Below are 64,735 nucleotides of genomic sequence, written 5' to 3'. Positions count from 1 at the left end.
TCGGTAGGCAGAATAGTTGGCAATATGCATTATTGTAAGCAACTTTTATCTTATGCCATTGGGATGCAATCTTCCGAACAGGCCTTCCATTGATATGCTTGGTGTAACTATAAGTGACCAGCTCAGGTACGGGGGCTCCATCGAAGCCAGAGTAAAGTTGGCCTCTCAGAAGCTGGGCGTACTGTACAGGGCCCGCAGATACTGCAGATAGTACACAACTGCTGACCCTGTACAAATCGCAAGTGCGCCCTACTGTCGAATTTGGCAGCCATCTCTGGTCTGGAGCCCCTAAATACCTGAAAAAAACCCTTGACTCTGTGCAGAAACGGGCGGTCCGTTTGATAGATTCCCCAATCTTAACAAACGGACTGCAATCTTTAGAGCACAGGTGTCAGGTAGGTATGCTGTCCTTGTTCTATCGGTATTACAATGGAAGATGCTCTGAGGAACTAGCGTCATTGATCCCTTCGGCACCGGTGCGTAGTCGGGATACACGCCAAACGCGCGCCCAACATTTGTACACGGTTGACATTTGTCACATGAGAACGGGTCGCTTCTACGATTCGTTCTTAAGTTCAACAGTTCGGCTGTGGAACGAGCTGCCGGCCTCTGTGTTTCCTCCCTCTTACAACATGGGACTCTTCAAGACCAAGAACAAGAGGGAAATTATTTTCTTCAGGGCCTCCTGTGTGGAGTTAATATATTTTAAAAAAATGCAGTGTAATCCACCCACAGTTCTGAAGTGTATAGCAAAGTGCAAAATGCATTGAAAAGTATCTTTTTCACGTTTGTACTGTAGAGATAAAAACGCCTTGACAGCATACCTGCTCTAACGGATATCGCTCTTCTTTGCCTTTCCATATCCTCGATGTCTTTCAGGTCGTCTGTGATAATATGTCCCAGGTATTTGACGCTACGACTAACTTCCATTTTCCTTCCATCTAGCCATACTGAAGGTGTTAGCATGTTTTCGTTTTTGCATTTGAAAACCATAACTATCGACTAGGACGTATTATATACAAGGTTATGATTTTTTGCAAAATCTTCACATATTTGGAGTAGTTTCATCAGTGCGCTAAGTGACGGTGCTAGAAGAACCATGTCATCTGCGTAGTTAATATTGTTTACACATACTCCTTGAACATGGCAACCTATCTTACTGTTATTAAGTCTTTGAATTAGTTCATCAGTGTATATATTAAACAGTGCTGGAGACATGCTTCCTCCTTGCCTTACGCCACTTTTCAAATAAAATGGGTTGGAAAACTCGCCAGACCATTTCACCACATTTTCTTGCTGCGTGTGACAAATTGAAAGAATCGCCATTATATCTTCCGAAACTGCTCTTTTTCTGAGTTTTTCCCAGAGTTTATTGTGACAAACACGATCAAACGCTTTGCTTAGATTTAGAAAGCAGGTATAAATTGGCATTTTTAGAAGTTTTATCTTCTCTGTTCAGCGTGGAGATCGGTTTTTTAAAAATAAAGTTACTGACTATGATACCTGGTGGCCAAATTTCCTCCTTGATAATTCCGGAGAATTTTTCACTGTTTATTTCAATTTTAAAAGTTGCAAACTCGCCTGATTTTGCCAGAAATTTATCTATTTTACAATGTATATTTTGGGATATCAATAAACCATTTATTTCATCGGTAGTTGTTTCCGGATCGAATCGGGAGGCAACCTTGTACCTCTGTTTTGGAAGCACTTTTAACCCGGAGCTCTCGTTTTTTCTTTGGTATTAAAATACGCGAGTTTTTTTCTTTTTTTGTTAGGTAATTTCTCTCCAATCATTCGTGGTTTCTGATGTTTGATTAACAGGGCTTTTCAGATTATTTCTTTCTGTTGGAAGCGCCTTATTTACTGTCATCGGATCGGTTTTATCCAGTATACTTGTCCCTCTGTGAGATTTATTCCACACATTGTTTTCTGTTGGAAAAATTTAGGGTCGATGAATTAAACTTTTCATTCATTAAACTTTTGGATGTAAATACAACTCGTAGTTTGTCTCTTTCGTACACTGCTTAAATCATTTATCTCACCGGAATCTGACCGGTTGGTGGCTGAGTTGACATTGCGTTTGGGTCCCACTCAGGCGTAGTGTGTTCAATTCCTCGGCTGGTTACGTCCTCCATCACAAAACAGGTGACAGTCTCAGTCTGATGCAATAACAATAGTGACGAGAAGCCGACAGTCTCAGTCTGATGCAATAACAATAGTGACGAGATGCCGACAGTCTCGGTCTGATGCAATAACAATAGTGACGAGAAGCCGACAGTCTCAGTCTGATGCAATAACAATAGTGACGAGATGCCGACAGTCTCGGTCTGATGCAATAACAATAGTGACGAGAAGCCGACAGTCTCAGTCTGATGCAATAACAATAGTGACGAGCATAAATATACCACTCTCTAGATCGATATCTTCCGGCTTTTTGTATCCAACAGAATTATACAGTACTTAACCACAGATATACAAGCAGTACCTACCGTGCGGAGCAGAGCAGTAGACAAGGTAGAGGAAACTCAAGGCCATTTAAAAAAAGATGCGACCATAGACAACATAATTGCTCTCAGCCTACTCTATTCATTCACTAGCCCAAAAAAACTATTATAAAAATAAAAATGTCCTTGAAGCAGAAAAATGTCGAAATGTTTTCCAAGGGCAAGGTTCATCTGACTAAGAAAATAAACTTTTACAGTGCATTTCCTTCAGATGAAACTTGTTAATCTGAGAAGAAGAAACCCAAAATGACAAGAAATTTGCAAAAACACTGAAGAAAATTTCCAAAACATGATTGTCCGACAGTACGACGAAAAATTCCGACATTTTTCAGCCTCATGAACTCATGGTTACATATGTTTAAAAATCTTTAATTTCACCAAAACAATAAGATAATACAGGATAACACTAATCAATAACATGAATAAGTTTATCGATATAATAAATAACATTTATACGTTGTGGAGGAAGACATAATGTCAAGTATGAAGCATTGTTCAAAAAACCGAACGAATAACCTAAAACTGTTAATTCACTTTAAACTTGAACTTACGTAGGTAGGTTGAATATAATATGTTTGTAACTCGCTAACACTATACTGGCTTATATTGTATTTTTATCACGAACAACTTTAACACGCAATATTTTCGACGGAAATGATAGTATTTCGGCAGAAAATGACAACCCGCGTGTATAAATAAACCACTGTCATTTTGTTTGAATGATTTGAAGCTGTCAAACGGCAAAATTCCGTCATCTCTTTCTGTTACACGAGTCATTATGGTAGAGAGCGAGAGATCAAACCAATCCTTCTGTTCTCACCAATGAGATCTGAGCTTTTAGCCATATTATTCGTTTTCTATAAGAATTTTGAGGTGGGCGTGGCGGTTTCAAATGAGTTTCGAGGCCAAAGCTTAGTTAAATGCCCCTGGTGACGAGATGCCGACAGTCTCAGTCTGATGCAATAACAATAGTGACGAGATGCCGACAGACTGGGGAATAACGCTTATTTAAAATAATATTAAATTAGTCATCGAAAGTAGGAACTGTCTTTTCTAATTACTTTCTTCAATAGTTCGTCGTCTATGGAAATGTCATTGTACCTTGTGACGTTTTCTTTTCCCATCACGTCAATCGCGTCCTGCGTCCTTGCCATTCTGCGCTGCACAATATCTGTGTTCTATTTTTACAGTTTTGGGTAACTTCAGTGACCATTCAAGTAATTCAAATTAATTCACCAGTGACGTTTCTTCACACATTGTTATTGACGTAAGTATGTTCGTAGTATATTGTCTAAATAAGACCTAAGCTTCTTAATTAGTGCATGTTTACTATAAGAATATATTATACTAGCAGTTAAAAACTACATAAATAAGGTTTTTTGCATCTAGGCCCTGCAGGCGGCTTTTTGATGTAGTCAAGTTCCCTAATAGTAGAGTTTGCGCCTTTCTATGTGCAGCAACAATTATTAGAATTATTCCTTTTTCTTTCCAAACTAAAACATTTGTGAATGCCTATATAGTATATGTATGTTGAATAACTTCGTTCATTTGAAATTCACTTCGTCTGAGATACAACAGTCATAAACCCTTGAACAAATATATACTTTTTTCTCAATATTTATTTTTAATTTTAATTAACTTATTTTCTCTGTAGTAAATATAGGAAGGCATATAACCCCATAAGTCGAAATAATTAATACATCTTTTGTCGTGATTATAATAACTCTTTAAGTTGTGCACTTAAAAAAAAAAATATTTTGTTTTTCTTGAATAAATAGTTAATACATAACAACAAACAATTCCTGCTAAGCCAATTAAGTTGGCTTGTCAACAGGTGCTTAAAGTTTAGTAACATATACATTTTTATAAGTTATAATTTACATCTTATATCTACAGATTCAACATTTTTACATACAATTTTTCATACGTTTTAAAATAAAATTTTTTTTTTCGAAAGCCAATTTTTTACCATATATTTAACCTTATTCATAGACTTACATTGCTTTATTGTGTCAGGTAATAAATTAAATATCTTCGGTATGTTGTATTCAAACGTTCTCTGTCCGTATTTATTATTAAATTTTGGAACTATTAACCCGTCATTGCGCGTGAATCTAGTACTGTATTTATGTTCTAATTTTTCTTTATGCTGCGGGGTAAATATATCCTGAATTATGATGTTTTGCCATAGAATAGCCTTAACAGGTTAAATGTTAAATATGATTTAAGATTTTCACGGCCAAAAGTATTTTCGTTTTTTGTTTTTGGGGTGTTATGCCGTGTTGCGCTAAGCCCTTCTTTAGCCAACGTTTCGGACAGCATTGCAGTGTCCATCATCAGGACAGATGTGTTATTATTATTATTATAAAAAAGGTTAAATGTTGGCACTCTGAAACAGCAACGGTGTATTATGTTTCTGTTTGAAAATATTAAGGACGACTAGTAGATTTACAATTGCATTTTGTACAACTTGGACTTGTTTCAGATTGGTTATAACCAACTATAGTAGTATTTCTCCATATGGTTAATCCGTATCTTATAATAGAATCTGCCATTGACATATACATTATTTTAAGTGTTTCAATTGATAGGAAATAAATTAATGTGTACATTCTGCCAGCAATTGATCTGAGTCTTTTACAGGTTTTTTAAATATGTTTGTCCCATTTGAAAAAGCAATCTACTGTAACACCAAGATAGACATATTCTGTAACTAATTCTAAGCTTTCACATTTACAATTAGTCGGGATATTTTTATGGTTGCAATTAAAATTATGAGAAATAATATTAGGATTAAATTGAAATCTGACATTAGGTGATCTTATATGCATAACTTTGTTTTTTTTTTTCATAACTAAAAATTATAGATTTAATTTTTAAATTAACAAAAATTTCTGAGCACCATAAATTTTGGTTTCATTAACTCCTTTGGCTAAATTGTTCGATTTTGGGAAGAAACAGCTATTATCCGTCGAGTCGCTTTTTTTATAACAACTCGAAAACAGGACATTTAAAAAAGCGGGTTACGAATAATCTTAAAATGTTTTAAAATCTCCTACTACCACCACAGTAAGCGGAAAATGTTGATTGTGTTGTGATGGAGGACTTATCCAGCCGAAGAATTGAACACACTATGCCTGGATTGGACGCAAACAGATGTCAACTTAACCACTGACCAGTCAATACTTGATAATTGTTATAAGGAATTATGGATAATTTTTATTCCGTTACAGGTCTGATTTATTTTGAGTTGGAACCAATTTTGCCATCAATTTAACCGGAACGCTATCACAGAAGGCCATGGACATTCCCTACCCAGAGAATGTTTCCTTCGAGGTAGAACCAGGGTCCCACGAAGAGGGTGGAGGTGAAATGCTGTATACGGATATAGATATCTACCTCCCGGATGTGAAGAAGGAATGCTTGCAGTATGCGGCTAGAACTCCGACAGACAGTAAGTTGCATTGCGAAAGTGAGAAAATGTTGATTTCAGATGTCATTGTTCTTCTCGGCAAATTGACAGACGTATTGTGTTTTGTTTCTCCAGCTAGCTTTATTGTGGAGACTGTTACCATGGAGGTAGAACCCGGACCCGAAGAAGAAGTTGTGGAGAGAATTACTAATGTGGAAATCGACATAGGCCCCCTGGAAAAAGAATGTTCAGAGCGCTCTTGTACAATAATCCAGACAGCAGGTAAAACCCTTTCTTTTTTTTATTTCAACGTTTCGTGCTTTCGTAACATTAACGTTTTTTGTGATTTTACTGTACCTACGTAAACGTAATATATCAGCTTTATGCGTAATGTTTTTCAGACGTATTCCTGAAGACTCCTGGGAAAAAACAATGCTTTTGTCCTCATTGTGACTATTCCTGCACTCGCAAGTCATCGTTAGAACAGCACTTGCGCACCCATACTAGAGAAAAACCTTTTTTATGTCCTGACTGCAACTATTCATGTTCCACAAAGGGTAATCTTAAAACTCACATGTTTACCCACAGTGGAGAAAAACCTTTTTCATGTTCCGTCTGCAACTATTCATCTTTTACAAAGTGTCATCTTACTAGTCACTTGCTGACACACGGTGGAAAAAAACTTTCATGTCCCGACTGCAACTATACGTCTTCTAGAAAAGAACACCTTAAAAGTCACATGTTCACCCACAGTGGAGAAAAACCTTTTTCATGTCCTGACTGCAACTATACATGTTCTAGAAAACAACAACTTAAAAATCACGTTTTTATCCACAGTGGAGAAAAACCTTACTCGTGTCCCGACTGCAACTTTTCATGTTCTATAAACAGTAACCTTAAAACTCACATGTTTAACCACAGTGGAGAAAAACCTTTTTCATGTTGCGTCTGCAACTATTCATCTTCTACAAAGTATCATCTTAAAATGCACATGTTTAACCACAGTGGAGAAAAACCTTTTTCGTGTGCCGACTGCAACTATTCATGTTCTTCAAAGGCTTATCTTAAAATTCACATGTTTACGCACAGTAGAGAAAAACCTTTTTCGTGTGCCGACTGCAACTATTCATGTTCTGTAAAGAGTAGTCTTAAAACTCACATGTTTACCCACATTGGAGGAAAACCTTTTTCGTGTCCCGACTGCAACTATACGTGTTCTAGAAAAGAACACCTTAAAAATCACATGTTTACCCACAGCGGAGAAAAACCTTTTTCGTGTTCCGTCTGCAACTATTCATCTTCTACAAAGTATCATCTTAAAAGACACTTGCTGACACACGGTATAAAAAATTCGTTTCTTAGAAAAAGACAACTTAAAACTCACATGTTAATCCACAGTGGAAAATAAGTTTTTTCAAATCTATCATTTAAATGAATACATTCAATACGAATGCATGGGCGCGGCCAGCTATCAAGTCATGGGGGCCGCCTGAATTTTTAATCGAGCTTACATGGAAGGAACAATGAAGTTGTGGGTATAAGTTCGGGAGCCCCCTTTGAATCCTACAGATAATCACCCAGCCCTATTTTTGGGTTTGTGTGCCTCGTGTGTTCAAAGCCTGTGAAACTATGGTATCGCAAGTGGCGAAGGGAGTTGAACATTATTCATAACTCTCTCGCAAGACATGAAACAGCAACGCAAGCATGTTTTTTTTTTTTTTTTTTTTTTTTTTTTTTACTTTATTTATTTTCATTTCTTTACACATATTATACATATTAATAGATAGTAAATAATAACATAATATATAATACCAAATAGTGTACACAAGAAATGAAAACCCACTAAAGCACTGACTGCCTGAGTGTGGGTAGTATAAAACGATTACTATATTTCAAGTACCTAAAGTATATACATTAGTAGAAAAAGTTTTTTTTTTTGTTTATAGTTATTAAAAAAAAGTAAAGAGAAAACATTATGTACAATAGTTTATAAAGTTTCAGCAAGTGAGTTGTAGAAAGGATCAATAAATTTATAGTAAAAGCGTTTCAATATCTGCCTCATTCAGCCATAATTTTACCTCTTTAATATATTCTATCTTTTTATTTATCATTTGAGTTTGTAGTGGTAGAAGGTTAAATGTACGAGGACCAATGAAACTGCTATGTGTCTGCATTAATTTAGTATTGGTTCGGGGGGTGTAAAATATGTTATTTTTTCTTTTGCTCATTCTGTTTTCATTTATTTTGAAATTATTTTTGTTTTTAAATAAATATTTCATAGTTTGTAATATAAATAATTTACGAATGTTAAATAATTTAGATTCCTTGTATAATAGGTCGGTCGAGAATGTTTTATTTTTGTTATATATGACTTTAATTATGTGTTTTTGAATTATTTGTAGAGGCTTAATAAATGTATCAGGTGCACCACCCCATCCTATTATGCCATAAGTGATTGCAGATTGCACCAGAGAGAAGTAGATCATTTTCAATTTTTCAGCGTTTAAAATTTCCTTGAGTCTATAAAATATGTAGGTAAGATATCTTAGTTTAGAAGTGGTTTGATTAATATGTGATTTCCAATTAAGATTAATATCTATTGATACTCCTAAATATTTTATATTTTTGACATTAGCGAGTTCGTTGCACAGGGACACATTTCTTGATTGCAAGTTGTATTATGGATTCTAATTTTAAGGTTGTCTTTTGGTTTGTTTTTTATGTTTTCATAAAAAGGTAAGTAAAATGTTTTGCTGTAGTTTAAGACAAGTTTGTTGTATTTGAACCATTTTGAAACAAGTGAAATACATACAGTTGCTTTCGAAAAAGTTTCTGTCCAATTATTACCATCCACTATTATTGCCGTGTCATCGGCGTAAGAAAGTTTTACATAGTATCCTCATTTGAGGTAGTATATGGTGGAGTGAAGTGAGTGAAATATGAATTATTGCATTCTCAAACCACGGAAAAACGCCACAGGCTAAAAACTTTCTAGGTCCAAGGCCAAATCAACAAATGCTTTGGATTTTTACCTTTCGGAGAGTCAGTATTACAATATTTAGAAGATGTGCATGATTTTGGTACCTAGCTGGGGTCCCCTCTGATATTGGGGCCCTATGGAAAATTTGATATATTATTTTTCGAGACCTGAGTCCTCAATGTTTACCATTTTAATAGCATCCCCAAAGATGACTTATTCTGCCTTAAAATATACTTCCCTATAAAGGGCCTCCTGTGCTGAGTTAATATATAAATCTTTCCCTTGGTGGGACGCCAGGCTCACCCCAAAGTTGGAACCCTAGGCCGGAGGCTCGGACTTGAGCGGAGTCATTAAGTCAGTAGTTATAAGCTTTAGTCGTAAGTCAATACCTATTTGTCTTAGATGTAAGCCACTAGTTATTATCATGAATCTTAGTTGTAAGTCATTTAAATTTAACATGTATTTATTTGTATAGCGCAAGTTGAAAACGGTGTCTATGCGCTGTATAAATCAGCCAAATACTATTATTATATTATCGAAGAAAGCAATCACTTTGTGACTTGACATTATACAAAATGAAACAAACAAATAAATTCCTTTTTTGTTGTTTGTTTTTGGGGTGTTATGCCGTGTTGCGCTAACTCCTTCTTTAGCCGACGTTTCGGACAGCGTTGCAGTGTCCATCATCAGGGTAGATCTGATGATGATGGACACTGCAATGCTGTCCGTAACGTCGGATAAAGAAGGAGTTAGCGCAACACGGCATAACACCCCAAAAACAAACAACAAAAATGCTTTTGACCGTGAGAATCTAAAAACTTACCCAAATAAATTCCTGTATAATGCCCTCCCAACTATTAATAATAATAATGCTGCCACCCAATGGCGTAGAATTTTGTATATAAGTAAATTGTCTTCCCTTTGCATATCTAAACTTCCTTCAGAAATAAGGCCGGCCTTCTATACTAACAATAAGTTAGCAAAATTTTGAATTAATTCTAAGGACAAAGAGGACCAATTAAACCACTCTGGCATCTATAGACTAAATTGCAACGATTTGTTATGAATATGTATTTGACACAAAGTTACGATACTTACTTAGCCCATAGATGTGTTAATAGGCTGTTATTGTGTGTGGTTTTTCTAAGTACATTATTGACTGTTAATATGATTGAATAGTGGGTGGCCAAGTTTGACTTTGTTGGTCTTTGAAGGCCAACGCGCCAGAGTCCCTTCCAGTGGTTGAACTGGAAAAGAGCTCGCCAAACCGACCTACCGACGGTAGAGCATAATTCTCCATTCAGGGCGGGGAAAAATATATCCCATCTACATGATGTTTGAAAGGAAGTTGCAAGGTTGTAGAATGAAAGTAATCTGGATAAACTTTGGACTGGCCGTAACAAATTATATTTGATAAATTTCACAGAGAAATACAAAAAAGGTGAAAACTTACCCCCATCGACCAGAACGTAGAATCTATCTACCCTGTCTAAAATAATAAGAACGTATTTAGTTATGAGGAACGAACACTGAGTGCCGCGAATGGCGGAGTAGATGAATCAGCCATGTAGCTAGAGGACGGCAGCATCAGGATGTGGCTGGCCGACGGCCCAGTGTGGTCCAGCCAGTAGGAGTAGACGGCATCAGAATGTGGCTGGCCTACGGCCCAGTGTGGTCCAGCCAAGAGGAGTAGACGGCATCAGAATGTGGCTGGCCTACGGCCCAGTGTGGTCCAGCCAAGAGGAGTAGACGGCATCAGAATGTGGCTGGCCTACGGCCCAGTGTGGTCCAGCCCTGAGTAGACGGTTAATCCGTAAGTTGCCCTTCCACGAGGCAAGGTGGAACTTAATAATGCTCTGAATCAAAATGCACACGGCGAAAACAGTTTATCGGCAGAAATAATCACCGATCGCTTGGATAAACTATGATTACCCCCACGGCCACACATGGTAAAAACGTTTTCATTATTCACGCCACCCGGGGCGAATTCCACTCGCGGGAAATATGCCTAGACTTCTAATCTCGAAGCACAAACTGAACATTTCGGTATTAATCGCAAATCCATGAAGTAACTTTCGATTAGGGCCTCAGACCTCCAGAAATAATAAATGACCCCCCGACCGGACAGCCTGTCTCCTCTGTCACCCGCCGGGAAGTGCCACCATCTTGAATTTTTTCTCACTTCCTGTTAAAGTTCTAAGTTGCCAGAGCATAAACAATAGACAAGATAAATCACAGAGTTGACAGGTTCTTACTTAGAGTGAAAATCGTATGTTATTTTCATAACAGATTGCCCAGCAACCTATATAGGTAAAACAGCGCGAAATATAAATATTAGAGTTAAAGAACATATCAGGTGCTTAACAAACACAGGCTTCTCAGAATTTGCCGAACATTTAATCAATACTAACCACACATTTAATAAAAATACGGGAGTCCAAATAATTCATAAAAATAAAATAGGAATACGCCTGAATAACTTAGAAGCTTTGGAAATTTCATAAATCAACTAAAAATAATTCCTAATTTTAAATAAGCAGATAAAACTAACAAACAGCCCGATTTTAAAGTTGTTTCCTTGCTCCAACCTAATCCGTAACCCCCACCCTTCCTTTGGTCCTCCACCAACCCCTCCCCCTCCACCAACCAGTCTCTGATGTTCTCTCCCTCTACTACATACTTTCTCTTTCTTTTATGTTTACCTTATACATTGCTCTGTATTATAATTTAGAATTATATTTTATTGTCCTGAAGAAGATTGAGTCCAATCGAAACCGGACGAATATACCTCAAAATAAAGTGGTTTAAAACTATTATTATATTTTATTTTTTGAATAGCTATATCAGACCAGCTCAAGTATCGGGGATCCATAGAAGCCCGAGTAAATCAGGCCTCCAAAAAGTTGGGCGTCTTGTACAGGGCTAGGAGATTCTTCAACAGTGACCAGCTGCTGACCCTGTACAAGTCTCAAGTCCGCCCAACTATTGAATTTGGGAGCCACCTTTGGGCTGGTGCCCCAAAATACTTGATAAACCTGCTTGAGTCTGTGCAAAGGAGAGCGATCCGTCTGATTGACAATCCGTTGTTAACAGACCGATTGCCTTCTCTAATGCATAGACGCAATGTAGGCATGCTGTGTCTGTTCTACAGGTATTTCAATGGAGCCTGCTCCAAGGACCTAGCAGCATTGATTCCTGATGCACCGGTGCACGTGCGCGAAACTCGACGGACACGAACTGAACACCCGTTCACGGTTGACGTTGGCTTCATGAGAACGGGCCGTTTTTATGACTCGTTTTTGTGTAAGTCGGCTCGTATGTGGAACGAGCTACCGGCATCTGTTTTTCCTCCCTCCTATAATCCGAGCCTCTTCAAGGCCCGCATTAACAAATCCCTTCCTACAGCCCCTACCTTATTCCACCTCACAACGCCGCCCAACCGGGTGGTGACATAGTTCCCCTGTCTGTACACTGCACAGGCAGGGACACTCTTGTGAGGTGTCACATAAAAAAAAATGAGTAAAACCTAAAATTGTAATATTCAATTATTGAATTAATTTATTATCAATAAGAGTTCATTATTGTTCAGTAATTAACTATTATTATAAGCTGTTGTTCGTTTAGTTTGAAAATTTGAAGAGAATAACTACACCATGAAACAAAGGAAAAATGGTTACTATGTAAAACGGGAATCTACCTATCTCGCTATATTGATAAATAAAAGGAAACTAGAGACATCCATTGACAATATTAGTTTCCGGTATTATTGAACAAATCTTCACATTATAATAATTTTGTTCAGACCTTTGACTGAGGAATCCCGCCGGACTCCAAGCATCGGAGCCAACTACAATCGATGTTTACTGCTGCCAATCAGTGTCAATTTAAACTCAGTTTAATGGAATGTTTAAATTGATATAAATGTTTTTCTATTAGACATTTTGTCGATTTTAATCCTATTCTTGCGTAATAGAGATAGGCAGTTGATTGACAAAGCAAGTGGGTGTATAAAATGAAGTTAAATAGTGACAAAACAGTGAGATATAGGGCTAGACTAGTTGCAAAAGGCTTTAACTAAAAGGAAGGCATAGACTATAAAAACAATTTTTATAATTTTTTTGGTAAACTTAATGTTTAAGACAAGGTTTTTTATGCATAGCGCAAAGGGTAACAATTATTTTACAAGCAATAATTATTCGCCTGAAACACTCATCCACATTGAAAAATCTCCTGATAAAAGATACATGACGCCAACGGGACTTGAACCCGTGTCCTTTCGTAATGTAGACAATTTGTCTCGACGCCATCTAGTGAGAGAGTTAGCACTTACAATGCCTTTCTCATATAAAATAAATTTGGTTTTTCATTTTTTCATCTGAAAAGGTGAAAAAATGTAACAAGCAGTAATTGTTGAATGAAACACTAGTATATATTGAATTATTTCGCGGATAAGAGATAAGCCGCCATAGCTCAGTGGTCAGAGCTGTCGACCGGAAATCGAAGGGACACGGGTTTGGGTCCCGTTGGCGTCATGTATCTTTTATCAGGAGATTTTTCAATGTGGATGAGTGTTTCAGGCGAATAATTATTGCTTGTAAAATAAAACAATTTTTCCCCAGTGCTCAAATACTCAACTTTAAAATTGTTATTTGCTATTAGTGTTAACTTAGATCCTAATATAACTCATTTAGATGAAGGTACGGCTTTTTTCAATAGTCATTTAGATGAAACTGTCTTCATGCAATTACCTGAAAATTTTAAATAAAGTCTTGAAATTAATAAGGGCCACAGACATAAAAATATATAGACTAGAAATTAAAGGTGAGGGGTAAAATCAACTGTTGAAGAACGAAGGGGGTAAAGCTGACTGTGATTCGTCAATAAATCAATCTGACAGTAAATAGGCATCTCGCATTATAATATCACCATTTAGTTCTTAAAAGTAAAATCTGCTTTTGAATTAATAGACATTTTTACATGGGAGCGCAAATTACTCGCCACGTTATGAACTAATTTGCGAAGTCCAAATTCGGCAAAGTAAATTTCTTCTATTTTCAGAGTCGTAGTTAGTTTCAGAGTATTTAGTTAAGACACTTTTAAAAATGTTTCATAATTTACCTACCCCAGTAAACAACGATGAGCACACTTGAGAATCGCTACATTGTGATGTGATAGTATATGTTTCTAAAACTGATCCATACAAAACGGTGTGAATAAGCTTAAAATAAAGTAAAATAATGCTTACTTATGGAATGTAATACGACAATTGGGTTTATTCTCTTTTTCACATCTATTTTTACAAGTTTTTATATCACAAGCAACCATTTTGCCGTGTTATTCCGTAAAATGCGTCGACCATAGCTCGACGCTAGTTCGAACAAGAATGATGACGTCACATTCTCAAGATTCACGGGAAGCCATACGTGAGCACAGCCGGCTCCAATGGAACCGGTATGGGGAGTGGGGAATAATACGCTTTTAATCACTTAGGGCAGGTCTACTAATATTCATATGTCTATGATAAGGGCCGTTCATGAACAGTCAGCACGGGCCTTGTATAAGAGTGCATGTTTGAGCATTTTTTATTTGTAAAATCATCTGGAACTTATAAAACATTTGTGGAATTATTTGTTGATGATTTTTTCACATTTTCAAATTATACTAATGAAGTAAAATATTTTAAAAAAGAGTTGAGCAAAAAATTTTAATTAAAAGACTTGGCTATCTATGGTTTTACCGTCTATGGTGGGTGGCTCGTTAGTTTGTAGCAGTTCACTTTTGCCCCGCTACAGTTATGGCAATTTATCAAAATCTCTACCTTCGGACCGCCTCTTTGTCTATGGAAAATGTCTATAGGTGTTCAGAGAGAGAGCCAGAGCGCTGCTGACGCCGGCTGACGGTCACCGCCTGTACCAAACGGGCAGCGGTGTACAGGGGGGTATAACTCCGCTTAAAAACGTCAACACAAACCGTAGACATGGTAAAAATTTATTTTGTTTCTCGCTCACTTTACCATAAGACCCGTGTGCCAGAAGAGAGGGTTCGCAAACCGTGTAGTGCGTGTTCTCGCCGCTAGGTGGCCGACTCATGCTTCCCGCCATTTCACTTCAACTCCAACTAAGGTTGGCCGATCGTGTGGTGGCCACCTAGAGAAACTGCTGCCAACCCTCCAACTCCGAACGTTTGAACGAATCCGAGTCCGACAATATTAAATCGTTACTGCACTCATTATGTGTTAACGGATTGGCGCGAAAAAGATAATACGTAAAATGTCACTTTTTTTATGATTGCCTGCTGTTCGCAGAGATGTGTGGACAGCTCGGACGGCCGGTTCGTGCGGGTTGGCCATAGAGTTGGCCGTAGCGATCGCCTCGAAGGCGATCCCAGGCCAACTCAAACACCAACCTTCCAACCCGAACTTCCAACGCACGAACTACCCCTCCACACGATCGTCCAAACGTTGGAAGTTGGAAGGTTGGTTTCGGTGTGGACCAGGCATAACATTGTCAAACATTTTTTTAAACTTCTTCTTACTCAGCAAACTTATTTTGTGGCACCATTTTAATTAAAAATTAATAAAATACTTCGTTTTAACCACTTTTATTGTTTAATTACCAACATGTTTCATGAGCAACGCTCACTTCTTCAGGAAAAAAAAAAAAAAAAAACCCTGAAGAAGTGAGCGTTGCTCATGAAACATGTTGGTAATTAAACAATAAAAGTGGTTAAAACGAAGTATTTTATTAATTTTTAATTTTTTTAAATATCTGGTTGTGTGAAACAGTTGATTTATGTGTGAAAATGCCTAACGATAAAGTCCTTAAAACGTGTTGTGTGAAAGGATGTACGGACAGAGACTCCATTCGACAAGTTTTAAGTTTCCAACCATAACCTCTGAGAGTCGATTTCAAGAATGGTGTTGGAGATTGGGAACATTTGAATACATATATTTTCCAATCTTAGCATCATATGCATCAGTTTGTGGTTGTCATTTTTATATCAGCAGCAAGCGCAATTGCACTGGAGTATTAAAGAAAGACGCATTGCCCACCCTCAATCTTCCCGGCATTCAAAAATATGTAGATTTACCAAGAGAACTTCAGACACATGGTGATGACCATAATACAGGTTTGAATCTATTTTTAATCTCGTTTTAAGCGTTTCATCCATAACTAATCCCTTAGGCAATTAAAAGATTCATTGATAATTTGGTCCATCGATTCGCCGATAATATTTGTAGAGTTTTGGAGTATATTTAATGTAATACCATTTCGGGATTCCTTCGACTTCATATTACTCAGCACTCTCTTTAAGTACGGGAAATCTATATTTTTAAACTTATATTCTTCATCGGTGCATACAAGCTCGTCTATTTGGTTCTCAGGATGTTGTGGAATACTTTCAATTATAAGATCTATGCTCGAAATAAAATGCTTGTTTAATTTAGTCGCTATCTTCTCTACGTCTTCTTCAGTTCCATCTGGGAAATCAATTGACTTTACAACTTCTTTTTGTTTACCCTCAATGATTTATTTTAGTGTTATCCAAAGTTTTCTTGGTTCATGCTGATGTGATTCTATTTTTTGTCTATAAAAATCGCATTTATGTTGTTCAATTTGTTTTGAATAAATATTTCGAACTTTTTTCGAAATAAACTAAAAAAATAACTTAAATGTATTTTAATCTATTGCAAACTAAACAAACTTGTTTTTAACATCGCAAAATGCAATAAATTAACATTTACACGTAATCATCACGTATTCATTTTTTAGAAAAAGAAGGAGAGAAAGCTCTGGGAAGGAAAAAGGTATGAGGGGTGGGTAGGAATCTGAAGATTGGTGTGTCCATTTTGGAGGAGGCCAACCACTTCCCTGCTCTGTTTTAGGTACTGATGATACCCCCTCAGAGCTCTCAGAGTCCCCAGAGTCTACATTTAAAATTTCAAAACAAGACCTCCAAAATGTCCATGCATACAATCTTATTCGCAGTATGCAAGTGCTCCGTATTAGTAACTTGTTAGTAGGATCTATTCTATTTGTTTAGTTTAACAGGTCATATGTACAAGGTATCAACAATAATAGGTAAAAATAAAAAAATACAGTGTGTGGCAAGCCTACGCACGACGGAAGTGAAACTTTTAGTATTCTTCTCTCTCTCTTTTCATTTCAGACGGTCATGAGTCGGTTTTACTCCGGTCCTCGAAAATGCATGACGCGCGTAAAGAAGTTTCACTTCAAAAAAGGTTTTTTCCACAATTTTTCAGGTTTGGACGATTATACACATAATTCGGTTTTTTACACTTTTTCAGGTTTTATGACGTTTTTACACATTTTTTTAGATGAAGGTTTGGGAGGCTTTGAGTTCTCCACCGACTGCTGGCCTCTGCGCGCTGTCCCAGTCGATGCTTGTTCACACACGCTTCGGTTGTAGGCACGACATCCCTACATCATATTTCACTGTTAGTATAATCTCGCCAATATGTTAAACAATCCTATCATGCTATTACAATAACAATACTATTTTATGAGATATTTATCCACTCTTCTTGGTTATGTTTACCTTACGTTAATGTCATCACTGTGTGAATCAGACTCTCTTCTTCTTTGGTGTTTTTTAGGGGATATTTCCTCTTGTGCCACGAATGTTTTTCTCACTACTCATTTTGGACACTAAAACTGTGTTCCAAATCGAATAAACCACAATCAATTACGTATTTCACTCGTATTACACTCACCGCGCAGTACACGAAGCAAGCAGCTGATGCCTGGCGTGGCGTCATTGGCTAGAGAGAGAGGAAAAGAGAGAAGAGAGAGAGAGAACGTTCGTCAGTGGCTCCCTCACCTCAGTAAGCGACTACGCTGAGAGAGCGAACGGTGAGCGGTGAGCTGTGGTGGGGGTCCCGCACCCCCACCACCAAATGATCACGGTTTTTCGTGACGGTCATGAGTCGATTTTACTCCGGTCCTCGAAAATGCATGACGCGCGTAAAGAAGTTTCACTTAAATAATAATAACCGACATTATTTCAGAAAAGCCGTGAAATAACAGAATCGTTGGGAGACAGGAAGTGAAATGTCAGATAGACAAAAAAAGACAACCAGACGCGTGTTTTCTTGAGTGCATATGCCGGTACATACTTTATTCGGTTTGATAATATATTTCAAATGATAAAACATCTCCATCACTGTACAAAATTCATTTTTTGTCATTCTAAAAAATTAAAATTGAATAAACTATCAAATTGGCCTCGAATGAAAAAAACGTTTTTCTCGAGGCTCCATGCGTTCAAAGCATTTTACACTATTACCATTCAAAAAATGCAAGAACAAAAGGTGTCGAAACTGAGTAATAAACTGTTGGAATTCGTGTCTATCGCGAAAGTTTAATACTTCTTTGCTTTGTATATATAACCAGGGCCGTTAATACTTATGTATAACCCCAAGTACTCTCGTGTGTCCTCGGTAACCTGGTTGTGTTGGGTAGATCAATAATTAAACAAACATTTCGTATATATTCTTGTAAGTTCTTTGTAGGTTTCGATGAATACCTTATTTGTCATCCACCATATTTAGATAAAGGGCCGCTCTCCCAAAGAATTAGTACGGAAATAGTTTAACAATAGAACATGTTGAGCCTCGTGGGCTAAATTTGTATATCACACGCTACAAAAATAAAATTTAAATCGAATGAACTTGCATATGTCATTTTATAGTCTATGACTTTCATTTTGTCTATGATTAATCAGTATAACCTAAAAATTATTACTGACGCATGTTTTGTCGTTGCATCCTGGTTTTAAACTCTAATTCTACATAATAATCTTTACGCTGTTTTCCTAACGCAGTTAAATTTATCGTCCCTCGTGTTAGTTATTGGTAAGTTCTAATGCTGATATTTTCTTCAAATGCACAACTTCTATATGTCTATTGGCGCGTTTACATGTGAACCTGAACCTGTGTGAACACTCGAACCGCCGTTTGCAGTTGGTTTGTTTTTTTCTCACAGGAATACAGATAAAACCGCCGACCGAATTATTAAAACACCGTTGTTGGAATAATAATCATTCTGTCGGCGGTTCCAAATGTTGGGTGCGACCTAGTTTAACTTATGACGCCATATGACGTTTCGTTTGAGGAACGATTGAACTGTCAATTTGACGTCTACCCTTTTTTAAAAGCATATTCATGATCCAATATACAGTTACACCGGTTTATATAGAGATATTGTGGAAGTCGCCGTTAGATTTCCGTATTCCGACGATTGACGATGATTCTCTCAACCGATTTCAATCGTCTTATCTTCAATGTCGCTAGTATATCCTTATTTCAAGGATATCCTTATTTGAAAATTATTGTACTGTAGACTCCAATGCTAGGCAAACTATTAAACCTAAGAAAAATATTCAAAGCTCATACAAATTGGAGTTCCGTTAAAACTAAGTTCTGTTTTAGGAAGTTTCATATATATTTTCTGTGCACAACAGGGCCATGGATCTACTTAATCCAGAGAATGTATCCATCAAGACGGAACCAGTGCCCCGGGAAGACAATGGAGGTGAAATGCCTTATACGGATATGGATTTCGACCTCCCAGATGTAAAGAAGGAATGTGTGCAGAATGTGGAGAGTACTCGGACAGCCAGTAAGTTGCATTGCACATTATTTATGAAATGTAGGGTTTTCTAATAAGAGGTGTTATTTTGATATTCAATCGTAAAAGATCAATGGTTTCGTTGCTTGTGTGAAACGTAGCGCCGTCTTGTTGAAACTAAACGCTGTCCAGATCAATACCATCCAATTCCGGCCATGAAAAATCATTAATCATCTCTCGATAGCTTAATGGTTCTTGGTTTGGTTTTTTCATGAGCCCCAGATGCGACAATTTTGCTTGTTGATTTGAAACGGTTATCTTTATACATGTCTTTTGTATAAAGATAACCAGTTTGGCTTACGGAAGAGTATGGGAACCGGTAATGCGGCATTAAAAATGATCACCTCAGTCGTAGAAGCTTTCGCTTTCTTTTGTCAGCATCTAGTGCTGACAAAAAAGCAATGGCTGTATTTTTAGAATTGTCCAAATCATTTTACACTGTATCCCATGGTTTACTCCTATAAAAACTGAATTCAATGGGTATTGTTCGTAAAGCTATAGATTGTGTCAAAACTTAGCTTGGAAGTAATCAAAGAGAGTAACGATTAATGGTCACATTAGTTCAAACAAATCAATTGTATATGGTGTTCTTCAGGGTAGTGTTCTAGTTCCAATTTTATTTTGTTAAATATTAAAGACATTCGTAAGCTGCCGTTTTCGGGTACTTCAGTTGTATTTGCAGATGAAACTATTTTGGTATTTGCTGGTGATACATGGGATAAAACTTATGCTAAGTGCGAGGCGGAATTGAGGGCAGTTGATCAAAACCTGTTAACCTTAAACATGACCAAAACAAAATATATTACTTTTAGCATTTCCTCAGTTAATCAGCCATCTTTGGACCGTTCCTTAAATATACGTTATTGTGTGCAGAAGTGTAATTGTCCACCCTTGGAAAGTGTAGACAATATCAAGTATCTTGGCTTAATAATTGATAGAAATCTAAAATGGAACAATCATATTACTATTTTAAAAAACAAAATAAGAAGATGTATTCCATCTATGTATGTATTATGTACTTAACTTATTTGATTAAATATAATTGTAAGCTGCTCATTTGGACGCAGGAATATGGGACCTAGTGATATGGGCAGCGGAGGATTTGTTTTTATCTTGCTTCGACTATTCATGCGCTTTGACATTACATTATTCTAGCTAGACATATAGACCTACCTTGATCCGGTTTTATTCCTCATTTTCATCAACGATATAACAAATTGCTTCGACGATGTCGAGGTATTGCTATTTGCGGATGGCATCACGCTATACAAAAAATACCTATGAAAATCTATGTCAAAAACTAGTAATGCGTACCGGCTACTGGTACTTGAATAGAATTTCATGTTAACGAGCGAATACAAAAAATATGTATCATTGATATATTTTTAATGAACTATCTCGCTAGAATATATAAATTATAATTTCCTATTAAATACTTTAAAACATTCATACTTTAGAAGACAGAGTCAAAATATCTGATTTAACTTTCTTATTTGAAATACTAACCCTCCAAATTAGACTGCTCCGAACTCCTGCAACTTCCAAACCTACACCTATCCACAAGAACAACTCGACACAGTGTGTATAATTTATACTGTTTATCCTAGATCTCTGGGAGGGTAGTGCAATCCCACGAGTTCCATTGTATGTAAAAAGTATTGTAGATTAATAATATATATAAAATATAGCAGAGTAGAAGAATAAAATAATACTTAAAAATAAAAAAAGTTTTTTAGCACAGATTTGTATCTTCTTCTTTCGTATGGTGGGGGGTCAGAGGGGGACATCTAGATCTGCGAGCCATTTTAGGGCCTCAGGCGTCGCCATGTGAACCTCATCAATCCCGCCGGGGAATGAATGGAGCGGGCATTCGTTGACCACATGTTCGGTAGTCTGCACCGCACCACATTCACACATCGCCGACTCTTTAAGGCCCCATCTGTGCATCATGTAGGCACAGCGGCTATGGGAGCACCTTAACCTATTGATGGCGGACCAGGTTTTGCGAGGCAGTGAGAACCCAGGCTGTCTCTCGGTGGGGTCATGTATGAGATGGGCATTTCCCACGTTGGCCGTTTGCCACTCAAGTTTCCACCGATCTTCTGGGGTGAGAGGTAGTCGGAGGAGCCTCTCTCCTTAATAAGAAATCCACCTTTGATCGAGAGGTTCCCTCAATATTCAGGGACAATATTTACAGATTTGTATTACATCGGGAGTTGTCTTCATTTCTTGTAAATAGGATCCTGCCAGAAGTGCTTTTTGATTAATGTTTGGAATCCGGGAACGCGCCATTCATCAAACATCTCAGTGGCACTGCAGTACCAGGACAATCCAAAAAGCATTCGAACTTCCATTATTTTTAGAGATGCTTTTTTACAGTCGGTCCACAGCTCCGAGGCATATAAGCTGGTGCAGTACGCATTACAAAGTTGCCTTTTTGGTTCTGTGTGTTGAATCTTCGAGAAATCATGTTTGCACTAATGCACAGTGATCTTCTCTGTCGCCCGATATCCTCTTCATCATTGAGCTTTGCTGTGACGTGTCCTAGGTATTTGACCTCAGCCTTTTCTATGATTTCGTGTCGTTTACGCTGATAGGTAATACTTTTGTAGAGCATGTGTCCAACTTGAATACTACTGTGGCGTCGAGAATTATCCAGATTAAATAATTAATAATAAACTGCTACTTGCTACTTAGGTACGTACTTGCTACTTGCATCGTTAAATCGTAAACAAAGTAATCTACGTACTACGAGACCTACCTGTTTCAAGTATCTACTCGCGACAATAATACTGCATTATTTATTGTTTTTGTGTTTAATTCGTAGAACTCCATTTAATTTTTTTAATAAATTTAATTTTAGATTAAATTTGATAATATTATTATTAAGTTCTGCAAGTGTTTTAGTTTTTTATTATTGTGACAGCTGTTTCGGCTTACAAGGCCATTTTCAAACTTATAAAAACGTCGTCTCAATGTGGACTAACCACAGTTTGAAAATGGCCTTGTAAGCCGAAACAGCTGTCACAATAATAAAAAACTAAAACACTTGCAGAACTTAATAATAATATTATCAAATTTAATCTAAAATTAAATTTATTAAAAAAAAAAAAAAAAAAAAAAAAAAAAATAATACTGCAGTTCGTCTGGGATACTACGAGAACTCGCCAGAAGGTTCGAGTCTACGGCCTATGCATAATCGCCGCACTATCGAAGGTTCACGAAACACACAGTCTGTGCGAGTGCCTAGAATTTAGTTGCCATCCACCTACCTACTGCCGCCGTCGGCCGAGTAGTATAAATAAGCCCGACGCAGCGAGTCAGTCAGTCATCAGTTATCAATCTGCCGCCAGTGGATAAATCTCACGAGTGACGATCGGCGCGTCCCGCGCCCTGCGAAGGACACGTACCCGGCTTCGCCCGTATCATCATGGACTCTATCGGGACATCATCTTAGCGCCTCGGCCATGTCCATGGCCAGCGCTACAACGGATTACAAGCGCCCTGGTTCCAGTGTCTCTGACCAGCGCTTCTTCCACGCTACCATGACCACCACGAGGACACGCAGCATCCTCACTGGTCTACATCGCTCCCGTTCAACCGCCTACAAGGTCCATCGCACTTTCGACAGTCTCGTCAGCACTGGAGTGCCTGAAGACCTACGTTCTTCGCCAGTGCCTGACCTACATCGAGTCCCGGTCACCAGCGCCCGGCGTCGACTCACTGACCCGCGCTTGACCAGCACATCATCAGCCAGCATCCGGAGTATTCATCATCTGTCCTACATCATCTCCTCGTCACGGCAACTGACTCAATAAACACATGTGACCTTCACAACACTTCTTTCATTTCGTGCCTCACCACCTGATCACCAAACTACTAAGACAGATTTAGTTGGATTGTACACCATGTTATGTTCAGCGGCATATTTTACTCATATTTTTAGCAGTTTTCTCATGGTTTTAATAGTTGGCGTTAAAATGAACATGTCATCTACATATGTAGTTTTATTTACGCATATTTTTCCCATACCTACGTTTGCCGAAGTGAGTTTATAGCTAAATTCATTCATATAGACGTTAAATAGAATCGGTGACGAGCTTCCCCCCTTGTCTGACGCCGCACCACATTCCGCATTCACTGGTGTTGACATTTTATTTTTCCAGATAACTTGGTTCTCTTGTTGATGATGTCAGACTTGTTAATTATTGAAGCCGGCACATTCCTGTCTTTTAGTTTTTCCAAAGCAGTGCATGAGGTACCCGGTCCAGGGCTTTACTCAAATCTAGAAAACACGCATATACCGTTGTTTTTCTTGCCTTGTAAATATTCGATACTTTGTTTCAAGCTGAATATTCCCATATCTGTTGACTATTTAGATTTTAAATCGAATCGGTTGTCAGACGTAAATAGTTTGTCCTCTATGTGGGTTTGTATAACTCTTTCAAATATTCTGGATATTATGTGGCAAGAGATATCGGTCTATAGTTGGAAGCACTGAATATATCTTCTTGACTGGATTTATCTAATGGTATTATGGAAATTGGTAGTGAGACAATGCAAGATAAAGATGTTGTAGGTCACTGTGTTTATTGAGTCAGGATAATACATTTATTGAGAGTCAGTTGCGGTGACGAGGTGATGATGTAGGACAGATGTTGAATACTCCGGTTGCTGCGATGATGTGGTGGTCAAGCGCGGGTCAGTGAGTCGACGCCGGGCGCTAGTGACCGGGACTCGATGAAGGTCAGGTACTGGCGAAGAACGTAGGTCTTCAGGCACTCCAGTGCTGACGAGACGGCCAAAGGTACGGTGGACCTTGTAGGCGGTTGAACGGGCGTGATGTGACCAGTGAGGATGCTGCGTGTCCTCGTGGTGGTCATGATGCGTGGAAGAAGCGCTGGTCAGAGACGCTGGAACCAGGGCGCTTGTAATCCGAGTAGCGCTTGCCAGGGACGACGATCCGGACAAGGCGCTAGGTTGATGTCCCGGTAGAGTCCATGATGGTGCGGGCGAAGCCGGGTATATGTCCTTCGTGGAGGGGCACGGGGCCCCCCAGTTGTCACTCGTGTTGAGTGGAACGATGTGGAATGATGACTGACTGATGTACTTCGGTCCTCCACCGCTTATATACCTGCTGATTCCTTTGTTGTCTGCCACGGGTTGGAGTAGCGTCTGGACTTCGAATCCGCAGGACCGCTGACTTGGTTGTTTAGCACATGCCGTCTGGTTTATGATTTTGATGACGGAGCGGTGACATAACCGCTACAGTATTATAATTGAATATGTGTGTGTTGAAGAGTCTGTGTAAATAACGTTGCTAGAAGCGTGTATATTTTTTCTCCGGCATTTATAACATGTTCAATGCTTAGGCTATCATAGCCGGGAGATTTTCCAGCTTACATTAGTTTGACAGCTGTTTTGATCATATCTTCAGTAACGATTAGGTTTTCGTCCTCATCTTCACATGGTTTTTCTAAGGAGGTGGGTTCGTTTTTACTCGATGTTTTCGCAAAGTTGGTATGAAAATGTTAGCAATTTTGTTTAGCGTCCGATTCTCCTTCAAATCATCTCCTTCAAGTCCATTTTTATTTGTTCCGCTTCTTTTTGAAATTTTTAAAAATAACTTTGAATTTTCTTCTCAATATTTTTCTGTTTTCCGCCAAAAAAACCCGACCGAATTTTTTCATTTTCAATCAATTGCATAAGTGCATTTGATACTTCATAATGAATCGCTACATTGTCGTTCCATCCATTAATATGTTTGGGTGTGGTGCTATTATGTTTTCGTTCACTTTGGAGCACGTGTTTAGCGGCCGTTCGTAGTGACTCTACAATCCTCGCGTACAGTTTATATATGGCATATTTGTTAAGATTACTTTTGCATCCTTTCTTTTTAGAAAATTCGACACCAATGCTACAATTAATTCGATTTGTTAAGAATGATTCTGTAACAGAATAGGACTTGATCTGCGATGTATTATGTGCTCTCCATTTTACTGGACCCAAAGCTATCGGGGCTATTATTATAAGCGCAACTACATTGTCCATTTTCCGGCTTAGCGGTTTCACACACGGGAAACCAATACTTGGGTGATATTGACATGTTTATGTTAGCTTGGTGCATTTCATATTTAAGACCTATTCCAACCCTAATTTTGAAATTATAATTATTTTGTATTTGTTTTTCATGTTCAAAATGAATTATTTTGTAAAAGCCCCGCGGGCGTAAAATTATTTTTTTTGTTTTCACACACATGTTTCTGTTTTGTTGTTGCAGGTAGCATTAATGTGAATACTGTTTCAACCAAAGCGGAACCGGGACAACAAGAAGAATATGGTGGCGAAATTCCTTATACGGAAATTGACATTGACCTGACGGATATTAAAACGGAATGCTTAAATCAGTTTGATAGAATTACCCAGTCAACAGGTAAAACCGATTTTCTTTGTTCGAATGAAGAATTCGTGTTTTTTTTATTTTGACTTTCTATGATTTAACTGTGTTTACACTCAATATGTTATATTCCTAATCTTTTTTCTGACTTATTGACAGGTCTGATGATGCAACCCGTAAAAAAACGATTCTCCTGTCCCCACTGTAACTACTCCTGCTTTTACAAGTCAACATTAGAACCGCACTTGCGCATCCACACCGGAGATAAACCCTTTTCATGTGCCCATTGCAGTTATTCATGTTCTCAAAAGGGATCTTTGAAGGTACACATGATCACTCACAGTGGAGAAAAACCTTTTTCATGTCCCGAATGCAGTTATTCATGTTCTCGAAAGGGATCTTTGACGTTACACATGATTACTCACAGTGGAGAAAAACCTTTTTCATGTGACCATTGCAGTTATTCATGTTTCCAAAAGCAATCTTTAACGGTACACATGATGACTCACAGTGGAAAAAAACCTTTTTCATGTCCCGAATGCAGTTATTCATGTTCTCAAAAGGGATCTTTGAAGGTACACATGATCACTCACAGTGCAGAAAAACCTTTTTCATGTCCCGAATGCAGTTATTCATGTTCTCTAAAGGGATCTTTGAAGGTACACATGATTACTCACAGTGGAGAAAAACCTTTTTCATGTCCCGAATGCAGTTATTCATGTTCTCGAAAGGGATCTTTGACGTTACACATGATTACTCACAGTGGAGAAAAACCTTTTTCATGTGACCATTGCAGTTATTCATGTTTCCAAAAGCAATCTTTGACGGTACACATGATGACTCACAGTGGAAAAAAACCTTTTTCATGTCCCGAATGCAGTTATTCATGTTATCAAAAGGGATCTTTGAAGGTACACATGATCACTCACAGTGGAGAAAAACCTTTTTCATGTCCCGAATGCAGTTATTCATGTTCTCGAAAGGGATCTTTGACGTTACACATGATTACTCATAGTGGAGAAAAACCTTTTTCATGTGACCATTGCAGTTATTCATGTTTCCAAAAGCAATCTTTGACGGTACACATGATGACTCACAGTGGAAAAAAACCTTTTTCATGTCCCGAATGCAGTTATTCATGTTCTCAAAAGGGATCTTTGAAGGTACACATGATCACTCACAGTGGAGAAAAACCTTTTTCATGTGACCATTGCAGTTATTCATGTTTCCAAAAGCAATCTTTGACGGTACACATGATGACTCACAGTGGAAAAAAACCTTTTTCATGTCCCGAATGCAGTTATTCATGTTCTCAAAAGGGATCTTTGAAGGTACACATGATCACTCACAGTGGAGAAAAACCTTTTTCATGTCCCGAATGCAGTTATTCATGTTCTCTAAAGGGATCTTTGAAAGTACACATGATCACTCACAGTGGAGAAAAACCTTTTTCATGTCCCGAATGCAGTTATTCATGTTCTCGAAAGGGATCTTTGACGTTACACATGATTACTCACAGTGGAGAAAAACGTTTTTCATGTGACCATTGCAGTTATTCATGTTTCCAAAAGAGTTCGTTGACGGTACACATGATGATTCACAGTGGAAAAAAACATTTTTCATGTCCCGAATGCAGTTATTCATGTTCTCAAAGGGGATCTTTAACGTTACACATGATGACTCACAGTAGAAGAAAAGTTTTTGCGTGTTCCGAGTGTACTTATTCATGTTATCAAAAGAGATCGTTGACGGTTCACATGTTGACTCACACTGGAAAAAAAACCTTTTTCATGTTCCGACTGCAGCTATTCATGTTTTGTAAAGAAAACTTTGAATAGACATATGCTGACTCACAATGGATACAAATCTTTTTTCTTTCAATAAGAAAAATTGGGACTAATTCACTTAAAAACCTTGCTCTAAAGTAGCGATTATAAATCCTAGATATGAGGTTGCCACTGGACGTGGAATGCCTCTAAACATCATCTACAATGTCCTCAGGTCATAGGCTGATAATCCCGAACAAATTCTTGAATTTGTTTTTTGTTCATTAATATTTGACCGGTCGGTGGCCGAGTTGACATCGCGTTTGGGTCCCACCCAGGCGTAGTCATCACAACACAAGCAACATTTTCAGCTTATTGTGGTGGTAGTTGGAGATTTTCAAATATTGTCAGGTTATTCGTAACCCGGGAATATTTGTCTTTCTTTTTAAAAGTTTTAAATTTAAAAAATATGTGATCGTATGTATAAAGCAACCTACGCAATTTGATGAAGCAATCTGTACCGATATTAAAAAAACACTGTTCAACGCATTCTGCACCGGCCTGTATACGTGTGAGACACGGTGTCACTGCCGATTTTGCTCGATGGAACGACTCTGAATCCAATATGACACCTGTAGAATCGATAGAAGATACAGCAGCGCATCGACAATGTTCACGGAATTAGGGATAAAAGGATTTGCCGGCCTGATGAGACACCGGGTCACTGGAGCCAGGATGCGGCTAATGGCCTCCGCCAACACGTTGGTGACCGCAGCCTACCAGCACCAAGTGCCACTCCTGAGTGAGCGCTGGGCTCAAGCTCACTCAAGACCACGCCCTACATAGTAGTCCTTAATTGCCAATTTATTTTAATTTTTGTACTAAAATATAGAAATACTTATGGGATGTGTGGGATTGCACTAACCTCCCCACATCCTGGAATAAAAATGATTATTATTTGGATTATAAATAAGAGTAAATGAACCTCCTGAGCAAGGAAAGTAGCTCGAGTTCAAACAAATTATAGGTGATGAAAAAAAGGCTAAAATGTATCACGTCCATTTCAATAAAATATCTCTGTAAAGAATTTATCGACCTCTAACAAACCTAGTTAATCTGCCTATAACGAAAGCTTATTCCCCACAGCTCTCAAACAAAGCTATAAGTATTAGGTATATAGCAAAGACTAGATCTGTTTTTGATTTGTCTATTAAGTGGTGGTGAAAATTCATAGTAATAATTATCACTGATACTTCATTAGACTTAGGTATGCATTTTGAAAACATTGTCATAATTGTATTTGTTTTGTGTATATTGCTACCATTATAATATTATTACTTTTTTTATCAATTATAATTGTAGTTATTTCTTAAAATGACAAGGGAGGAATAATTTGCTTGTACAATTCGAGGTTATATTGCTAATTGAGTTATATAATATTTTTTGTTATTGATCCCTTAAAACATTTTACATTTATGTAATATTATAAGTTTTTCCTAATAATTTGAATTGTAATCATTGTAATTAAATATATGATAAATATAATCCCGTTAAGAACAGAGACGACCCAGGTTTGAATCCCACTTGCGACCGTTACCTTTTTATTTTCTGTGCCTGTTTCATATTTGTTTGGAGAGTTGTTGATATTATCTTCAGTCAAATGATTAAGTACAAATAAGAACCCCCCAATATGTCTTTTATTATTTATGTTCCTGCTATGTTTTTCTTTGCTTTTGTTTGTTGAAATAACCTCAAACTATTTAAAAAGAACACCAGAATTGCTTTCTTTAAGTACACAACATTACAATAAAAGCCGTGGAACACAAATATTATGTTGTGAAGAATGTGAAACGTCAGACTGATATAACCATAGACAATGGACGACACAAGTTTTGTTATAATTGAGCCTATGACGGTACCTACTTACGACTTGACTGTATGATAATAATAATGTCCAAAAGATGAAAATTAACTGTTTCTTATGAAACAAGGTTTTTTTTTTTATGTTCTTTATTCAGTAAAGTTTATACATTACAGTAAACGGGTAAATTTTTGGCCACCACACTAGGCACATGCCCGTGTTGTAGTGGTCAATTTTATGTTAAGTATAATAATACAAATTGAAAATAAGTTGAATGAAAACAGAATAATGTAAAAATAAAATAAAAAATTTATACATCTAAAACAAGTATGAAGTATAAAGGAATTAAAAATAATGCAAAATATCTACATAAGTTTAAGATATATGAATATAAAAAATAGGTGTGGAAAACAGAAAAATTTAAAATAATATAAAAAGTATATCAAAGAGAATACATATTATTGAATTAAAAATAATACAAGGAGCATGTTTCAAAAAAAAATTAAGAAAAAATAAAAAGAAAAAATACAAGTGCATTTGTGTAATTAAAATAGAATTAAAAATGTAGTAAAAATACAAGTACATTAAGTACAAGTGTATTTCTAAAAAAAGAATACAAATATAATATAAAATCAAAGAAAGTACTATTTGGTAAGAAAGTAGGGATAAGTTATATCTTGATGAGCGATTTGCATGTGCGTGTTATGGTAACATAGGTGTATAGATATATATCGGCAATTTTTGTGTAAATCCACGTTTGAGCTACGGCTAAGGATATGTACTCAAATATGGAATTTTTTTTTTTTTTTTTTAATATATATATATATATACACATACATATATATACATACACAGACATACATAAATGCATATATAAATACATTCATATACATCTATATATGAACACACACAAACGTAATGTGTATTCACATATATACATACATATACAGATACATGGTTAATTTTATTATAATGGTTTAGAAGTTAGGAACTCATGTATTCTTTAAAAAAGGCTCGTCCCCTTTCAGATATCCAGTTTTGGACACGTATAATAAAAAGGGATATAGTATTAGTAGATTTTATGTCCCTGTCCAACGCGTTGTATATTTTAGGGGCGATGTACCAGAATTGTCGTTGAGCGAATGTGGTTCTAGTTTTTGGGACCACGCATCCCAGATTTGATGAAAAGCGGGTGTTTACTTGGTGTTGAGGAGCCACTAACAAGTCATTTTTTCGTATGTAGCATAAGCTTGTCTTAATGAATAGCTGGCGAATATCTAAGACCCTAATTTTAGTAAATAGTATTTTGGAGGGATAGGTAGGATGACATTTAAATATAATTCTGAGGACTAGTTTTTGTACTGTAATTATTGGATTAATGACGGATTCTGCACAGCCACCCCATCCCAGAATACCATATGCTGCTATCGATTGAAAAAGGGCAAAATATACGCTTTTTAGAGTCGTTAGGTCTAAGATGGATCTAAGAGAGCAGAATATGTGGGAGAGTTTACGAAGTCTTTTTGTTGTTTCTTTTATATGGGTTTCCCAGCGTAGTTGGTCATCGATTATTATTCCCAAGTATTTAACTTCCTTTGAAGATTTAAGAGTTGAGCACGTGCATTGAATATTAGGTGAGGTTTGAGGAGTCTGTATGTTGAGTGAACACGAGTGGATGGTAGGTTTGGGGCAGTTATTGGGAAAGCTATGTTTGGGTATGGAAAACGTCATGTATTGTGTTTTGTCGATATTGAGTGTGAGGAGGTTTGTGTCTAGCCAATGCTTAACTTTTGTTAGGCCAATATTTGTTTTGTTTGTAACTGATTGCCATGTTTCATCTTCAAATATTAAGACTGTATCATCGGCAAATGAAATTATCTTGCCTCCAATATTCATAGTGCATAATGTGTTGATATATATGAGAAATAGAATTGGCCCTAGTACACTACCTTGAGGGACCCCATAGGACATGGATAATTTTTTGCTAATATATATTTTGTCAGAGTGGATAAGGGTTTGTTGTGTACGATTTGTTAAGTAGTTTTTAAACCATGTGTAGGCTATCCCTGTAATGCCGATCTGTTGAAGTTTTTTAAGTAGTAAAGGATGGGAAACCGTATCAAATGCTTTTGCGAGGTCAAGGAAAACAGCAAGTGGTTTGCGACCTTTGTCAAGATTTTGGGAAACAATTTTTGTGAGAGCAGCTATTGCATCAGAGGTATTCCTCCCTTTGCGGAAGCCATATTGGTTATCCGATAGTATTTTATTATTTTCAAGGAACTTGCAGAGTCTATGTTTCACCGCCTTTTCTATAATTTTAGAAATAGTGCTGAGTAATGATATCGGTCGATAATTATTAACAGATAATTTATCACCTGTTTTGAAGATAGGGATTATTGTGGCCTGTTTTAAAGAGTTAGGGAATATTCCAGTTTTAAAGCTTAAGTTGATTATGTGTTTAAGAGGTGGGGCTATAAATTTTTGAATGTGTTTGATAATTTTTGTTGAAATTTGATCTTTCCCGGCAGAGTTACTGTTTTTAAGAGATGAGATAAGTTCTATTATTTCTAGTTCAGTGGTGGGAGTGAAGTGAAAAGGGTTATAGCTGAGATTATTGACATGTATATTTTTTGCAAGATCTTTCTCCGAGACGTTGTTTTGGTCTAGAATATTTTTTGCTAATTTATGTCCGATATTGGAGAAAAATTGATTGAAATGGTCGGATATTTTTTCAGGTTCGGAATTGACATGAGTTGTTTGGTCTTCTATGTTAATTTTAACAATGGGTGAGTCGATTTTATGAATATTGGCTATATCTTTTATGATATTCCAAATTTTTTTTTTGTCATCAGTAGCTTCACTGATTTGTTTTTTGTAGTAATCTCTTTTAACACTGTTAATAATTTTTTTGCAGTTGTTTCTATAATGTTTATAAAATATGAGTGAATCATAATCATTGGGATTTTTTCTACAGAAGTTATGAATCTTGTCACGTTTTCTGATACAGTGAAGAATACCTGCAGTGATCCATGGTTTGAGTTTTGTGTCGGATTGTTTTTTTTTACTTTTTGTGTATGATGTTGCATCGGCCAAGTGGTTTTGTATAGTATTTGTAAATATTTCGCATGCAGAGGTGGTATCGGTACAAGAATAGACAAGTTCCCAGTTTTCTTTAGAGACATTATTTAGGAGAATGTCATAGGAAATTTTTTTTTGAGGGAGAGTATTTTGAGGTAGTTTGTGAATATTTTGGTTGATGGAAGTGATGGTTGCATAGTGATCTGTGACAGTTGACTGATATACAATGGATTTGCTGTCTAGTTTACTCTTAACAAAGACGTGATCTATACAACTACTAATGTTTGAATCTGATTCTCTGGTTGGGGCTGTGACGGCTGGGAAATATCCTAATAAAGTTAGTGTATTTAGGTATTCATTCGCTTGGGGATGCATTCTGTTGATTATGTTAATGTTGAGATCACCAATAAGATAGGTGTTTTGGCTGTGTTCTATATTTGTTAAGATTTCATGCAGAGATTGTATGAATGGGGTTATATTATGTGTGCTTGGGGATCTGTATACAGTAACGATTGTTATATGATTATCAAGTTGAATTTTAAGACAGTTTGCGTTCTTAATTGTGACCTCTTTGACTGAATGTATGATGTGGTTTTTAATGTAAACAATAACGCCATCATTTTGAGTTTGGTTTTGGAGTGTATTATAGTGATTGTAGTTTTTTATCGTTTTTGGGACGAAATTTTCTTTAATCCAGCATTCGCTCAGAACAATTACATCGAAATCTGAGGCAAGGTGAGTGAGAAGAATTAAGAGTTCATCAAAATTATGGTTTATACTTCTTATATTCATAGAGAATATCGTAAGGGTAGAGTTCACTAGTAATAATTGACGTACTACTTCAGTGTCATTAGTAGTTGTATATGGAATCGGTGTTATGTTGTCTAGTAAGTCTGTTATGTCATCCATTATTTGATTTTTTGTTTTGTATTAAATTTAACGTTATTGATTTTGACAGTAGATTACTGGAAATAGGTGATTGTATTGAGTTATTTGATCGATTAAAAACAATGATGGGGTACATGCTTTTGTTAAATATCTTTGGGCTAGAAAAATCCAATAATATGTTTTTTGTAACAGAGAGTATCAAGTAATATATAGATGAATATATAACAATATACAGGAGAATCAAGTAAAATAAAAGTATACCAAAGGATGAAAATTGATCATAAGTTATTTGGTGAGGGAGATAAAAGGTTTTTGGTTTTTTCATTGATAAGTATTGTGTTGAGTTATTTGATCGATTAAAGACAATGATGGGGTACATGCTTTTGTTAAATATCTTTGGGCTAGAAAAATCCAATAATATGTTTTTTGTAACAGAGAGTATCAAGTAATATATAGATGAATATATAACAATATACAGGAGAATCAAGTAAAATAAAAGTATACCAAAGGATGAAAATTGATTATAAGTTATTTGGTGAGGGAGATAAAAGGTTTTTGGTTTTTTCATTGATAAGTATAACGGGCGTCCCAACGTCTTTGCGTACATATACTTGTCCCCCTCTGGTCCAGGCAAACTTAAAAATATTGTCTCGTATAGCCTTACGTGCAAGAAACCAATGATGTTTAGCCCGAAATGTCAAGTGTTCATTGATGTAAATCTGGGAGCTCTTTCCTGCCATTCCTATGATATTTGTGTTTAGTTTATCCTCCCGATTTGCAGATCGCTTGTTAAATGTTTTTATGTCATTTAAGAAGATGTCACGGTCATCGTTTGTTTTGAATCTGAGGATTATCGGCCGTTGTAAATCTTTGTTGGTTTTTTGTCCAGTACGGTAGGCTGCTTCCACGTTTTTCACTTCTGTTCCGGCATTTGTAATTTTTTGGATATTGAAAATAACATTTTTTAAGTCTTCTCCGCTTATTTCCGGGATTCCTCGTATTTCTACGTTTTTCGACCTGTTTTCCCTGTCTAAATTTTCAAATTGTCCTTCTATTTGCTCTAAGCGCGCTTCAAGATCACAGTTTTTTTTTTCAAGTTTTTTGTTTATATTCTCGAGTTCGTGGACTCGAAGTAGGATATCCTCGTATTGTTTACTCATTGCTGAGATTGTGGCGAGAATTTGGGTGTTTTGGTCGAATATTGCGTTTTGTTTTAATAGTAGTTCGTTGTCCAAAGTTGAGGCACCGCTGGCAGTGACATTGAAAGCCGGAGTGTCAGATAGGCATTTCTTGCATTTAATTTGGGCGCGTCGTTCTTTAGTGAGTCGACGGTATGAGGTCTCTGCCACTCCGCTGCAGTGCAAATGGAATATTCCCTTGCACACGGCGCAGGTAAATACGGACTCGTCGGAGAGAGTGGGTTCTGAACAGGCTTTGCAATTATTCATGTTGTGGTTATGTGGTTAGTTAGGTGGTAAAGTTGTCCTTGCGCCTGTTGGCAGGCAAAATTCGTAACACGAGTGATAAATTTTGAGTAGTATTGAAGACCGCTGAAGAACTAAATTCACTTTTATATTGGGTTAGTAAATGATCCAATGTGCACTAAAAACTTTGATTTCTATTATTTATAAAAATAACAAAAAATATATTATTTTGATGTTTATAAACACTGTCACCATCTACTGGGCAATAGTTGAATTAAAAATATTTTCCTTCGCAAGTTTGCAAGCGTTGCCATCTATTGATTCGTAGGCGTAACTCAGTTTATTTTATAAATTTTATGTATGTAGGTATTTACTGACATCTATTGACTAGTAGATTAAATATGTCATATGTAGGTAGTGCAACCAAATAATATGTTAAAATCTCGGTTTTTTAATTTTTTGTAATGAGTTTCTATTAAGAATGCGATTCAGTACATACATAAAATCAGTTCCAGAATTTCCGCCGCACTATGATGCACAGATACACAAGTTATATGTATAATGTTTACATTAAACTTTTGCGCTTTATTTCACTATTTTATACGGAGCAAAATTATACTTGACGTCTGTCCTTGACTTGTCAATAATGATTGATGACCTTGACTTGTCAATAATGGTTATTAGTTTTGAACAGACAGCAATTTTACTATCTCAAAACAAAAGCATGTAGGTACACATAGTTTCCTATAACACATACTAGATGGCGCTAGGTGTATCATTTTAATTATTTTATTGTCAGATTAATGCCACCACATAACAAAATAATAATAATACACAAAAATAAATATAAGGTATGCAACATTACAATACCTATTTTGTTCATAAATTGATAATGTTTAATTTTGCCTAAACTCTTTATTAGCATGTTTGCTGGCATTACAAAGGTATTTAAATATTTAAAATTAATTAATTTATTTGCAACAGCTTCCCTTATAAAATTAAATTTGACATCAATATGCTTACTACGTCTATGATAAACACAATTCTCACAAAGTTTTATAGCACTTTGGCTATCTTTATACAATATAAAAAGTATATTACCTCTACTTTGTATTTCACTTGACAGGTTTTTTAAGAATATAGCCTCCTTACTTGCTTCGCAAGCAGCCATGTATTCGGCTTCTGTGCTTGATAAAGCGACAGTTTGTTGTTTCTTTCTTTCATGAGGTAACAACCTGCATAAATAAAACAATATCCAGTGAACGACTTACGATCTAAATTATCTGATACCCAATCAGCATCAGCGTAACCAACTATGTCTAATTTTTTTTATTTTTTTTTTATATATTATACTTAACACTCTTGGCATGCTTCCAATATATTCCAGTGTTACAGTTATTGAATTGGCTTAGATAACTAACACAATATGAATTATCAGGTCTGGTTAGAACAGAGAGAAACATTAAACTGGGGAACTTTGAATGTAAATTTTCTCCTTTTCAAGCTTTAAATTGTGACAATAAAGAGGATGTAACATGCTTCGTTTATCCAATTCTTGTACCTTCATTCATCTTAACAATCAAATACCATCTTGTGTGAGGTGGGTAGCAATAAAATAATTTAAGAAAGACACAAAATTATCATTTATTGGCAAAGAACAAAACATCGACTATTTAAGGTATCCAGAACTCTCTATAAATTTAGAATTGATATCATTATCTCAAGGTGTGTGCAAGGAGTCCCTCCAGATGATTGTGTTTCTTTGCTCGCTCTCCGTTTGGTACTGATTGCCCCGGTGACCGCTCGTGGCGCTGGTAGCTAACGAACCACCATAGACGGCAAAACCATAGATAGCTAAGCATTTTAATTTTAATTTTTTGCCAACTCATTTTTAAATATTTCATTAGTACAATTAAATGTGAAAAAATCATCAACAAATAATGCCACAAATATATTTTAAGTTCCAGATGATTTAACAAATTAATAATGCTCATTCATTGACTCTATTATACCAGGCCCGTGTTGACTGTTTAGGTCCATAAATGGCCCTTTTTAATTTCAAGACTTTATTTAAAGTAAATATTGAAGACAATATTAGTGATTTCTAAACGAAAATCCGAAACAGAAAAATCAGAAAAGCAAAACGGTCACATCTGGGACAAGAAAAAAAGAAAAAGAAAAAAAAAGAAAAAAAGACCGTTTCCTTTTCTGATTTTTCTGTTTCGGATTTTACGTTTAGAAATCACTTATATTGTCTTCAATATTTAAATATTACAATTTGAGGTTTTACTCAATAAAGTTATTCCGAAAAATAAATATTTTATTTAAAGTCTTCAGGTAATTGCATGAAGACAGTTTCATCTAAATTACTATTCAAAAAAGCCGTGCCTACATCTAAATGAGTTATATTAAGATCTAAGTTAACACTAATAGCAAATAACAATTTTGTATTTGATCACTGGAGAAAAAGTGTCTTTATAGTCTATGCCTTCCCTTTGGGTAAAGCCTTTTGCAACTAGTCTAGCCCTATATCTCACTGTGTTATCACTATTTAACTTCTTTTTATATGTTATAAAAAAGAGTTAAATTTTTTTTTTCATATATAAGGTATACATGACCAATTATGAACCTTAATATTATATTTTGCAAAATATGTATGTATTAATGTAACCCATATGATGTATATTAAAATAATAAAAAAAAAAAAAAAAAAAAAAAAAATGTACCCACTTGGTTTGTCAATCAACTCCCAAGCTTCGTTCTGATGGAACGATTGAAGTTCTTCTTCGATGGCTTTGTTCCATTCTTCTCGTTCTGGTCCTCTCATTACATCCTCATATATGTAAGACAATGCTCTGACATATATTACTGAACCCATACCTTTCTGGTGGCCTTATAGTCCTCTTTTCCATGTGGAAAATGACCTTCTGCAGATTTTCTGTCTCGTCATGATTTGACTTACTGTCACAGAATTCATCCGAGTTGGAGGTACTTAATGTATCATCTGGTGCATATGTAATATCATCATCATATGTCATATCTGTCCTTTCTGTTGGGTTCTCGTTCTGTACCGAGTTGGAGGTAATTAATGTATCATCTGGTACATATGTAATATCATCATCATATGTCATATCTGTCCTTTCTGTTGGGTCACAAGTAAAATCTTCACTCGTCCGAGTATCTTCTCCCATTTCTTCACTCGGAACAGTTTCAATTTGTTTTTTTCCATGATAACAACATATCTGCTGGTGATAATACGATTTTTCTTCGGATTGTAAAGCCTATAACCCTTGGTGTTCTCTGGGTAACCAATCAAAATATGTTCTTCAGCCGTTCTGCCCCATTGAGTCCTCTTTGCTTTTGTAATGTGGACCATCACATCACATCACCGAACTGCCAAATATCCGAAGATGGCCGAGATCTGGATTTTTACCACTCCATAGCTCATAAGGTGTGTTTTTGTAATTCTGATGCCAAACTTCTGTTTCGTAAGTAGAGACTACAGTATTCGCACTGCGGGGACATTCGAGGTTTAGCTTCGTTCTTTAAATGTAGAGTCGTTCATGAAAAAAAATTAGAGTCCATGCTAGTGCCCTGAAGGGGTAACCATAAGTTACCTATACCGGGGCGGGTAAGTGGTGGGATCCTCGAATGCAGTATTCGCTGCTTTAGCCCAAAATGGTTTTTTGATGATAATGATCGTTACTGAACCACTTTGGATAGTGGTTCAGTAACGATCTCATTAAAATAATTAGAGACAAAAAATAGCTCATAAAATCTACAAATCAACACGCGATCCTATTGATTACGCTAAATTTAACGAACTCAGAAAGTCTACCAAAATAATTTCCAAGTTATGTTACAAACAGTGCATCGACTACTGTGAAGAATTGGCTCTTGTCAACCCCCATAACATCTTTAAATTTTCAAAATTACTTAACAACAATGACTCCGGTATTACCTCCAACATGTATATAGATAACAAAACGGCCGATAATTCCCAAGAAGTTGTTAATCTGTTTGCTGAATTCTATGCTAAGTGTAAGGCTTTCGACAAAGTCTCACATAAAATGCTTATAAACAAACTTAGATCCCTAGGTATAAGCTACCTTGTTAATAAGGAACGAGGGGTTTACATAGGCTTAGGCAGCTCAGCGTAGAGACATGATAATCTAATTCATTCAGGAAGGGTCGGCAAACTGCCTTTATACGGGAACTAATTCAACAATCCAGACTACACTTCTCTCGTCAAATGAAACTCCAATTGGGATGATAAATGGTTGTATTCACAGGCAACAGGTACATTGTATGACACAAATGAGGACACAGTTAACATCCTAAATTATTCCCTGGCTGTTAGAATTGAACAATCTCTCTCGTATTTAGTTCTGGCTGGCAAGCTTGTTTAACATACATTACAAGAAAGGCACATAATGGGGAAATGGTTAAGTAACATGCTTACATGAGCCGTTCCGGGTGTTGCAAGAGTTGAGAGACCCTGGTGGCGTTACTCACAGTCATGGCGGAGTATTAACCATGCTTACATGAGCCGTTCCCGGTGTTGCAAGAGTTGAGAGACCCTGGTGGCGTTACTCACAGTCATGGCGGAGTATTAACCATGCTTACATGAGCCGTTCCGGGTGTTGCAAGAGTTGAAAGACCCTGGTGGCGTTACTCACAGTCATGGCGGAGTATTAACCATGCTGGTGCTCTTTCATACGCTAAAAGAAAAACAACCACACATGTCGTCAAGGACGAACTAGCGTTCGTGAGCATTTTCGTAGCAAAACTGCCCACACATGGTTAAATTATACATTTTGGACTTACCCCAAGACTGACCTGTATCCGCTATCATAATCTACACTACGAGAGCGAGTCACTAAGTCTCCTATTACCGAACACTGTGTTTTGCTTAATGGCGAAGCGACGGAACGTCCCCCCGACTCCATCCATCGGCTGACGTGACCCCGTGATGCGTGGATCGGGCCTCCGAAACGGCAGAAATATATCTCCCGGCCGCATCCACGATCTCCAACTAATAATGTGTGCGTATCCGGGTTCTGAGGATACTGCAACTTATGCCAGTAGCTTTCTCTCGGCCGCCGGCTACGTGCGGTTGGAATTCCAAACATCAAACGTCCAAAAGAACGAGATTCCCGCTTGACGGTTTTACGTAGCCTGAATTTGCAATTGAATATAAATTTAATCTTTCGCCGGATGGATCATTTATTTATGGATTACCGCTGTCGGCTGATTACCGGATTACGATTGTCGCGTGGTTCGCCCGTACACTATTTCTTCCAAAGAAATCTCCATTACCCACATCGGGAATGGTTGTTTTACTGGTTGCGGAAACGAATCCCGTCGTGCCCGAATCAAACTCGCACTCGACGGTACAAAAAAGGAATGGAATCCATCCATAGATAATAACTAGATTAGAGAAACGAGGAAGATAGATGTGATGATGCAGAAAAAAATAATTAATAAAATATAAAAACAAAAGGAATCTAGCCCTGCATCATAACAAGTCATACCAACTGTCTGCGTCTAATTTTAGGTTCGCGGGTCTTTTGAATGCATTAGGGAGATCTACTACGTGACAACCTTCACAAAAGAAAAATATCAGTAAAAATCAATTCACATTTTTCACATGAGTTTGAAATCTTCATCGGAGTCCCACAGGGGTCACATCTGGGCCCAGTGCTATTTTCCTTGTTTATCAACAACATAACTACCATCTGTGATGGAGTTATGATACTTTTATTTGCGGATGATTTAAAAATGTACAAAACAATAACTAATCATAATGACTGTAGCGTATTGCAATCAAATCTCGTGAAGCTACAAGAGTGGTGCACCCTCAATGAACTGTTTCTCAATATTGAAAAATGTCAATCAATAACTTTTACCAGAATCAAAAATCCCATTAAATATCAATATGGCATCAAAAAAAATTTCCTAAAAAGAGTAAAACAAATTAAGGATCTAAGTATATTAATTGACAGTAAATTAACTTTTTATTTTTATTTTATTTAAACGCCCATAGGGCTTTTACCTATAATTATTTATATCTTTATTTTTTAAGTTATTCAGATTGCATTAAAAAATATCAGAGTTAACAAAATATGTTACCTAAAATATAAGAGCTTAAAAAAAATATAAGTATTGATAGAGTACAAATAAGTGAGACGAAAAAAGAAAATCTGCCAAAATCCTCCTAATCAACCATAATAATATTAAGAAAGTAAAACAATAATAAGAAAGTATAACAGTAATTTACAAAGTAGGTAGAAATAGTTCGCACATACTCCGTTTAAAGTTTGCCAAGTTCAAATTATTGTAAAATACATTTATATTGTTTAAGTATTCGTTACCAAGACTGTGTTAACGTTGTATTGGAGAGTGAAAACTATAGTTGGAATGAGATGTATGTATGTAAAATGTTGATATTTGCCTAGTTCGTGTAGGTATGTGTAGATTTATTAAATGAAGGAGTTCACAACAATCGAATTGAGAGTTCAATAATTTTAATAAAAAGCTTGGTTCGTTTATTTTTCTTCTGTTTTCTAATGTCGGAATATTTAAAAGATTCAATAATGACAGATAGATTGCAACAATAACATTTGGCTGTCATCAGTTGTTTTGTTTTGCTCTATCTAAAAATAATTTTATACCATTCTTTTTTGCTTTCTGCCAAAAAAAAAGTGTAGTGTGTTGTGCCTTGAGGTTTCTTCTCCCTCCTGATCTTCCAGGAGTCACTTTTCGCTGCTGATTTCCAGATATTTATAAACTTTTTTACTTCTGTCATTTTACATACTATTGTTGTAGTTGTTTACGGTTGTGAATAATGGAGGAAGATTTCCCTCCTGGACCCCCTACAAAGCCGCCAGATCCCTCTCCGGACCCCCCAGATGGGGAAAATGTAGAAATTTCTGACAGCGATTCTGTCATTTTGACTTCTACCAAAAAAAGGAAATTTACTCCTTCTTCCCCAATAAAACTTGACTCGCCTTCGACTTCACAGTCCCCACCAACACTTTCTCAACTTCCTCCAACAAACTTTTATTCTCTTCATTCCCGTGGCCCATTCATAGTATACGTCCAAAAAACTGAGCAAGGAAAAACCATCCACCCTCTTGAATTTGGCAAATTCCTATCAAATAGCAAGAATCTTTCAATCAAGCCTGGAGGTGTAAAAGCCGAGGGTCGCTTCCGAATCTCCGTCGAATTCCTCTCAGGGTCAGCTGCCAACAGTTTCATCAAAAATATCTTCATTTCATCTAATTCAAAGTTCAAGGCATATATCCCTACTTTCAATGTCACTCGCATGGGCCTGGTCAGAGGTATCTCGACCAATCTGTCCATTGCAGAAATTCTGTCTTCACTTTCAACCCCACAACACATTGGCAATCCCATAAAAGCCAGGAGGCTAAATTACAAGGACTCCTCTGAGGGTATAATTTCTTGGAAGCCCTCCCAATCTGTCGTTATCACCTTTGAAGGTCAATCTCTTCCCTCCCATATATATTTATTCTTCAACTCATTACCAGTTGAAATGTATACTTATCCCACCACTCAATGTTTCAATTGCTGCCGTTTTGGTCATACCAAAGCTGCATGCAGATCTCAACCCAGATGTTTTAAATGTGGAGAAAACCACGCAGCTGACCAATGTCCTTCTTCCTCCTCACCTAAATGTTTTAACTGCTCAGGCTCACATACAGCTATCAACACTTCTTGCCCAGAACAATCTCGCCAAAAAAATATTAAAATTTCTATGACCTCTCAGAACTTGTCTTTTCTGCAGGCTTCTAAACTATTCCCGCCTGTCAAAAAATCATTTGCTGAGGCTTTATCCAGCAACTCCTCATCCAACCCTCTCCCTCCTCTACAACAACTTCTTCTCGTTCAACTAAATTCACATACAAAAACGCTATCTCTAAACCGGCTCCTGGATACGATCAGCAACAACACAACTCACTGCTCTTAAATCCCAATGGTTCATCTCTTTCAAATGCCACAAATGGGTGTGCAAATAATTATAATCCCTCCTCAATGAACTCTCTTAAACTTTCTGAAAAACTCTTCCAAGACAATTCTTCATTTATCCAAACTCTTATTATGCTTCTAATTGACCTTATTTCTTCTCAAACTAATCTACCGTCCAACGCTGCTTCTATTATTTCCACATTAAAATCATTTATTCAAAATGGCTCTTCAGGATGTCAGAATACTTCAGTGGAATAGCCGAAGTGCTATTTCTAACAAATCTGATCTCCTTAACCTATTAAATTCCAACTTTATTTCTTTGGCTGCTATCTCGGAGACTTGGTTTACTCCATCCACCCACTTTAATGTGGGAGGGTATTCCTGTCTCCGCGACGACCGCCCGGAAGGTACGGGCGGCGGTGCTGCCCTTTTTATTAAAAAATCCATATCATTTTCCCCAATAAATAATATCAAACCCCCCAATGCTGACTTCCAAATGGTTGCAGCTAAAATAAAGGACACTTCCTTTATTTCAGTCTATCTTCCCCCAACAGCCCATTTCAATAAACAAATTTGGTTGCAAATTGTAAGTCAACTAAGCCCTCCTTTCTTTATATTAGGCGATTTTAATGCCCTTTCCCCCGTCTGGGGTTCTGCTTTCTCCGACCGAGATGGTCGAAGTGTGATGGATTTCCTAGATCAATCCAACCTTTTCCTTTTGAATGACGGATCTCCTACTAGGATCTCACTCCCCAGCACAAACCCCAGTGCAGTGGATCTCTCGATATGCTCAACTAGTCTGGCTTCTCTCTCCTCGTGGGTGGTGTCCCCCGACCCTTGCCCCAGTGATCATTTCCCGATCACCATTACTTATCAAACGTCTTTCCAATCAGACAAGTCTCATATTTCGACAAAGCTTAAAACGAAACACACCAAATGGGATGAATTTAACTCTCATATAGACAAGTTCCTACTAAATTTACCCGCCACCGATATATTTTCTGTCAAAGATGACTATAATAACTTCAAATCAATGCTCATAACTGCAATAAATAATTCAAATCCTCCCCCTAAAACTAAATCTCTCAAAAAACTCCCTCCAACTCCCTGGTGGGATGAGGAATGTTCCAAAGTAGTGAGAATTCGGAAAGCTAAATCTCTTTCCTATCGTTACAATATGACTATGGAGAACTATCTTAAATACAAAAACGCTGAATCCAATGCCAAAAGGGTACTGAGGTCAAAAAAAAGATCCGGGTGGTACAACTTCTGCAGTTCAGTATCTCCGAACACTCCAATTTCGGAAGTTTGGTCTATGATCCGAAGATTTCGATCCTCCTTCAGTTCACCATCTCCTCGAGCGTCTCATTCTAAATGGATAGATGAATTCTTGGACAAAATTGCCCCCCCTTCTGTACCTAACTTAGATGAAATAACGCCCATCTATAATACTCCTATGTCTAATCATTGGCTAGACTCTCCATTCACCTTAATTGAGCTAATTGTTTATCGACAGTCAAGGACTCATCTCCAGGCAGAGATGGTATACCTTACAGCATAATCAAAAATAGTAATGATAATGTTCTAAACCACTTCTTAAGCATCTTAAATAAAATCTTCCAGACTGGTATAATGCCTGATGACTGGAGTCCTCAAATAATCATCCCTATTTTAAAAACAAACAAATCACCAAATTCTGGATCCAACTACAGGCCAATCGCTCTTTCATCCACCCTCAGTAAACTTTATGAAAAATTAATTAAAAACCGATTAGAATTTTTTGTCGAGAGTAAACAGCTTCTCTCTCCATCTCAATTTGGATTTAGGAAAAAAAAATCCACTCAGGATAACCTTGCCATCATCAGCACTGATATTAATTTATCAATTTCTAAACAGGAAGTTTGTCTTGCCGTCTTTATAGATATAGAAGGCGCCTTTGACAATGTGTCCATCCCAATCCTGAAAAAAAAACTTCTAGGCCTTGGCCTTCCCCCCATGTTTGTCCAATCTATTATTAATCTATTTCTAGACAGAAAAATTTTCATTGAACTTCCAGATATTTCTCCTCAAAGTAGGTCTATTTGGAAGGGTTTACCACAAGGCGATGTATTGTCCCCCTTACTGTATAATATATACACATATGATATGCATGTCACTATTCCCCCACAAGTAAAAGTTATTGAGTTCGCAGATGACATAGCTTTCTTCTTATCATCCAAAATTATCCCTCTCGCCGTCAAATATCTTAACGAAGCCATGAATGCCCTTTGCACATGGCTCACGTTAAATGGTCTTGAACTTTCAATCCAAAAGACTCAGTGTGTCACCTTCTCAAACCGCCATAAAACCCCCCCCGTTCAAATTTTATTTAAAAATTCTCCAATCCCCAACGCTTCTGAAGTAAAATTTTTGGGAGTAACATTTGATAGGAAACTTAAATGGTCTTCCCATATTAATAATTAAGTTACTAAATGCGAAAAAAATTTAAATATCATCAGATCATTATCTGGCGTTTGGTGGGGAGCTCACCCTACTTGCATTAAGTTGCTTTACAACGCACTTATTCGAAGCCATCTCGATTATGCCTGCCCACTTTTTAGTACTGCCTCAAAAAATGTACTTGATAAATTAGACAAAATTCAATCTAAATCTTTGCGAATTATAACTGGTGCGATGCAATCGTCACCCATCAATTCCGTTCAAGTAGAATGTTCTGATCCTCCTCTTTATTTAAGGCGTCAACTATTTGCTGACAAATTTGTTCTAAAATGTTTAAATTCTAAATGTCACCAGGTTATCCCCAGCGTCTCGTTGTTCATTGACTCAACCCATTCATCTACAATCAGAGCCTCAACTAAACCTCTTCCTGACATCTGTAAAAATTTTAAGACTCTCTCAGAGCTTCACATTATCCAAAATGATCTACTTCCCTTATACAAATTAAAATATAGTCACGTCACCCTATCCCCAACAATATTTGAAGGGATCGGAATCCTTAAAAGTCATTCCAATCTCCCGGCCCGAACTATCAATAATATGTTCAATGACATTATTTTATCTAAATGGCCCAACTTTTCTCTTTTATTTACTGATGGATCCAAATCTTCAGACTCTCCTAACTGTGGTATAGGTATTAACGTTTACCACAATAATTCTAATGACAGAATATTTCATTCAATTTCAAATCAATTTTCAATATTTTCAGCCGAGTGCATTGCAATAATAGAATCTCTCAAATATATAATCAAAAATAATTTTGAACATTCCCTCATTCTCTCTGACTCTCTCAGTTCCCTCCAAAAACTTAAATCCAGTCCTCTTCTTCATCCTGATGATCACTTTGTATGCCTTATTCGAGAGATGATAGCCTCCATTCAAAGCTCTGGTAAAACTGTAACTCTGATTTGGATTCCTGGACATGTTGGTATCATGGGTAGTGATATTGCGGATGCCTTGGCAAAACAAGGAGCGTCCAACCCTGTTGTGACCCTCGTAAACCACATTCCCCTATCTGACATTTTTCCATCATCAAAGATAGATCCCGCAATGTTTGGGCAGAGTATTGGCACATTGCTAGCCAATCCAAGGGAGCCTGCTATGCCTCAATACAAAGGACTATTCCATCAAAACCGTGGTTTCAGCAATTCCCTCATTTTTCCAAAAAAGAAATTTCTTCACTCATTCGAATGAGGATCGGACATTGTTCCGTTCCTTCCCACCTTTTTAAAATTCACGTCCTTGACTCCCCAGATTGTACATTCTGTGCTCTAGAAGTGGGAACTTTAGATCACATATCTTTTGGTTGTCCCTCTCTAAACAAATATCCTCTCTTCTATCAAGCCTTATCTAAAATTGCCTCCCCTCCATTCAACATCTCATCTCTTCTAAGTCTGAACTCGACTCCAATTTACATTATAATTTTGAAATTTGCCTATTTAAATAAAATTAATATTTAAATTCACCTTTCATTTCTCAATAATTTTAAATGATGGCCAAGAACACCCTTCAAGGGTGAAAGCCAGAAATAATATTAAAAAAAAAAAAAAAAATAATGACAGATAATTTATGTGTTGTAAAGGGATTTTAAGTTTAAAATTGACGAAGCGTAGAAATTAATGATATGAATTCTTTCAACATTATGAATATGTACGTACATTGTAGAAGGGCGACTAAACTATGGAGTTATGTTCTATCAGGCTTCTAACAAGGGATATATACAATAGTTTTATGATTTGTAAAGATTCAAAGTTTTTAATTGTTCTTAATATAAATCCTAATGTATTCATACCCTTATTCACAATTTGTTGAATGTGGGCCGTCAAGTCTAGTTTCTCATCCATTATTATTCCAAGATCTCACATTTCCTTTACTCTTTCTAAATTTGTTTCATTTATTGAATAGACAAAAATTATGATGTTTTTTTTCTGGAAAAGGTCAAAATTTTGCATTTTTCTACATTTAAATATAAATTGTTTTGTGAACACCAGTTATTTAACATGTCTATATTAGATTGAAGTACTTGACAGTCGCTTAAGGAGGTTATTTCTTAATATAATTTAATATCGTCGGCGAATAGCAGTACATTGACATTTTTAAAGCAGTTGACTACGTCGTTTATAAAAAAATGGGTGTGTCAAGCCTACGCAAGACAGAAGTGAAACTTCTAGTATTCTTCTCTCTCTCTCTTTTCATTTCATTCTCTCTTTTTTTCTGTCTATTGACATATTTATAAGTAGCATGTGATAAAAAAAATTAAAAGTTATAAAAAAAGAAAAAAAAAATTAGTTAAAGCGGGGATCGAACCTCGGTTCTTCACGACCACAGTCGTGCGCTCTGCCTGTAGACAGCGAAGATGAGTTAGGAGAGTGAGTTAAACTAGGTATATAATATTAGCTAGGCTCCTATAGCGAAATGATCCCTTTTTTTCGTCACGGTCATGAGTCGGTTTTACTCCGGTCCTCGAAATTGCATGACGCGCGTAAAGAAGTTTCACTTCAAAAAATTCCTCCAAATTTATGGATATAATTACGATCTTTTTCAAGCGCGTATGTAATGATTATTTTTATCAACGTCGCATACACCTTGCTAATGTTTTCAGTATTATTAGGGCTTTTTTATACTAATTTTCATATATTTATTGGCAGGTAGAGTAGAAATTAATATTTTTTAGCGTTTGCCAACGACCATACCATGTTGAACACACCGGTTCTCGTCCGATCACCGAAGTTAAGCAACATTGGGCGCGGTCAGTACTTGGATGGGTGACCGCTTGGGAACACCGCGTGCCGTTGGCCCATTTTTTATGGTAATTTCATGTTTTTTTTTATTTTTTTATCGTTACTATAATTAATAATATCATAAAATTCTTTAACTTTTCAAGTATGCTACAGGCCTAAAATATTACTTAGTGGATTGATATTATGGTCAACCATTGAAAAAAAAAATTCCTACAAAGTTATGGATGTAATTACGATCTTTTTCAAGCGCGTATGTAATGATTATTTTTATCAACGTCGCACACACCTTGCTAATGTTTTCAGTATTATTAGGGCTTTTTTATACTAATTTTCATATATTTATTTGCAGGTAGAATAGAAATTAATATTGTTTAGCGTTTGCCAACGACCATACCATGTTGAACACACCGGTTCTCGTCCGATCACCGAAGTTAAGCAACATTGGGCGCGGTCAGTACTTGGATGGGTGACCGCTTGGGAACACCGCGTGCCGTTGGCCCATTTTTTATGGTAATTTTATGTTTTTTTTTATTTTTTTATCGTTAACATCATAAAAAATTTTATATCATTCTTTAACTTTTCAATTATTCTACAGGCCTAAAATATTACTTAGTGGATTGATATTATCGTCAACCATTGAAAAAAAAAAAGGCGTTAAAAACAAAAAAATAATTTGCCATAGCCGAGAATCGAACTCGGATCAACTGCTTGGAAAGCAACTATGCTGACCATTACACCACCAACGCCAGTTGTCGAGATGAGCTAAGAAGCATTTATATTTTACTTCAAAACTTTGACTAGATCAAATGAACTTTAATCGGTCCCGCATTTTCGTTTCGGTCATGAGTTGGTTTTACTCCGGTCCACGAAATTGCATGACGCGCGTAAAGAAGTTTCACTTCAAAAACAATAAATAAAATTGGGCCAAGATGACTACCTTGCGGTACGCCACTAGTGGCCAAAAATGGTGTAGATAAAAAATATGTTAAATATATAAAGTTATACCAGATTTGTAGCTACTTAACCAACTTAACATATTTGCTTTGATTCCTATAGCATGAAGTTTTTGGATCAGTACTTTGTGAGACACTTTATCAAAGGCTTTCGAGAAATCAGTATATATACAGTCAACTTGTTTATTTTTAGAAAAATACTCCAATATATAGTTTCGAAACAGTAGTAAATTTGTTGTAGTTGATCTACCTCTAGTGAAGCCATGTTGTTAGTCATTTATCAGCTTTATTAGTGTGGGATATATTTCTTCCAAAACTAAAGATTCAAAGATTTTGGGTAATACCTACAGATTGTATGCATATTGGTCGATAGTTTGAAATGTCAGTCTCGTCACCTTTTTTAAATATTGGAATAATATAGCTGGATTTCCAGTAGACGGGAAAATATCCAGAGGATAGTAGGTTGTTAAATAAAATGGTTAGTGGTTTAGACAATACGGAGGAGCACTGTTTTAGGAAATTGGCGGGATGGTGTCCGGGCCTGCAGACTTGTTTATGTCTAAGGAACTTAGTTTTTTTGCAAGATTTTTCGGTGATGTAGCAGTCTTTTAAATGTGTGGTTTTATTAAATGTGTATGAAGGAATATTTTCTTCTGGTGTTTCATCATCATAAAGATTTTTAAAGAAATCAGAAAAAAGATTTACGATGCCTTGCGTATTGTTGGCGTATTATTTGTCGTCCATGTGCATTTCTGTCATATGTCTGTGCTGTCGTTGTTTATTTGTCGTCCATGTGCATTTTTGGAGGATAGTCTGTGCTGTCGTTGTTTATTTTTTAATCAATTTCCAGAGATTGAACTTTTGTTCCTCATATAAATTAAATAACCAACAAGGCCATGAAATGCCTGGAGTACATTCTGAAAACGATAAAAAAATTAAAACAATTAATTCCTGTTATAAATTAGGGTCCTTTTAATTAAATTCCATCATTTTTGAGAGCAAACTGAATCACTTTATTTTACAATAAATATACTATCACATGATATGACTAGGCACTTTTTACAGTAAATACTCGAGATACAGGCTAGTTCCTTTGGTTCTTTAGGAAAGGTGAAACCTTTGATTGTTTTTGAGCAAGAGAGAGTTTTTAAGGAAACCCAACCTTTTATATGACAAAGACAGTTGACAAACTTCAAATTCAAAAGGCAGTAAAACAGGAATCGGCCTTGCCGAAGCGACTTAATTACAAACCAATAACAGAGACGAGAACCTTTCATAAGCAATATAATCTAACCTGCACAGGTGGCACTAGAGGTATATAATTGATCCAAAAATAATACATTCCTTCAAATTGTTTTACATTGGGTTGGTAAGAAGTAATTTGGAGTACAACTCAACAATCTGGGGTCCATTTTATAACACTCATCAGCAAAAAAAGTACAACGTAAATTTCTAAGGTTTATTAATTACTAACTTGGAATACCAATCGAAGAACTTTATTATACATGTATAAGGGAATTACTAAACCTAAGCGATTTAACTACAAGACGCACAGTGAATGACTTAATTTGCCTTTTCAATATAATATCAAATGGCAGTCTATCGGGTATCGTATCGTTTTGTTACCAAATCTGCCAATAATTACTTCGTCAACTCTCCAATTCAAAGGCTTCATACACTTGGAAACAAATATAGTTCAAATCGATGTCTATAGTTTCCAATCGGTTTCCAAATTTAAAACCAATAGTTAATATTTAATTATAACTTTTATAATAAAACAATAAACATCTAGCTATTGCACCTCTTATCGAATTATTTCCTCAAGATTGACAAAATAATAGATGTAGTCTTCTTAATAATAATATTTGGCTAATTTATATAGCGCCGTTTTCGTGAGAAATCACCTCAAGGGCGCTGATTAATTCTTGAAATTACTACAACTGCATTATTATTTCACATGTAATTACTGTAATCATTTAACAAAAATGTTACTTTATTTTTTTTTTATTTGTCAATTTACGAACTGGCTGATTTATGGAGCCCGCTAGTTCGTGAATCGATAATTGAATGTTTGGGGATCAGGTAAGAGGCACGAAATGAAAAGGCGTGTGGTGAAGTTCACTGTGTTTATTGAGTCAGTTGCCGTGATGAGGAGATGATGTAGGACAGATGTAGAATATTCCGGTTGCTGCGATGATGTGTTGGACAGGCGCGGGTCAGTGAGTCGACACCGGGCGCTGGTGACCGGGACTCGATGACTGTCAGGCACTGGCGATCTGGGGAATCAATACTCCAGTGCTGACGGAAGCCGAAGGTGCGGCGGACTTTGTAGGCAGTTGAACGGGAGCGGCGTAGACCAGTGAGGATGCTGCGTGTCCTCGTGGTGGTCATGTTGGCGTGGAAGAAGCGCTGGTCAGAGACACTGGAACCAGGGCGCTTGTAATCCGAGTGGCGCTTGCCAGGGACGGAGATCTGGACAAGGTGCTATGATGATGTCCCGTTGGAGTCCATGATGGTACGGGCGAAGCCGGGTACGTTGTCCTTCGCGCTAGTAAGAGGAGCGCGGGTAATCACTCGTTGAGTCTCGTTGACTGACGGCTGATAGATTACTGACTGACTGACTTGCTGCGTCAGGCTTATTTATACTACACGACCGATGGCAACAGAAGGTAGTTAAATGGCAACTAAATCGAGGCCACTCGCTCGGTCTGGCCCTTTCCCGAAGTTTCGACGGCGTGGCAATTATGCCTAGGCCGTAGACTCGAACCTTCTGGCGAGGTCTCGTAATGTGTAAGACCGACTTGCGATATTATTGTCGTCGTTAGACAAGTAGGTGCTTGTAGTACGTAGATTACTTTGTTTACGATGCGATTTGGACTGCAGGTACATAATTCTGGAATAGGTACTTACACACTAGCTTTTATGTGTGGCATAGATATTATGTTAATACAACTACTACCTAGTATGTACATATAAACTTAACATTTTTATAAACATCTTTCGTCTTTATACCTTAGAAGTAGGCGTATTCTTATTTTCTTACAACAGGCTTATACCTACAAATTATCATGTAGGTATACATTTGCTTTTTGCTTGCTTTTGTATGTCAAATGGTGAAGGTAATATTATTTACTTACTATTATATATTTATAATCTTCAGAATATTTTTTATATAAACTATGTATGACAGGTTTGCAACCTGTCAAACGCTCTATATTTTGCTAACAAGTGATTGTGACAATAACACACAACTCGAAATAAACAACACAGTGGTAAATTAGGGTAAACATGACGCACACAAATAACCACCAATTTATGGAATCATGCAAGACGGCAATTCAAGACCTGTTGGAGGCAGTACAAGATTCAACAAAAAAATTTACCAAGGATCAACAAAACTTAATTACTTTAAAAGTGAATACAATATTGGCACTGATGGGTCACGTCGCCATTGAAATGACTGAAAACAATGTCAAACTTGAGTCGTATGACCAATCAGTAGATAAAAAACGATACTTAAATCGAAAAAACGAATTTTCCCTAATGATTACCCCGAATCAAAATAATAAAGAAACAAATGAAAAACTCCAAAAACGAATCCAAGAAAAAATTAAAAACGGAAAATTAAGGATTAATATTGACAGCATTAAAAAAAATTCTCAAAATAGATTAATCATAAAATGCTTTAAAAAAGAGGACGCACTGTTGCTGCAAAAAGAAATTTCCAAAGAATTACAGGATGTAGAAGCAAAAGAACTTATGAAAAAAAAACCTACACTTATATTCAAAGGCATCTTCAATGACTACAGCACTGAAGATTTTACTGATGACCTATTTGAACAAAACGAATATCTTAAAGTTTTTACACACACTACAGATATCAAATCACTAATACATGTGAAAAAGGTTGTTAAAAATAAATACAACGACACGATGAACTTCATTGTAGAGGTAGACTAGGACATCCGAAGAAATATAATACAAAAATAAATAATAAATATCGGATATCAAAGAATTTACGCCGAAGATGCAAACCCGCTGGTACAATGTTTCCATCGCTTACGCTTTGGACACACATCAAGTAGATGCCTTGGGAAAGAAAAGGACGCAGCTAGCTGCAGCTATTGTGGAGGCCCTCACACACATACGGCTTGTATTAATATAAGCCAAGCACCCAAATGTCTGAACTGTGAACAACATAACCTAAAAAATAAACTGACATTTCCATCAAATCACCGAGCAAATGACAAGATTAATTGTAAGTTTTATAAAAAAATGCTTGAAATTGCACACCAAAAAATCGATTATTGAAAATCGTAATGTTTTAATGTTTTCTTCATCAGGATGTCATAAAATTGACATTTCTAACTACGTTTTACAAATCCATATTCTTGAAGTTTATTTTGTACTCTATAGTAGTATTTTGCACATAACTCTACAGCAGTATTCTCTCGTATTATTATTGAAACTTATCTCTTTTTATATATTCTACTTACACGCCGATATTCTTCAAGTTTGTTTTGTATTACTCAATACTAGGTTGTAAATAGCTTCTCGGGAAATAGTATCAAATAATACTAAACCCAACAACCATAATATTAAAATATACGAGGATAATACTATTATTACAAACAGTTCGATATTTTTCTTTATAAGATGCACAAAATTAAAATCTATTTTTCAATTTATCCTTTACAAGCCTACAATATTCAAGTATATTTTGTACATCATTATTATTTTGTACATTATTAATAGATGCTATATTTCAACTTCCAACCATTATACCTACTGAATGTTACGAGTATAATATTATATTTTTAAATGGCTTTCAACTATATTGAAAATGATACTGATGTAGAATTCACCCGTGCAAGCAATTTAGAATGTTGGATTCACGCACAAAATATTAATAAATGCAATACTAACCTAACCTGTGTCCAAATAAATATAAGATCACTAAACAAGTATTGGGATATTCTTCATGCCTATTTGAAAAACTGTTTGAAAGACATAGATGTTATTATGCTTTGCGAAACTGCAATTAACGAGGAACTTATTAAATTATATGATATTCCAGGATATAAATCGTATTATTATTGCAGAAAAAATAAACAAGGAGGTGGAATATTGCTGTATATAAGGGAACATTTACATTTTAAACAAAAAATAGTTGAAACCATTCACTTTGAAAATGTGTTTGGAATATTGACATTACCTAATAAATGTAATTTTTATGTTTTAGCAATTTATAGACCACCTAACCTCAATAAAAGGGGATTCTTAAATGAAATTTCTTGTTTTTTTTGCAATAATGTAAACTTTAATGATAATATAATATTTTTTGGGGATATTAATCTTAACATACTAAATCAAAGTGATTCAAATATAATAGCTTATGAAAATATACTTACCAGTAATTACTTGACAAAATGTATTAATGATACGACCAGAGAAGCAATCGTTGCTGGTCAAACAACTAAATCCTGTATTGACCACATATATGTTAGATCTAATAAATATAACTTGTCCGCGTGTGTAATTGATTCGAGAATTGCTGATCATTTTATGACGGGACTAAATTTACAATACCATGACGTCAAAAATATTGAACAAAATGAAAAAATCACAATTCTGTCTCAAAAACGTGTTGATAAAGAAATAAAAAAATATAATTGGAATATTCTTTTGAAAGAAGTGGATTGCGTAACTCTGTATAATAAAATTAAAAATAAATTTAATGAAATCTATGAAAAAAGTACTGTAGTAAAGTCTTATAAACCTCAAATCAGACCTAATGCCATAAATGAATGGATAAATGAAGATTTATTATCAAAAATCAAATTAAAAGATACACTTTACAAAAGATGGAAAAATAATCCTACAAATAAATTTTATGAAACAGAGTACAAATGTAATCGAAACAAAGTTACAAAATTAATCAGTGCATGCAAATTAAAATTCTTCAACTCAAAATTTAAAAATTACTTTGCCGACTCTAAAAAAACGTGGGACGAAATAAACAGATTGTTAGGAAGGAAGAGCAAAAGTAATTGCGACCAAGTAATATCAAACTATTTTTTGAAAAAAGAACAAACGACTGAACAAACATCTAACAATTTTGCAAACTTTTTTTCTGACAATGTTAAGCAACTATTACATAGATGTGACAAAAAAGCTTTTCATTTTCAAACACATAGACTTCCACAAAGCATGCTCTTAACACAAGCAAAACTTTGTGATATTGAAAAAGTAGTCAGAAGTTTAAAAAATAGTCAATCGCCGGGGATAGATAAAATTAGAATGTTTGACATTAAAAAACACTTAAATATTTTAGGACCTATTTTAACTCTATTAATTAATATGATTTTATCGGAGGCAATTATACCTGAAGATCTTAAATGTAGCATAATCCGACCCATCTACAAAGGTGGTAAACACAGTGAAATTGAAAACTATAGACCGATCAGTATTTTACCTGCAATTGAAAAGATCCTAGAAAAAAATATATCTGTAAAACTAATAAAGTACCTTGAAAAATTTTCTATTATTGATACCCATCAATATGGTTTCCAAAAAAATAAAAGCACAGATCTACTACTTCAAGAATTTTCAAATAAAATTAATAATGATCTTAACAAAAGAAAACATGTACTCGTATTATTTATTGATAATTCAAAGGCTTTTGATACGATTGATCATAGTAAATTACTTAAAACTCTAGAAAACATTGGAATTACAGGAAACCTACATAAATTATTTGTTAACTACTTTCAAAATAGAAAGATTTGTGTAAAATTTTTTGATCATTTTAGCAAAAAAAATATTGTTTTCGCAGGCGTACCACAAGGGTCCATACTAGGCCCTACATTGTCTATAATATATGTTACTGCAATGAAATTTATATTTTCTCATGTAAAACATTACGTTTATGCTGACGACACTGCATTAGTTATTTCACATGAGGATTTATTAATAGCGAGTACTTTACTGCAAATTGACTTTGTTACTCTTCAAAAATGGTCACATGATGTAGGTTTAATAATCAATGCTAAAAAAACGAAGCTTATGCACATCAGATCTCCTCATAATAACATCACCATAACTCCTAAAATTATTTCTCATGACTTTAATTGCATCCATAACTTTGTAATACAACCATGCTCATGCAAAAATATTGAACTTGTTTCAAAATACGTATATCTAGGCTTAACAATTGATTGTAATTTTAAATGGGATATACATATACAAAAAGTGTGCACACGGCTTAGAGCTATAGTGAGCAAACTTTATAGATTGAAGTTTTTTGTTCCACCAAATACCCTTAAAATAATATACCTATCATTGGCGGAATCCCTAATAAGATACGGAATAACTTCACGGGGACATTCAACAAAAAAAAATCTTCTTTCAGTCCAAAATGTACAATATTCTTTGGTAAAATTATTATTAAACAAAACTAAATACGAACAAAGAAATGACGTACCAAAGTCATTACTATACAACTCTGTAAATGTATTATCTGTTCGTGCTTTATTGTGGCTTAAAATTGCGAGTCAGCATACATCTCAATCTGAACATAAAAAAATAGTGACACATGTTCATAATACAAGACTAATTGCAAACGATGGACTTGTAGTTCCCAGATACCTGAATAAATATGGTCAAAGAACTCTAGAATACCTCGTTCCAATAATTTACAACATGTTACCAAACTCAATAAAAAGCTGTGAATTGACTCACAGAAGGAAATGTATGTTAAAAAAATGGTTATGTGAAAGAATTTTTTTGTATTAATGTAATTATGTGTATATTTTATGTACTTGTAAAAATTGTATATGTATTTAAAAAGTAATTGTTAAAAGAACCCGTTGACAAACTGATATCAATCAGTTTAACGGGACTTAATTGTAAAAATGTATTTTTGAAAGTTAATAAATTAAAAAAAAAAAAATACTGCTAATAATTATTTCGTTAACTTTCTAATTCAAAGGTCTCATACACTATGTGTCGTATATCATGTTACTGCTGCCACTAGCTAGTATGTAGGTACATATAAACTTTACATTTATTTTTAACTAATTGACGTTTGCATACTGTAGGAGTAGGCATATTGTTATTTTTGCACAACAGGTTTAAACCTACAAATAATTATTGTATGCATTTACTATTTACTTCCTGTTATAATATGTCAATTATTATTATGTATTATTACTGTTACTATTGTGAACTTACAATCTTCAGAATATTATTTTTTAATGAACTATGTATGTAAAAGTCCAATGGGCGTATAAATAAATAAATTAACATTAATTAGTACGATGTCGGAACACGTTGACCGACCATAATCAGGAAACCATATGTGCACAAATCATTTTTATCCCAAACGTTTAGACTGCAATTTCCTTCAGGTCCTTTATAATCCCTGAGAATGCTGTGTGGAGAGAATGTATTAAACCTACAATTTAGGTATCGTTGCTTAATCTGAGAAAGGTTATTTTAATTACTGGTTGTTATTGTCTAGATTAAGTACCATCTATATATTTCACAAGAATGGCACTACAAAAATAAACTGAATGGGCATTTCTCTGAAATCGTATGACATTACAGCATTCTCAGAGTTAATATACGAAATAAATTTCGGTCCTACCCGATCAAGGTTTTTCCCCACTGTGCGTCATTATGTGATTCAGAAAAAGTCACCTTCGGAAAGATGAATAACTGCATTCGGAACATGAATATGGTTTTTTTCCACTAAGTGTCATCATGTGATTCGTCAAAGTTCTCTTTTGAAAACATAAATAGTTGCAGTCGGAACATGAAAAAGATTTTCGCGCACTGTGAAAGTGCATGTGTCTTGGCAAAAAGTTTTTCTTTCTTCTGTGAGTCGTCACGTGTTCTGTCAAAGTTACCTTTTGAGAACATGAATAACTGCATTCGGGACATGAAAAAGTTTTTTTCTAAAATGTGAGTCATCGCGTGTTGCGTCAACTTACTCTTTACAGTACATGAATAATTACAGTCAGAGCATGAAATAGTTTTTTCTACAATGTGAATCATCACGTGTTGCGTCAACTTACTGTTTACAGTACATGAATAATTACAGTCAGAGCATGAAAAAGGTTTTTCTCCACTGTGAGTCATCATTTGTACCGTCAAGATTCCTTTCGAGAACATCAATAACTGCAATGGGCACATGAAAAGGGTTTTTCTCCACTGTAAGTCATCATGCTTACCGTCAAATATCCAGTTCGACAACATGAATAACTGCATTCCAGACATGAAAAAGGTTTTTTTCAATTGTGAGTCAGCATGTGTGTTGTCAAAGTTCTCTTTTGAGAACATGAATAACTGCATTCGGGACATGACAAAGGTTTTTCACCACTGCGAGTCGTCATGTGTACCATCAAAGATCCCTTTTGAGAACAATACTAACTGCAATCGGTAAATGAATAAGGTTTTTCTCCTCCGTGAGTCAGCATATGTCTTGTCAAACTTTCCTTTCGCGAACATGAATAATGGCAGTCAGAGCATGAAAAAGGTTTTTCTCCAGTGTGAGTCATCATGTGTTGCGTCAACCGGCTCTTCACAAAACATGAATAATTACAGTCAGTGCATGAAAAAGGTTTTTCTCCACTGTGAGTCAGTAAGTGTCTTGTTAAATTTCCCTTTACCAAACATGAATAATTACAGTCAGAGCATGAAAAAGGTTTTTCTCCAGTGTGAGTCATCATGTGTTGCGTCAACCGGCTCTTCACAAAACATGAATAATTACAGTCAGAGCATGAAAAAGGTTTTTCTCCACTGTGAGTCAGTAAGTGTCTTGTTAAATTTCCCTTCACAAAACATGAATAATTACAGTCAGAGCATGAAAAAGGTTTTTCTCCACTGTGCGTCCTTTTGTGTTTCAGTAAATCTCCACTTCGAGAAGATGAATAACGGCAGTCAGAGCATGAAAAAGGTTTTTCTTCACTGTGAGTCACCATGTGTGACTTTAGATATCCCTTTTGAGAACACGAATAATTACAGTCAGAGCATGAAAAAGGTTTTTCTCCAGTGTGAGTCATTATGTGTCTTGTCAAAATTCCCTTTTGAGAACATGAATAACTGCATTCGAGACATGAAAAAGGTTTTTCTTTACTGTGAGTCATCATGTGTAATTTTTTTTGAGAACCTGAATAAGTGCAATATGCACTTGAAAAGGGTTTTTTTCCAGAATGGGTGCGCAAGTGAAGTTCTAAATTTGACTTGTGAAAGCAGAAGTAGTTACAATGGGTACAGGAGAATCGTTTTCTTACGGGTTGCATCTTCAGATCTGTCAATAAGTCGGAAAAAGATTAGGAATATAACGTATAAAGTGTAAATACAGTAAAGTAATAGAATGTTAAAATAAAAAGCACGAATTCTTCAATAGAACAGAGAAAATCGGGTTTACCTGTTGTCTGTGTAATTTTATCAAAGTGATCAAAGCATTCCTTTTTAATATCCGGCAGATCAATTTCAATTTCCATATAAGGAATTCCCCCACCATATTCTTCTTGTTGTTCTGATTCCGCCTTGTTTGAAACAGTTTTCACATTAATGCTACCTGCAACAACAAAACAGCAACATTTATTTGAAAAATATATTTGTTAATTTTAAGCCCGCGGGGCTCTTAAATAAATATAGGTAGTCAAATTTTAACATGAGAATTAATTTTGAACATGTCGAAGAAATAATAAATTTTCAAAATTAAGGTTGGAACAGGTCTTTAATATGACCCACGAAATGCACCAAGCTAACATAAACATGTCAATATCACCCAAGTGTTGGTTTCCCATGTGTGAAACCGCTGTACCCTCGAATGGACAATGTAGTTTTATTAGTAGTATTTATTTCATTTAATAATACAAGGTCAGAGATGATCTGACAGCGTTATTAAGTTAAGTTGTTTCATCAAAAGGACATAGTTAATATTTTGAATTGGTATATTCAGTTTAAAGTTAATAAATCTTAGGAATTTATGCTGTACCTTTTCTTTATTGTCAGAATGGGTTTTATACAATGGTGACCAAATAGGCGAATTATACTCTACCTGGCTTTTTACTAAAGAAACAATGTTTTCAAATATTCAAGTAACTTGAAATCACTCGCTGTTCTGCATACGAAACCGAGAATTTTTGTAGCTCTCTTTGTTATATCATTTACATGCAAAGTGAATGTTTACTTTTCATCAAATATAATTCCTAAGTCGCTGATCTGAGCGACTGATGTCAAAAGTACATTATTTCAAGAGCATTCATAAGTAACATAACTTTGGATTTTACGAAAATTTTCAAGGGATTCTAAGTTATCTAATTGTGTATGAAGGAGATTAAAAATGATTAAGCTACCTTAAGTGTTTCTACCTGTGATAAAGCCGTGCTGATTGGGTACGATTATATTATTGATTTGTTTTGTTATGACATCTAGGACTAATGATTCAAAGAGTTTGAGAATAGCGGACAATATATAAGACACCAACATAATTTTAGCGTATTATTTTTGATAAGGTTATTAACAGGGAGATAGGTCGATAGTTATTAATATCTAGAATATCCTCTACTTCAAATTAAGGTATAACTTCGGCAGTTAGGAAACAAGCCAAGTAATAGATTATATGGGGTCACCAGTACTCCCTAAATTTATACTGTGGTTCCGAAAATATTGGATTACTTTCTAAGTAGGATAGGCGTTGTTTTATCGGTATTTTCTAAAATGTCATTTTTAAATAATGGTATAACAATAGCTTGCTTGAGAGCTGTGAGGAAAATGCTTTCAGTTATAGATAGATTGACTAAGTTTGTTAGAGGTACGATAATTACTTTAAAGAGATATTTCATTGCAAGTCCTCCAAAGATAATTTTCATTTTAGAGAAGAGATAGTGTTTTCCATTTCATCAGTTGTGATTTGTTTAACTTAAGCTTCTTTCCCTGCTCAGGAGGTTCTTTGATTTGTTTTGCTTCATCACATAGCAAAGCTTGCTTTGCTAAATTCATCATTATATTTACTAAAAAAATATAGGAAGATTCAAGAAATTGATCAGAATTATCAGCGTATGTCTTGGGGACAGTGTTTATATTGAGCTCGTCAAATGTTTGAAACGCTAAAAATTTTGCAAATTTAAATTGCCAAAGTAGTGCCCGATTATTGTTTTGTTGAAAGTTTTTCGGGTGGCTGCCCTGCGATTTGTTGTACGGAGCAGGCTAGAGAACGCGGGTAGAAAAATGACCGGTGACAATACGGGGAAAAAACGAACGGACGTGCGGTTTTTTTGGAGGACGATTCCGCGGCTCTGAGATTGGCCAGACAAATTTATACCAAAAAATGAAAAAGAGCACGCGGATACCATCAACCGATCCTTCGGAGAATTAAGGATACAGACTTTCCGTGTAAACTAACCAAACATAAAAAACAAACGTATTGACTCCTGCGCGAGATCAGCCTGTTCTTTGTTCGAGTGTTGTTGTTCAAGGAAGACAACATGATCAAGGTTCTTCAATGCTTTCACACATTCTGCCTTCCTCGCCTTAGCCCCATCATAGCCCTGGTGATTGACAAGGGTCCATGCTCCTCAGACGTGACATGTTGTAACGTTGGTACATTTAGAACTGGTTATGTCATTACAAAGATTGTTTAAATATCATTTCAATAATTTAAAGAATTCAATGCGCATACATACAGACACACACACACACACAAACACTCACACATACATCACACACACCTATAAACTACACAATTCACCTGGTAATTAAGGAATAAACATACCACATAGCAGACATTACAAGGAAACATATCATAGGTACACAACATGAAGTATCTTATTCCTGTATATTGTTTCATCTCTGTAAATCATGTACTGTTTGTTTCTATAATATAAAATAAAATATAAAAAAATAAAAAACCGCTTAAATGGGCACATGATGTAGGACTAACTGTTAATGTCAAAAAACAATAATACTTACAAATAAATTACTTTTAAAATAAAATAACCTTTCTTGCCTTATGAAAATGTTGGCATCATTTATTTCATTTAAAGGTAAAAATACATTGATTACATCATTAATTTTTGCATTGAAGATCTACATGTTTCGTGGGCAATATCCTCGCCTACAGAACTAAACTACTAATACTTTAATAATAAATATAAAGACACATACACAGTATGAAATTCTATAAAAATTCCACGAATAGCTAAAGAGTATGTAGGCTGAGATTTGTGAGTATAAGTTAAAGATTGCTGAAGTACTTATGTAGGCACAGCAAGAGAGGGCGTTATGAACAAGTATATTATGTCCTGTCTGAGCAAGATTTCAAAACGGACAAGGATTCCGAACATCAGTATTTAACAACCTACATTTCAACAATAATGTGCAACGCAACTTACTGGCTGTCCGAGCACTCTCCGCATTCTGCAAACATTCCTTCTTTACATCTGGGAGGTCGAAATCCATATCCGTATAAGGAATTTCACCTCCATTGTCTTCCCGGGGCACTGGTTCCGTCTTGATGGAAACATTCTCTGGATTAAGTTGATCCATGGCTCTGTTGTGCACAAAACATATATCTGAAACTTCCTAAAACAGAACGTATTTTTAACGGAACTCCAATTTGTATGAGCTATGACTGTACTTAGGTTTTAATATTTTGCCTAGCAATGGAGTCTACTGAAAAAATATTTTCAAGTAAGGATATACTAGTGACATTGAAGATAAGAGGATTGAAATCAGTTGAGAGAATCTTCGTCAATCATCGGAATACAGTAATCTAACGGTGACTTCTACTATATCCCTATATTAAACGGTATTACCGTGTATTGGGTCAGCTTTTAACAAAATTTCGTGATTTTTTTTTAGAATTAGTGATAATTCAATCAACGCCTTCGTCATACAATTCTTAAAAAAATAGACGTCAAATTGACAGTTCAAACAAACGTTCTTCAAACAAAACTTCATATGGCGTCATAGGTTAAACTAGGTCGCACCCAACATTTGGAACCGCCGACAGAATTATTATTATTCCGACAACGGTGTTTTAATGATTCGGTCGGCGGTTTTGTGGAAAGGAACAAACCAACTGTAAACGGCGGTTCGCCTGTTCACACAGATTCAGGTTCACATGTAAACGCGCCAATAGACATATATCGCAGTTGTGCATTTGAAGAAAATATCAGCATTAGAACTTACCAATAACAACACAAGGGATGATAAATTTAACTGCGTTAAGAAAACAGCGTTAAGAATATTATGTAGAATTAGAGTTTAAAAGCAGGATGCAACGATTGGTAACGACAAAAGCATGCGTCAGCGATAATTTTTAGGTTATAATGAATAAACTACTCTCTAGATCGATATCGTCGGGCTTTTTGTATGGGGAAAGTTTGTCATCAACTTAACCAGAGATAAAACGGTCCAGACAGGTCGTAACGATAGAGAAATCTCAAGGACATTAAAATAGTGCGACCACAGACAATATTATTGTACTTAATTAATATCGTTCATTCAAAAGCCCAAAAAATTCTATTTTAACGCCAATAATAATACTATTCTTGTATTGTACACATAGTTATTAAATAAATACTGTTAAATTTTATAGATTAAATGTATTAAAAATATTTTTCAAAGAAAGGGACATTTATATTTTGCCACTATGATATGTCCCTAGGTATCTACGTGACTTGAATTCACAGAACGACCAAAGCGAACACGTGCGCCCTCATCTGTCTCTGTAATTTTACATGCAGATTGAGGCAGCAGTTCGCCTTATTAGACCTTAAATATTTAGTGAATAGCCTGGCCGGCAAGCGCAATAAAAATTTAGAAAGCCAACTTAGAAATACACCCATAGAGTCGTAAATCGAAGCCAGCGACCCGGCAATAAAAACCTTCGCCCAAGGCTAGACTATATTGCAATTGTTTGAAGGTCTTTTGTAGAAATGTAATTTTAACGTATTTTAAAATAATAATAACTCTAGCGGTGAGAATGGCGATGCCAGCGCCACGGACTCAGACAACGTACCGAAGTGGTGTAAATCGGAACCACTTTAGTTCCAGCACCCCACCACAGGCGTGCTACGGTCGCCGGATTCCGCAGCTGAAGACAGATTCCGCAACCGACAGTTAACAGTCCCCAGTCAGAGAGTGATCATCTCGCCGCCCCGTGAGGTGGTCCCCGAGGCGCTTCCGCCCAGGAAGCTGCCCTCTCGGCAGTTCCCATTCAGCACTCGACAGTTCCAATTCCCCACTCGACAGTCATCATCTCGGGAGTCATCATCTTGCCCTCCCCCTTGGAGCGGGCGCCGAGGCTCTTTCGACCAGGAAGCTGCCCTCGCAGGAGTTACCGTCTCGCCTCCGCCGAGAAACTTCCTGTCCTCCCCCCTTGGAGCGGTCACCGAGGATCTTCCGACCAGGAAGCTGCCCTCTCAGGAGTCGCTGCCTGCTGACTCCGCCCTTCGGAGCCTTGGCCCAGACTGAACTAATTTCGGATCCGAGGGCAGGAGGTTCCTCGGCTCCTGCTCCTGAGGCGAGATGGTAACCGTTAATGGCTGAATCATCTGTTTTTTTTTTTTTTTTTTTTTT

General features: G+C 36.1%; 3 protein-coding genes and 2 non-coding genes across 5 annotated transcripts; 4 read left to right on the top strand and 1 right to left on the bottom strand.

Annotated features, from left to right (window-relative positions):
- Positions 1-5,804: 5,804 nt before the first annotated feature.
- On the top strand, positions 5,805-17,326 carry LOC149415708 (uncharacterized). The gene is made up of 5 exons (XM_089641648.1): positions 5,805-5,958; positions 6,052-6,198; positions 6,318-6,393; positions 15,201-15,370; positions 17,235-17,326. The coding sequence occupies exons 1-5, from the start codon at positions 5,805-5,807 to the stop codon at positions 17,324-17,326; spliced, it is 639 nt and encodes a 212-aa protein (XP_089497774.1).
- Positions 17,327-18,661: 1,335 nt separating this feature from the next.
- On the top strand, positions 18,662-34,432 carry LOC149415707 (uncharacterized). The gene is made up of 4 exons (XM_089641647.1): positions 18,662-18,770; positions 19,379-19,536; positions 25,826-25,978; positions 34,425-34,432. Exons 2-4 carry the CDS (start codon positions 19,383-19,385, stop codon positions 34,430-34,432), a joined length of 315 nt encoding a protein of 104 aa, XP_089497773.1. The 5' UTR covers positions 18,662-18,770; positions 19,379-19,382.
- Positions 34,433-48,123: 13,691 nt separating this feature from the next.
- Positions 48,124-48,242, top strand: LOC149415706 (5S ribosomal RNA). The gene has a single exon (XR_016303727.1). It is a non-coding gene; the product is annotated as a 5S ribosomal RNA (ribosomal RNA).
- A 323-nt stretch (positions 48,243-48,565) lies between these two features.
- Positions 48,566-48,684, top strand: LOC149415705 (5S ribosomal RNA). The gene has a single exon (XR_016303716.1). It is a non-coding gene; the product is annotated as a 5S ribosomal RNA (ribosomal RNA).
- An 8,841-nt stretch (positions 48,685-57,525) lies between these two features.
- Positions 57,526-63,379, bottom strand: LOC149415704 (uncharacterized). Its single transcript, XM_089641646.1, has 5 exons — positions 63,344-63,379; positions 62,545-62,734; positions 59,571-59,723; positions 59,163-59,450; positions 57,526-57,593 (listed from the first exon to the last, which is right to left on the bottom strand). The coding sequence occupies exons 2-5, from the start codon at positions 62,696-62,698 to the stop codon at positions 57,526-57,528; spliced, it is 663 nt and encodes a 220-aa protein (XP_089497772.1). The 5' UTR covers positions 62,699-62,734; positions 63,344-63,379.
- Positions 63,380-64,735: the final 1,356 nt, after the last annotated feature.

Source organism: Hesperophylax consimilis, chromosome 17, assembly GCF_061612785.1.
Source record: "Hesperophylax consimilis isolate HC1 chromosome 17, BYU_Hcon_1.0, whole genome shotgun sequence".
Taxonomy (NCBI): domain Eukaryota; kingdom Metazoa; phylum Arthropoda; class Insecta; order Trichoptera; family Limnephilidae; genus Hesperophylax; species Hesperophylax consimilis.
The sequence above is the reverse complement of the archived record's forward strand: the minus strand, read 5'-3'. Positions and strand labels throughout refer to the sequence as shown.

Excerpts from the sequence above, each read along its gene's own strand:
- LOC149415708 (XM_089641648.1), top strand. The coding sequence starts at position 5,805 with ATGGACATTCCCTACCCAGAGAATGTTTCCTTCGAGGTAGAACCAGGG. Across the intron at positions 6,199-6,317 it reads TACAATAATCCAGACAGCAG|ACGTATTCCTGAAGACTCCT; the intron begins GTAAAACCCTTT and ends AATGTTTTTCAG. Across the intron at positions 15,371-17,234 it reads CAAACGTTGGAAGTTGGAAG|ATGAAGGTTTGGGAGGCTTT; the intron begins GTTGGTTTCGGT and ends ACATTTTTTTAG.
- LOC149415704 (XM_089641646.1), bottom strand. The coding sequence starts at position 62,698 with ATGGATCAACTTAATCCAGAGAATGTTTCCATCAAGACGGAACCAGTG. Across the intron at positions 59,724-62,544 it reads GGAGAGTGCTCGGACAGCCA|GTAGCATTAATGTGAAAACT; the intron begins GTAAGTTGCGTT and ends TTGTTGTTGCAG. Across the intron at positions 59,451-59,570 it reads TAAAATTACACAGACAACAG|ATCTGAAGATGCAACCCGTA; the intron begins GTAAACCCGATT and ends ACTTATTGACAG.
- LOC149415707 (XM_089641647.1), top strand. The coding sequence starts at position 19,383 with ATGGATCTACTTAATCCAGAGAATGTATCCATCAAGACGGAACCAGTG. Across the intron at positions 19,537-25,825 it reads GGAGAGTACTCGGACAGCCA|GTAGCATTAATGTGAATACT; the intron begins GTAAGTTGCATT and ends TTGTTGTTGCAG.